Genomic DNA, 62,831 nt, shown 5'->3' on the forward strand with positions numbered 1-62,831 from the left:
AATGGCATAATAATAATAATAATAATAATAATAATAATAATAATAATAATAAAAAAAAAACCCGGAGCCTGATATTGGGGTAAATGCTGAAAGATCAGAGAGACAAAGGAGCCAGCCACTGCCACGTCTCACCTCACCAGCTCCACGAATCCTCTGACTGATGCCCCTGAGTCCTCAGTCAAAAGCTCTCTAGTTCCTGTCTCCTCACACCTTATACGCCTTCCTCCGCCCAGCCATTTCACTTCCTGTCTCAACCTTCCTAGTACTGGGATTAATGGGGTGTGTGCTCCCCAAATACTGGGGTTAAAGGCGTGTGATTCCCAAGTACTGGGATTAAAGGCGTGTGTCACCACTGCCTGGTTCTGTTTCTCTCCTAGACTGGATCAATCTCATGTAGTCCAGGGTGGCTTTGAACATAGAAATCCAGATGGATCTCTGCCTCCTGAGTGCTAGGATTAAAGGTGTGTGCCATCGCTGCCTGACCTCTATGTTTAACTCTGTGGCTGGCTCTGGCCTCTGATCTTGAGGTAAGCTTTATTTCTTAGATTACAAATATCACCACACAGAACGTCCAGAATGATGCTGAACACTGAATGTCAGCATCCATGTACAGCCTGTGCTGCTGGCCATAAGTTTGTTCCATGGGAACATTCCTCATCCCTTTCAAAGCCCGGTGTAGGGATTATGTGTCATCAAACATTTTACTCTTTATTGATGTAATAGTTTTGTCATTTTCCTTCTTGAACCTGGGGAGTTGCTATGCTATTTTTTAAGATTGATTGATTGATTGATTGATTTTGGTTTTCCGAGACAGGGTTTCTCTGTGTAGCTTTGCGCCTTTCCTGGAACTTGCTTTGGAGACCAGGCTGGCCTCGAACACACAGAAATCCGCCTTGCTCTGCCTCCCAAGTGCTGGGATTAAAGGCATGCACCACCACCGCCTGGTTTAAGATTTATTTTTATGACTTTTAATTTATATGTATGGGTGGGGGGTGTGTGTGTGCATATGAGTGCAGGTCCCTTGGAGACCAGAGCTGTCAGATTTCCTGGAGCTGGAGTTGTAGATGGTAGGGAAGCACCTGACATGGGAACTGAACTCCGGTCCTCTGGAAGAGCAGCCAGTGCTCTTAACCACTGTGCGTCTCTCCAGCCCAAGTTTGAGATTTTTTAAAACAGTAATAAGACTGGTTGACAGTGAGGCCTTTCCTCTTCTAGCTCTGGACTGGCTTGTAAAGTGGGTTCTGCTCTCCTCTGTGCTTTCCCCTCTTCATGGAACAACTGTGCATAGTCTATCTGTTGATAGGAGGTTTGGTAAGTACCCTGTAACTCCTGCAGGGCTGGCCTGTAATACATGTCTGTGTATAGGTGTGCGTGTCTTCAAGCGTCTGTATGTGCACGTGTGTGGTGGGAGGGAATTCACCTCTAACTTAACTTCTTAAATAATTGTTAAACTCTGTATATTTACACTTCTTGTCCTAATTTTGGCATCCTTTTTACCCTGAACTTTAAGATGGGGTTTTGCAATGTAGCCTTAAAGTCACTGTGTAGCCCAAGCTCCCCTTGAAAGCCTCCTGCCTCAGTCTCCCGAGTGTCAGGATTATAGGTGTGTACCACCAGGTCTGGCTCCAAGCTCAGTGTTTTAGCTTTCTATGACTCTGTGTACTTTGCCTAGGTTTTCAGATGTCTCTGTGTGTGGTTGCTTCAGTTACTGTCTCATGGCTGTAACTAACTGTTTCCTCTCTGACCTGTGTTTTGTCATTTATTTTTTCTCCTGAGACTTGAAATAAGCTTTTAGGATCTTCACCCATGCATTATTTTTCCTTCCACCTTTTGATTTCTCAATTTATGTCTTTGTTTTTATTTTCTTCTTTTCTATATTTTGTGTAGTATATGTGTGTGTGATGTGTGTGTGTGTGTGTGTGTGTGTGTGTGTGTGTGTGTGGTGTGATGTGTGTTTGTGTCTGGTGTGTGTGTGTACATGTGCATGTGAGTCCTTATCTTTTGAGACATGGTCTTTCACTGGACCTGACATTCACCAATTGGCTGACCAGCTTGGGTCACCCAATCCTGGATACCCCTGTCTCCCTATCCCATTGTTGTAGGGTTACAGATGTGTTTAATCACATCTGCTTTTTTTATGTAGGTGCTGGGGACCTGAACTCACTGTAGTAAACAGGGTCCTTTCTGTGCTGTCATTATTGCTACTGGATTCTCACGTGTCTATATTAATGATTATGTTGCTCTTGTGCTGGTGCAGAATGGAGGTTGTATTTGCAACAGACTCTCAATTCTTCTTGCACCTTGCAGAGATTTAATTGGATTTCTGCAAAGAATGATAGTGCATTTCCTCCCTGCTCTTTTGTTTGTTTTCTTTGATACAGGGCCTCTCTAGTTCTGGCTGCCCTGAAGTTCTCATTATGTAGACCAGCCTGGCTTCAAATGCACGGAGATACTCCTGCCTTTGCCTCCTGTGTGCCAGGGGTGTGTACCACCATGCCCAGCCCCCTCCCTGTTTTTTTGGTGTTCATTTCTTCCCTTTTCCAGCTGCATGAACATTAGGTAACAGTGGCATGCTTTGCCTGTGCCTATGCATGGTATCATGGTGACAGAGAGGATTCTGTGGAGATTGCATGTGGGTGCTGACCACCACAGGGTGCATCACTTCATCTGACCATCCTGCCAGAACTGGGAACTTGTCCCAGGTATGTCAGGAGGTCACTTACAGGCTAGACAATGGAGCACGAGGCCTGTGTCACCACAATTTTTTACCTCTGGGGTCCTAATGGAAGACACTGGAAGCCAGAGCAGAATTCCTGCAGCAGAAGTGGCAGCAATGCGTACAGAAGGGCTCTTCTAGAATGAGCAAGAACTCTGCAGAAGTCTGCACGTGATGCCCTCCACAGAAGCCCATATGAGGCGCCCCTCCACAGAAGCCCTGTGTGGCACCCCTCCACAGAAGCCCTGCGTGATACCTTCCACAGAGCCCAACAGACAGAGGGCAAAGGGGAGAGACCACCCACCACACAATGCCAATCACTGTGGTCCTGAGTGGGGGAAACTTCAGCAACCAGTTGAGAGCTGGTTGGGAATAAGAGTCATGCTCAGGAGGCACCAGACCCTATACCTGCCCTCACAAAACCTAGAAGCCAGCCTGGGCAGCAAGACCACATCTGGAGCCCTGGGCTGTGCTCAAGAGCACACCAACACAATGCCTAGCCATGAAAGGTCCTTTACCAGGAAGCTGAAGAATAGGTGAGAGACCTGCTCCTGCATGGGCTTAGCACCACATTCACCCAACCAGCACACTCTGGCACAGACAGTGTGGCGGCTGGTAAATTTCTAAATGTGGAAAGAGGGACTGTGTATTGGCACCCCAACCTCTCAGAGGCTGCCCCCTGGACTGGGTGCCATCTAGCTTGTCTCAGGACTGATGCAAGCTGACATAACCAATAAGAATTGAGACAGAATTAGCAAAAATCTGAGCATCAAATGATCCATTACAAATATATCTAAATATGTTAAATATGTAAGTAGCTACAAAGAGCACATGAGCAGGAGACCCCAGCAGGGAAGGGGAAGTACAAAGCCAGACCAAGTGGACAGCCAGTATGGCACACACACCCAGCATTTGAAAGGCAGAGTCAGGCGGATCTCCCTGGTCTACACAGTGAGTTCCAGGACAGCTAGAGCTACTTAGTGAGACCCCCATCTCAGAACAGACAAACAGACTAAATGGGGCTGCACATGATGGTGCATACTGTAATCTCATCATCATGGAGGCTGAGGCAGGAGGATGGTGAGCTAAGGCCAGCCTGGACCTCAGATACACAAAGACTCACCTTTCTGTTCCTCCAGAGTGCTAGATTAAAAGCACTGTCAGCAAGACCAGATCTAAGAATTAGAATTCATCAAATAAAAACTCTCTTGAGTTTTTTGAGACAGCGTTTCTCTGTGTAGTGCTGGAACTCGATCTGTAGTCCAGGCTGGCCTTGAACTCAGAGATCCACCTGCCTCTGCCTCCCGAGTGTTGTGGAGATGGTTCAGTGGTTAAGAGCACTGACTACTCATCCAGAGGACCTGTGTCCAATTCCTAGCACAAAAAGCAGCCAACCTGTAATAATAATAATAGTAAACTCGGGAGCTGGAGAGATGGCTCAGAGGTTAAGAGCACTGACTGCTCTTCTGGAGGTCCTGAGTTCAATTCCCAGCAACCACATGGTGGCTCACAACCATCTGCGATGAGATCTGATGCCCTCTTCTGTATACATAATAAATAAATAAATCTTAAAATAATAATAATAATAGTAAACTCTTACATCCATGCTGATCACGAAGTATAGTAGTTAAACACATTTTATGAGGAATCGGTGCTCACACAGTGTGTGAAGATCTTACAGAATCCTAGGTAGGTGAGACAACAGACAGGAAGGAGTTTATCTGCGTGGACACGTGGCAATCATGTGTCTCATGATAGGCTACACCAGGAACCTAGCTTCCCACCCGAGATGACCTAAGACATCTGCTCTGGATCTACTGACGAGAAAGCTCTAGAGGAATCCTAACTGAAAACCCTCTAGGAAGCAGCTGACGCCTTTCAAGTACCAAGAGCATAAAAGCCAAGGTAATACATAGGAATTTGTCCTGGGGCTGGAGGGGTGGCACAGCAGTTAAGAGCACTGGCTGGTCTTGCAGAGGACCTGAGTTCGACTCCCCAGCTCCCCCACACGGTAGCTCATGGCTGTCTGTAACTCCTGTTCTAGGGAATCTGATACCCTCTTCTGACCTCCATAGGGACCAGGCACACAGCTGAGGAACATACATACATACAAGGTAAAACGTTCATCCACTTACAACAAATAAAGATGTAAACTTAGAACGAAAAAAAGAATTTGTCCAGATAAAAAGCAGTGATGGGAAGGGTTAGCTAGCAAGGAGCACCCCAATGGGTCCTTGCTTTACAAGGTGGCACTGGGGACTCGGATAGCCCTTGAGTGGGATTTGAGGACCAGAACAGCCACACACACACAGTGCTGATTTCCTGATTATGATAGCTGAACTTTGACCGTGTTGAAGATCCTTGAGTGGAAAGTGCGCCCTGAATGCTTGCAGGTGATGGACACTGGATCAGCAATGGACTCTTAAATAGTTCAGGAAAACACTTAAAACCTTTCTGACACTGTAGGAATGTTTAGAAATATTAATGCTTGTCCATTTGACCTTACATAAACTTTACCTCAACCAAAGAACACATACATAAGGAGTTTACAAACATCCCACCAAGCATACTTTCTCTTAGTGAAGCAGTATCCTCCCACCCCATTGGCCGTCCACACTCTTCCACACTCTCAGGGTGGGTTTTCTCCCATGTTACTTGATTCTACTTACTACTCCTATGTCATTTCATAGTTTTGAATGGAAGTTAATCAATGCAAATTTTTTACAGTATTGTTCTACATTTTAAACGTTTTAATTAACGTGTATCAAAAATATGTTAAAAGCTGAATGTGATAGCACATCTGGAGACAGAGATAGGTGGATCTCTGTGAGTTCCAGGACAGCCAGGACTACACAGAGAAACCCTGTCTCAAAAGAACAAAAAACAAAACAAAACAACAAAAAAAAATTTATAATTCAGAGCTGAGAGGGGGCTTAGTGGTTAAGAGCACTGGCTGCTCTTCCAGAGGATTTGGGTTCAACTCCCAGCACCCATCTGGGAGTTCACATCTGTAACTCTGGTCCTAGGGGATTCAGTATCCTCTTCCGGCCTCCACAGGCACCAGGTATGCACATGGCGCACAGACATATGTGCAGGCAAAACATCCATACACATAAAATAAATAAACATTTTCTTTTGAGACAGGGTTTCTCTGTGTAATCCTCACTGTGCTGAAAGTCACTCTGTAGACCAGGCTGGCTTTGAATTCAGAGATCCTCTTGTCTCTGCCTTCTGAGTGCAGGATTAAAGGCATGTGCCACCATCACCTGGTATAAATAAACATTTTAAAAATCAAAATAGCTTTGGAAAAAAGAATATGTGATGGCAGTTTGCATGTACACACACACACACACACACACACACACACACACACACACACACACACTACTCCTTAGGAGAAACCCCACTTCTGACATCAGGAATGTACCAGAGAAACAGTGTCACCAGGGTGCTGTGTTCCCTAGACCCATGGACTCTTGGGGTGATTGTCTTCAGGTTACTCAGCTACACACAGCTCACGTTTCTGTTGGCTGAAGGGTGTGAGAAAGGGATCCTTCATTGCCCAGCATGGTCTACTTGGGTATCACTGTCTCGGGGACCTGAAGGCTGTTCAGAACGGCAGACAGCAGAGGGGTGCAGTCCAGAGTCCCAGGCAGCCACACCAGAGCACCTCTAGACTGCCGTGTGCCAGGGGGCCTCAGAGTGGTCTCTCCTGCCGCTGTACCCCTATTCTTTTCCTTTCTGAAATCTACCACAAAAGCAAGAGGAAATGAAGTTTTAAGAGCCTCTGCTCTTGCTAGATGATTAAGCCCTGCTGTACAAGTAGGCTGCCAAGAACTAAAAGAAAATTATGTGCGGGTAGTTTGTGAAAAGAAAATAAGTTTAATGGTCTGAATGTGCTTTTCTGTATTTCTGCTTTTATTTTCATATAAACTTAGGGAGGTCAATACCATATTCAAATAGCTTGTTATTATTGTTTGGCACTAGGTTTGTGTGTGTGTGTGTTTGTTTGGGCCTGAAACTCACTATGTAGCTCATGTTGGCCTTGGATTCCCAGCAAACCTCCTGCCTACGCACCCCGAGTGCTGAGATTGCAGGTGTGAGCCAGCACACCCGGTTCAGATAGCTTCAAGGGAAGCTGTGTGCTGGGTTTGATTGTAACAGCTTTGGGGATGTGCAGATGCCAGCCTCGTGCCTGTGTAGAGTGAGAATCGGCTGGTTTGTCATGCATTCAGAGAGTTGAGTAACACCCTCCATTCTAGAACATCTCTATCCTCCCCCACCCCCACCTGAGACAGAAATCTTGTGTGCAGTTAGTAGTCTCTGCCACTGTCCCCATCCTCACCACCTGTCGGTTATTCTTCTACTTCCTATCTTTACCTATCTCTCCAAACAGTTCTTGAAGAATCATCTAGCTTGCTTCTCTGTTGCTGTGATAAGATACTGGTTAAACCAACCTTGGGGAAGAAGGGGTTTATTTGCCTTAAATTTTGTAGTCCATCATGGGGCAGGCCAAGACAAGAACTCAGGGTAGTAACTTGGAGGCAGGAACTGAAGCAGAGAGCATAGAAGAATGCTGCTTACTGGCTGGCTCCTCATGGCTTGCTCAGCCTACTTTCTTATACAGCCCAGGACAACCTACCCAGGGGTGGCTCCATCCACATGGCACTGGGCCCTCCCACATCAACCATCAATCAAGAAAATGCCCCATAGACATCCCCACAGGCCAATCTGATGTGTGTGTATGTATATGTGTACACACACACACACACATATCACTTTACCAAACCCTTCTCCATAGTGTATAGATATAGGCCCCTGGTCCCCAGCTGGGAGCGTCTGCAGGGAGTTTGTGTGGGTCTGGGCCTGGCCATTGGTTCCTCTTTCCCGCTGCCAGCTTTTCTGGCTGCCAGCTACCAGAGGTTGCTCTTTGGCTCCTCCACTGTGCATTTCTTCGATAATTAGGTTGGCTGGCCCTCTCCTCTGCAGTCTGTCACCTCCTGACCCAGCCACCTAAAGACCATCGTCATCTCAATCCAACTTGGGAGCCCAGAGACTTCAGAGGTGAAAGATTCATCCTCCTGAAGGTGGCAAGGAAAGGCAGGAAGGGTTGCTGAGGGTCACTGTGATGGCAGGTGACAACCATTCTCTGAGTGGAGATTCGGGTGCTGGGGCTAAGCAGTGGTTTGGGACATGTTCCTGGTAGGCCATGGGTTGGTTGTACTGCCTCCACAGAATTCACCATGAATCCACCCACCTGTGGAGGGTTCTTTCTAAGCTGAGTGATCTTTAGCCCAGGCTCTTGCTCAGTCTTTTTTTTTTTTTTTTTTTCAGCTTTATTGGGGCTCCACATCGTTCATAGTCTTCAGATTTTGGGGATCCAAGGCCACCTGGAAACTTGATAGTCAGAGAGTGATCTGGGTCACCCATAGAAACAATGACATTGGATGATGCTGCCACTCCAGAGTTCTCTTGGTGGCCTCCAGGCCTATTTTCATTGTTTTATTTGATTTTGGAGCAGGGGAGGGGGTATTTGTTTTTGAGACAGGGTCTCACTGTGTGTAACCCTGGCTGTCCTAGAACTCACTCTGTAGACTGGGCAGGCTTTGAACTCACAGAGATCCACATGCCTCTGCTTCTCAAGAGCTGGGATTAAAAGTGTGAAACACCATGCCCAGCCTCTGGGCCTATTTTAAATTAGCTTGTCCGTCCAGGTTCTCTCTTTCATGAACTACCACTAGGCAGACTCACCTGGGTTAACACCAGTTAAAAATCACAGCCGCAAACCTGATGGTTGAGCCCACGGGCCACACATCCAAGCAGCCCCTCCTAGAGGAACCTTGGGTTTTTTCTAGTCTAGAGCCCCTTGGAATAGCCCCTGCTTAGTACTGCTCACTCCCTGCCTGCCACCTTCCTCTGAGAGCCCCCTTGGGGCATCTCTTCCCCAGGCTGTACCCTAGCCACCTCTACCACAAGCTTCTGTATCCTCTGGGGCCAGAAGCCAGAGAGAACATTGCAGGGCAGACCTCTCCCGCACGGGCCTCACTTTCTCCTTTGTATACTGGTATAACCCAAGTCCCAGATGCTTTCAACCTGAGATCTCCAGGATCCTGCTGACCTGGACTTCTAGGATGACCTGGGCCAGGGTCCGATGGGGAAAGGGGGGTCAGCTGTGTTTAGGGGAGATGAAGTCCACCATGAAGTCACTACAGAACCAAGCCAGCTGCCTACAGCTTGGCCTGTAGGGGTTAATGGGCCCAGCCACCCTGGGACCAGGTTCCCATGTAGATTCTCCTCACTGCTCCCTGAGGCTGGTTTCTTCGGAGATAAAGCAGTCAGAGCTGTCGCCAAGCAGAATCAACTGCTGCGGTCCCTGGGGCCCGCAAGCCGAAGCAGCAGCCAGGAGGCAGCCTGCTGCCTGCTCATGGCAGTGCGAGAGGAAGTAGGAGAGGCATAGATTTGTGACCTCGGAGCTGTCCTCCACCCACATCAGCCTGCCGACCAGGACTTGGTTTCCTGGGTCAGGATGGCAGCTGGGATGCACCCCAGGATCCAGACTCCTGGTACCGCCTTCTGTTCTGACGGTGTGGGAGTGTAAGGGCAGTTTGACCCTAGTTACAAGGAGGATTCTGTTTCGGGTGCTGGGCTTGGGGCCCTGCCCCTGCTGTCTAGACTACAGTCCCAGCCACTGAGCACAGGTCACCCCACCTAGAAACAGTGAGGGGAAAGGATGAGGCTATACGTCCTCTGCTGAAGAGGTGAGCACCCACTGCCCAGTCAGGAACCCCTCTGGGGTTTTGTTGTCCACCTCAGAATCCAGACCCTTAACCCTGGAGCCACACAGCCCACACCTGCTAGGACCCAGGAAGTCCCCACAGATACAGAAAGCCCCTCAAAGTAATCCTTGTGGGTTCAGTTGCCAGGCCCCACACATCTCTCTACATTGTGCTTGGCTCGTGTGTCCCTTCCTGGTGGCTGTTCTGACCACAGTCATCTTACTGCATGGCATTCAGTTTCTAAAGGCGGATGAGAAGGTCATACCCTGCTGGGGCGTATAGCCTCCAGACCCCAACTGGAAGCAGGTGTAAAAGATGAGGTACAGACAGACTGTGGGTCAGCTCCAGGGCATCTGCCTGATGTGGGGACTGTGGAACACACCTCCCCCAATCCTGCCCATGGATCAAAACTATCTTTCCCACATTCCCAGCACTAGCATGGGATAGGAGAAAGGAGTGGCCTATAGTTTCCCAGTGGCACAGGCCACAGCAGGCTCCTGGCAACAAGGTGGCTCTATGGTAGAGAGCAGGTATATCTGCAGCAGGGTCACAAGCCATTCCCAAAGTTTTGCCTTTCTCCATAGGCAAATAGGAGCAATGTCCTCAGTCAGATGGTCAGCTTGGAGGCTGTGACAGTTCCAAGGAGTGCCACCAGTTTCTCCTCACTCAGTCAAGGAAAACCCAGGGCTAATGCCAATCTCTGAGTGATAGTGCACAGCAGATAGCTGGGCACGTGAGTGAGTTTTCCTTTGGCTGGACTTGCTGAGGAATCAACCTCTGTGGAGCTAATTATTCAACTCTCCAGAGGGAATGGACTATTGTAGGGACAGGGCGGCCCTAGGGACACGGCCTGACCCTTGCCTGTGGGAACCCTGATATCAGCTGAACAGCCTATACTCCTCTATAGTCAGTGGCCACACTGAGATGGGGCCAGCACCAGAAGCTACATAGACTTATAACCCAGCAGAGACTCCAGACCAAGGAGAATGTAGAGTGAGCTAGGAGATCTGGGCCTGGCCACATCAGTATAGTATAGCTGTCAGCATGAGCTGGCTGTAGCCGGTCTGTGCCCATCCCTGTTAGGTACCAGGTTACCTGAGTGGAGACCAATTCTCAGCCACCGACCAAGCCAGGCCTGGGCAGGGGACAGTGTGTCAGGGAAGCCTGGAGTCTGAAGTGGAGTCAGAACACTGGACAGCAGACTTGGAGGGAGGAGCAGGCCTGCACACAAGTGCACAAGGGGCCCTCTCCAGAGGTCCAGCTCTACTTGTGCACTTGATACACACACAGCATGTGTGCCACTCCCACTTTAGCCTCCAGGAGCACCTCACCTTGGGCAAGCATGAGGTAGAGTTCGTCCCATGAGCCCCCTCTGGGCTATGGGGCCTTTTCTGGCAGTCAGGCAGTTGTGAGCATGACCTGCATACTCCTTAGGAATGACTCAGCAGGGGAGACACACCCTCCTGCTCATCTGAGACTGACTGGGCTCTCATGGGACCACACTGCCACCACAGGCCCTCTCTATCCAGGGTCCTTGACTGCTGATGGCATTTCCATCCTTCGTCCCTGGGCTGCATCTGGACGGTGCGTATGTGTTCATGTCATGTGGAGAGAGATGAATGGTGTGTGCACACATGCATTTGGAGTGCACACAGAAGACAGAGGTCAACCTTGCATATTATTTCTCAGAAGCCATCCATCTTTAGTTTGAGGCAGGGTCTCCTGGCCTAGAACTTGCAAAGTAGAGTAAGCTGGCTGGCCAGTAAGCCCCATGGATCTTCATGTCTCCCCAGTGACAAGCTAAGCTGTAGGTGACAAGCATGTGCCACATACCTGGCTCTTGGTATGGGTACTGAAGATCAAAGTCAATTCCCAAGCTTATGCAGCAGCCACTTTACCAGCTGGGATCTCTCCAACCCTGAACTTCTGCTGAGGATCACTGTCTAGCTCCACAGTATCTGCTGAACTCACCTGAAAGTCTTCATTTGGAGTTTGTTTATCTTCATTTCTGTAGGTTGTGCTCAATTCTTTTTCAACCTCATAAAGCTGATGCAAGTTTTCTGACCTGTCAGTACTTCTGAGGCATCGTCTTTGAGCACAGTAAGCAACCTCACTCTATGGTTGATGGCTGAGAACCCATGCATGGTGTATGCAGGTGCCTCTGCAGTCTGTCCTTCAGGCTTCCTGTAGGTCTGTGCTTCTTGGCTGTGGTCTGCTCAATGACCTTGAAAAGTCATTTATGAAAGGGGGGGGAATAGAATTCCAGGATGAGGGTAGTCTACCATGTACTTGAGGATTTCGAGTTAAGTATTATCATTTAAGAAGAAATTTGAAGCCTAGGGGACTTTTTATAGCCAGTATAATGGTGGGATTGTAGGCCCTGTGTCTTACCAAGTCATGATGCAGACCATGACTCCTCAGGACAGCCTTTCATCTGGACTGCCCAGTGCATCCATGTCCAGCCTAGAGGTGCTTTGAAGATGGTGGAAAGACAAAGCAGTTGCCATGGAGACACTCATAATGTGCACTGCAATACAGAGAAATGGTACAAGGTGTCCCTGGGGGGGGAAAAGACCAGCAGTGGCCAGGCCAGTTTGTTTACCCAGAAAAAAGTAGGGTGAGACCTCCCTCTCAAGAACTAAGCCATCTTTCAGCTCCTTGTAGCTCTGAAATCTGGCTTTGTTCTTTACTTTCTGTTAGCCTCTGCCCTTCCGAGGGGTAAGCAGCTTGTGTACAAACTGGCAGGTGGCCCCATGCTTGGCTCCCAACACTCAGCCCTGAGGCTCTTCCCACATGAGATAGAAAGACAAGGGGGCAGAGAAGTCTGATTCTTCCTTGGGTTTCCTTCTAACTTGACCTGGAGTTTCTTAGACCTTGTGAGTTCATCACTGATGAGAGTTTCCTATTTCATAAAGCCCTCTCTTAGCTATGTTTAGAAGTAGGAGGCCAGGCACCCACACTCCCCACGCCCTATCCCCAGGAGGGTACCACTAAACACGTGTCAGCTACTACAGGGCTCCAGCAATGCCCGAGGCCCAAGTCACCTGCTGTGCTGGGATCAGGAACATCTGACTTCAAAGATCCCACATTAATATGGCCCAACACCCAGGCCATGCCCCGCCTCTTCCTGTGCCCCAAGTACAAGCAGATAAAAGGAACATCACCCAAAGAACAGGGAGGCCAAAACGTTTAAGTTATTAAATCAAATATACAGAGTGATTCATTTAATATGTACATATTTACAGAAATGCACTTTCACAAGGAGGGTGGCCGGGGCCGGCAGGTGGGCAGCGGCCTGGTGCCCACGGCAAACGCTGACAGCTGGGAGGGTCTGTGTGAAGGCACTTGTCACAAGCTTCAAGACTGCCGCCATCCCAGGAGGGAGATGGAGCAGTTGGGAAGAGCACTTCTGAAAGCACAGTTGGAGATCTCTGGAGAGTTCTGGGCAGGAGGAAGCAAGGACGGCAGGCTGGAGGGGCTAGCCGAGGCACGGGCCAGGTCTGCTTGCTGGCCCTAGGCCACGCCAGTGACCTCCGACCCCACTGAAGACCACAGGAGCCACCAACAGCTGTGGTAACCAGCATCACACGGGCCACCACAGGTCCCACTGGCAGCGACACGCCAGCCCAGCAGCCAGTGCCACTGGCTGCCGTGAGTGTCACAGCTACAGCCAATGGCCACAGATGTTCCTAATGGCCACAGGTCCCACTGACATCCACAGGCCAGGCCAATTGCCACAGGTGCCACTGACAGCCACAGGTCCCACTGAGAGCTACAGCTAAGACAACAGCCACAGTCCCACTGTCAGCCACAGGTCCCACTGAGAGCCATGGGCCACACTGAAAGCCACAGATCTCACTGAGAGCCACAGCCCAGCCCACGGGTCTTGTGGGCTTTTGGGCCTCAAGCCAGAGAGAAACCCAAATGAGGAATAAAAAAGAAGATTCTGTAAACAGCGACAGCCTGTGGTAACAAACATTATACGATTTGGTGAGAACACAAACACGCCCTGCTCTCCTGCCACAGCGCGTGCGGACACGGAAACTTTACAAAAATAGCAATGATCCGAGAATACTCCGTTGTTTTCTGCCTGACAGCCATTGAATAATTTATACAAGGTTAAAGAAACGTAAAAAATAAACATTTGTTTTTTGGTTTTTGGTTTTGTTTTTTACACAAAATAAAGAAACTATGCACACAGCCTTGTCCTCCTATGGTCCGGCAGGCATCTTAGTGCCAGCAAGGGTTCTGGGTGCCAGCCTGGCAGCTGGCCTACTCCCTGCCAGCACAGCGCACATCCTTGGTGCTTCTAACCGCGCGGTTGTCCACTTTGGGCCCTGGAGCCCAGCAGGCTGGCCTTCCCAGGGAGCAGCTGGGGTCTTTGGTGAATTTGTGTGAGAGGAACTTCTCTGCCTCTGGGGAGTCCCCATCTCCACGGCCCAGCTCCTCATCCTCCTCGTCCTCCCCAACAGCCCCGTGGCCAGCTGGCCCGGGCAGTGCCTCGCCTGCCCTGCGGGGTGGCGGTGTGAAGTTCTTGCACTGATAGAGTATATCCTTGTGCCCCCCGGTGCCCAGACCACTGCCGCCTGGCCGCTCAATGGGGTTGCGGATGGGATTGAGCGGGGCCCACTGGTTGTTGGCGCTCTCATCCCGTGGTAGCCGGCTCCTCTCCCGCTCTTTCCTGCGTTTTCGTGTCCACCACACGCAGATAACCACGCAGGCAAGCCACAGCACACTGAACACACTGCACAGAACAGGTACCAACAGACCTAGGTAGGAGGAGAGGCAGTAAGCACCACTGTATCACTACAGTTGGGGTTCTAGAACGGAACTGGGTGGCAGCAGTCGCCTCATCCCTCTGAGTCGTGTCTACCTGGCAGATCCCCAGCGGCCTGAAGTCTGGGAGCCCCCATCACCCCAGCTCACCTGTGGAAGAACCACCCATAACAACTGTTTCCACTTTGACCTCGGTGACAGCCAGCAGCAGTGAGCTGTTCCCTCGCTGAGTGATGGCAGCCACGATGGCATGGGCTGTGCTCTGGATCAGGCTGCTATCAGGCAGGTCCCTCGCAGGGCTGAAAGACTGCAGCAGAGGATGACACTTGGGGCGCAGCCCAAAGGTATCCTCCGAGGTGCCTGCCATGGCCATTGCCCAGACCCTGACCAGTTCCTAGCCAGATGCACAGGGGACCGCCAGAGGCAGGGCTGAATCTGTGCTGTGCTACACATGGCAAGGACCTCAAAAAGTCTGGAGACCAAGAAATGAGAAGGTCACTAGGGTAGGATCTTGATGCAGACAGATTTAGGGGACCGTTGGCCCTTCTCAGTCTGCTCAGCTCCCCCAGATCTGCACCTGAAGAGCTATAAAAACAAAACCAGTCTCCCACCTCCATCTCTACTAGTGGGCTGCGACCTCACCCTGGCACCCAACCTGCACCCAAGGCAGTTCTCTTCTCCCCTCCCCTTGAATACTATGCCCCTCCGTCACCACGGCTAGTCTAACTGAGATTTAACTATCTGAGCTTTCTCATAATACCCAACAGAGACACCATCGCCCCCTAAACAGCAGGAAGCAATTCTAACAAAACAACGCCCCTTATCCCTACGGTTTCATATTTCTCAGGTTATGTATGATGGTTCTAGGGTTGGGGGTGGAAGAAACTGTTAAACTCAGTACTCTCCTTAAGGAAAGAAAATATGTCTCAAAAAAAAAAAAAAAAGGAAAAGAAGAAATGGAATGGATAGGTATAAGATATTATGGTAGACTATCGTACACATTAGTAAACAGATTTAGTAAAATAGCAGCCTTAGATAATTTGCACTGTTATGAGTTTTATATGTTGATACAAATATAAACTTTTTATATTCCTATTTAAGATAATTTGTATATTGATACAAATACAGAACTATGTTTGTTATATTGTACACATAATTTTACTCTTATTTGAAATATTTATATATTGATACAAATGTAAATTTGTATCTGTCATACTGTATGTATGTTCTACTTCTGTTTAAGATATTCTGTATACTGATATATATTTAGGATTATTATCATATTGCATATTGCACTATACATTCCTACCTCTGTTAAAGATATTTTGTGTATTGTCACAATTGAAAGCCATTGTCCTTTTACTGTATATTTGCTTACAGACTGTTTGCCTTATTTATAGGAAGCCTTAGTCCTTAGGTTGTTTAGGTAGATAAGACTTACAGATTTATTGTCACCTATGCTTGTCATCTCTATAATTATGTTAGTTAGGTTATCCAGATTTATAAATACATAGGTTAGGTTATCCAGATTTATAAATACATAGGTCAGATGGACAGGTAATCTTCAAACACTTCATGGACCTAGAGAATATGGCATTTAAATAACTTAAAATTCTGTTGACGTGAGATAACAATTGCTCCTGGCAGCACCAATTTGATCCCAAGAATGTTGGGCTTCTAAGACATTTCCATTTGGAAGTTTGTCTTCTTGGCACAAAATGGCCTCTGGGCAAAGAACTGCCCTTGCCTCAACTGCTGACAGTACAAATGCTGTCCTTTCTGGACAAGCGGGACACAAGGAAAGCAACCACTATACTTTGCCAAGACAGGGTAAGATGGTCTTTCAGAATTCCTGCTTCTGAAAATGGTCTGTCAGATACTCTAGGCCTGTAGCCAATTTGAATGCACCAATGATGCTGAGAAACATCAGGTGACTGTCCAGGCAACCAGCTGTCTCTGTCTACTCTTGCAAGAGTCCCGAAAGTTGCTGTGTCCTTCTCCCATTTCTCAGGTATTATTATATTCCTCCTCAGGTCTTTGATGAGGTTGAAGATTAGCAGTTATAGTTACAACTTAGTATATATACATATATAATATCTTAGATAAAATACATTAAGTATTAGACTCAGGTTCTTTAGAATAGGACACCTTTTGGATCTTTGTAACATGCCACCTACCCACGCTCTAGACTTCCCTGGATTTTAGTATGTGTTTCTTGCTTGATATTGTTTGCATTGATTGTAGTTCCATCTTATCTAGGTCATTATCCCTCATTACTCCTGGACAATATTTGATAACCATTTCTTTGTATATAGTCTTGTATTATGTTAGAACCTTCTTATTTAGACAAAAGGGGGAGATGTAGTGGGTAGCCATTCCAGCCTTGGCCTGGAAGTTCCAACCCCCACTGAGGCTTCGGTAATGGTCACGCCCACAAGGCGGGGCTGAGGGAGGAAGCAGAAGACCCAGGATCGAGAGGAGAGTGGGACCCTGGACACTGGAGGTAGACCGAGCAGAGTTCTCCAGAGAACACTGCCGGACTGCGCCATACCTTTGCCAGACCCTACAACCTATCCCTTCATTTGTAAGTTACCCCACAAAATAAACCTCCCTTTAACTACGTGGAGTGGCCTTAATAATTTCACCAATAGCTACCTTGACCTCCTGCCTCACCCTCCTCTTGGCTAACACCCACCCCTGCCATCTCAAGGCTGCCTTTTTCAGGGACATTCCAGAACATCCTCTCCAGCCTCCTTCCACATGCCAGGGATCCTACCCAAGAGCCAATGTCCACGGCTTCAGAAGCCAGGCAAAAGGCGTCCTGGGAGTCGCTGTTTGCGCCACTTTTGAGACTCTATTTCCCAGCGTTCTAGTGCTCACCTTGTTGTTTCTGCCTCTCTGCCCTGGGCCTGTCAACGCCTCTGTCCAATCCCACCCTCCACACCCTGCAGTCAGCATTGCCTCACCTAGACAAGCTCCCTGTTGCCCCCACTGAATGGCTCCGGACCATTTCTCACAAGAGAATCCCATCTTATAACCTTGTTGCTTTTCCATCAAGCAACTGACCCCATGGGCTGCCAGTGACCACCAACCACCTGAACATCTTGGTGCTCTTCCCTCTTACAGCTCTGGCCCCTGCCCTCCCGCCGCCGCCGCCGCTGTCCAAGTGGATACGGCTTCCCGCCTGGCCCCACTTAGCTGCCCAGGTGCCCAGGGGGATGCCAAATCTGGTTCCCATCTCAGCTCCCACTGCTCCTTGTCTCCATTCTGCCATGTAGATGCCTCTCTTCCTCAAGTTTGGCACTGTCCCACAAGAGGCCCGAGTGTCACTGCCACTGAGGGTTTAGAGGCCTGCACAGGACGGGTCTCCACCCACACTCACCACAGCCACCTCCACGGCACTGGCCCCTGAGGATGCACGGTCACAGAGCAGCAGGAGGAGGCGTTCTCGGGCCACGGCCCTCGTGGCAGGCAGGGCTCGGATTCCAGAGCAGATAGCGCCCACTGTGGTGCCCTGGACAGACACGCAATGGGTTAGCATGGCCTGGGGCCAAGATCTGAGAGCACTCATCTCTGCTGTGGGTAGGTCCTCCCCAAGCAGAAGAGGGACAACAGGAGCCTGCCTTGCCTCCCACCCAGTCTATCTGTAGGCAATGGGAGGAGCTTAGGGAAAGTAGGCGTGGCGGGATGGGTGTCATGGGTTCCAAGCTCCTGTGTTCTAGGAGATAGGCAGGCTAGCTCTAAACATGCAGAGGATGAGGCTGGGACACGAGCAGAACCAGGAACGTTCCTTTAAATGGTAATCCACTACCCAAAGTAGAGTGGCCCACAGCACCTCTTCAGTCTAGGGTCCCTAGGTCCCTAGTTATCTAGGTCCCTAGATAAGTAGGCAGCCCAGACTGGACCTATATACTCCCCCTCTTGCCCAATAATACCTGGGCTCAGTGCTGTCTCATATGGGCCCACTGATGGCCATCTGGACCACCAGGAGCTTCTGGACCTATGGGAGCTGAGCTGTGACAAGTCAATCACTCTAAGGGTAAGCTTTAGAATCCTGGGTCCCCCAGGGCCACCTACCTGAGGTACTTGGTCACGGTTAAAGCGCAATGTGAGGCGAGCACAATTGTTGTCCAAGTGGGTGGTCCGTGGTAGGCAGGGGGTGCTGGGTGGGAGAGGTTCCTCAGCTGCACACTCCCCCCAGTTCTCACAGGGCGGCTGCAAACACTGACCCAGGGCTTTCTCCCGGCATTGCTGCCCTGGTGGGCACTGGGCATTCAGAGCACTGGGCTGGCTAGACAGCAGACACGGCTTCCATCCACACCACACCTGGGGAAGATACACCCAGGAGAGACACATGGGAGTGTGGAACCACAGGCAGGTACAAGGCAGCACATAAAGATAAGTCATGGTCGGGTCAGTGAGTCTCCAGGGTCTCCACCACTCGGGGGGCCCCAGGGAGGCAGGCAAAAGTCCACTCCAGAGAGGACTTTCTGTCAAAGCAGAAAGAGCTAGGTGGAGTCTGGGATGGGTGTCAACTTCCCTAAGTGTACAGGGAGAGAGGTGGGCCCAAGGCCCCTCCCAATTTATCCCCTAGGATGACCCTCAGAAGTGGGCAGTCTTATCCACCTACACCCCCACCCCTGCACCAGCCTATTGATATCTGAGTAAGCCTAAAGGCTCAGATTACTCAGGGTCGGGGTGCAGGAGGGGTGCTCTCACCTTGCTACAGTCCCGGTAGCCATCCAGGCAGCGACAGCTGTTACAGTCTTCTGTCCAGGAACTCCCATGTGGGAAGGACACGCCCCGGGACCAGCAGGGCCTCCTGAATATGACCACTGTGAGGAGAAGGAGGCGGCTCAACAGGGTATCCAAGCACCGGAGGGTCGATCTGGCCCGCGCCCCGACCGACGCGCTCATGGCCAGCCTACCTTCCTGGCACCTAGGGCCAGAACGCCCTGGTGGGCAGGTGCACCGGTACCCGTTGATCTCATCTACACACGTGGCTCCGTAAGCACAGGGTGAAGACTGGCACTCATCGATGTCTGCAGGGACAGCGGTTACATGTTTCTCAGGGCAGGCTGGCACCCCCACACGGGGACCAGGATGTGAGAACGCCAAGATGGTGCAAGGATGTGCACACCTCGGGGCCACCTGACCCACAGCCACCTCGGCCGAGACAGCTGCTGCCACTGTCACTCTGCCAGTCCGAAGCTGCCATCTAACCCACAGGCCCTCACCCTCCTCCACCCGCTTCTGTGTTCCACTCTTTCGGAGCGGTGGCCACAGTCAGGGGTGAGCATGAGCATTCCACCCTGTAGCCCATACTCCTCCTCCCAAGATGCAACTGGCTCTTCATGGAGGAACTAGGAACCCATAGGACACAGACATGTAAGAGAGGCAGGACAGGGCTGTGGCCACGTAGCCTATCAGGACAGGGATGTGTATGTCCCCCAGCTCTTGATGCTGAGGTTGGCTGGATGGGGCCCCAGGACAGACATCCCCCAGACCAACTCCCATCCACCTAGGCTGCTTACTGATACGGCAGTCGGGACCCGCAAAGCCAGGTGCACATTCGCAGCGGAACCAGTTGACACCATCAACACAGATGCCGCCATTGTAGCTGCAGGGGTGAGAGGGTGGTCATAAGGGGTTCCCCATGATGGGCCCTGCACCCCACCCCCAGCCTCCTGGGCTGCCACTCACCAGGGCAGAGGGTTGCAGTCATTGGTGTCTGGATTTGAGGGGAAAGATAGGGTGGTCAGTTGAGCACACACTTGCCCAGCACACCTCTGCAGCAGATCTGCATGCCTGAGGTTCATGGGTAGACACTATCATGTCCACGCCAGCCCGGCAGAGTCAGCAGAGAGGTGCCAGGAAGGTTCAGGAGCCCCAGGCAAGCCACCAGGTGGGGGGCCCTATAGCTGGAGTGGGATCTATTTCTCAGCAGGAGCCCCAGACTGCACAGTGGTGGGTCAGGGGAGGTAGATGGGGCACTGCAGATCTGGGATAGGGGTTGAATTAGAAAATGGCAGAACAGAGTGGGGATGGTGAGGGGGACAGGTGGAGTGGGTCTTCCAGGCAGTTCTGAGAAGGGATGGGGAACTGAGTGAAGATAAGATGAACCCACAGGCCTCCCCCACCTGAAACCCCTCCAGCTCACTGTGTGTGCAGGTGCGGCCCTCCCAGCCATCCCGGCAGATGCAGGAGAAGGAGTCTCCGCTGCCCACACAGGTGCCTCCATTCACACAGGGGTTGGGCAAACAGCTGCTGTTCTTGGCTGCAAGGAGGGAGAAAGGGCTTCTTGTGATGCCTGGGCAGACCTCAGGACAGGCAGCCTAGGGCGGTGCAGGCAGCAGAGCCCCCCGCCCCCCAGGCTGTGCTAGGCTGGGTTGGATCCTCACCAATGGTGCAGGTGCTACCCTTCCAGCCTGGAGGGCAGGCGCAACGGAAGGTGTCGCCGCTGTCGTAACACGTACCACCGTTGCTGCAGGTGTAGGCGTCGCACTGGAACTCGCCTGCAAGCACATAGGGCTGCTCAGCGAGCAGCCCATACTGACCACGGCAGGGTCCTGGCAGGCGATGCCTCCCCCCCACTCCACTCATTTGCAGGGACCCGGGCACTCACGTGAGTGGCAGGTCTTGCCCTTCCAGCCATCGTCGCAGGCACAGTAGAAGTCATTGACCAGGTCATAGCAGCGGCCGCGGCTGTGGCAGGGGTCGGGGAGGCAGTCGTTGGGATCTGGGGGGAGGACGCCGGTCAGCGGGGGTCACCGGCGCTGGGGAGGGCTTCACGGAGAAGAGCAAGAGCTGGGCCCAAGCACATGGGAGCCTGGGATTCCACCCCATGACTTCAGGCCCATGCATACAATGCTGAGTAGGTCTCAGGGGTGGAGCCAGGCCCTAGCCAGTGGGGCAGTCCAGGTAAGGCGTGCAGGAGCAGTGTACACTCACTGATGTCACAGAGTTCGCCTTCCCAACCGCTGGGGCAGAAGCAGCGGAAGGAGTCCACTTCATCAATGCACGTGCCCCCATTGCGGCAAGGCTGGCCCATGCAGTCGTCAATGTTCTCATGGCAGTAGGTGCCTGTGAAGCCGCTGTCACAGACGCAGGAAAAGTTGCCCCCGGGCAGGCTGACACAGTGCCCATGAGGGCCACAGATGCCAGAGGGCGCCACGCCACGTGCTCTGGACCCTGTCTCGAACCCGCAGCCATCAATCACTGCGAGAAAGAGATGGACAGGGATCAGATCCATCTCCACCCGGGTTCCCACCCTGCCTGGGGCTGCATCCCGCACCTCTGCATGCCCCACCAGGGCATGTCTCCCTGGGCACTGAGCAGTTCTTTCCACCAAAGTCTTCCGGGCAGGCACAGTAGTAGTCACCCTCGAGGTTGTAGCAGTGAGCACCATTGAGGCAGGGGCTTGGCTCACAGAGATCCACATCCACCTGCAGGTAAAGGAGGGTGTCCATCTGTAACGGTCCAGCTCTGGATAGAAGCCCTGTGCAGTGTGGACAGCCAGGCCTCAGCCTTAGACCAGACAGTGCCAGGCCGAGCTTGAAACTCCCGAGAATGTCCAAGCACCATCAGCTGAGCGGAAACACCTGTGGGCTGCCGGCCCCCTCCTGCTGCCCTCGCCTCCACAGCAGCCAAGCTTCCTCTGCCTCCCACAGGCAGCATCCGGCCTTGGCTCCTCCTGCCGGCAGGAAGGCCAGCTTCTGACCCCCGTGTTGCCAGGCTGCCCTCAGAGCCAAGAGAGGTCCTTCCCACAGCCAGTGCCCACCACCATGCTCCCTGGACCTGAAGCCAGGACGCTGCCGTGGGCCCTTAAGAAGCCCACCGAGCAGGAGGCTTACTCTTTTCACAAAGGCCAGAGCAAAACCATGTGTAGCTCAGGGCAAGAGACGTCACCCGACAGGGGTGAGGGCACCAGCCATGGGCGAGGGCATCCACTCCTTCCTAGGATGACCCATGATGACCCCACATCATCAAACACTTGATTCTGCCTTGGGGGACCTTCTTGCTGACTTGGCTGATGCTATGAGGCCCCTCCCAGGCAGGCTTCCGAGGACAGTGTGGGCAACGCTCCCCCGCACACCATGAGGTAGCTCCCACCAAAGCTAGGTCACTACCTCACAGAGCGGCCCAGAGAGGCCCCGTGGGCAGTGGCAGCGGAAGCCGTCCACCAGGTCCTCGCAGATGCCGCCCCGGCGACAGGGGCTGCCGGCACACTTGTCATACTCCAGTTCGCAGTGCCGGCCTCCAAAGCCCCGCGGGCATACACACTGGTACCCATTCACCAGGTCCTAGGTGTGTGGACAGGTGGGTGGGTAAGCCTCATGCACCCCCATCCCATTCCCCTCCAGCCACACTCCACCACCCTTCCCAGTCTTGGCAGGGCATGTGGCAGCCTCCTCACCTTGCAGGTGCCGCCGTGCTGACACTGCCCATGACAGTCGTTGATGTCTAGGAGCAGAGGGGCATGTGGGCGGGGTCAGGGGGGCCCTCTGTGCTCCCCAGCCCCACCCACCTGCGCCACCCACCCATACTGACTGATATGGCAGTTGATGCCCTTCCAGCCCGGGAGGCAATCACAGTAATAGCCGCCAATCAGGTTTTTGCAAGAGAAAGCATTAAGGCACGGCTTCCCTTCACACTCATTGGCGTCTGTGAATGAGACAAGGGGAGCTGTGGGGCTCAGGCCCCACTTACCCACTGTGCCCTGCACCTGGCACCCGCAGCCCTAGCAGTGCCAGCAGCCGCCGCCACATGCACAGCTCACAGCCCATGCACAGACGGCCCCCAGGGAGCCCTTACCCAGCTGGCAAGTAGCCCCCACCCATTGCTCCGGGCAGATGCACTCAAAGCCATCCACCTGATCCACACAGGTGCCGCCTGCCGCACATGGATTTGAGGCACACTCATCAATGTCTGCAGGGGTAAAAGAGAGAGAGAAAGAGATGTAGGGGTATAGCCAGCGAGCAGGAGGGCGTAGTCAATGGGTACAGAGCATGGTCAGTGAATGTGGGGTCATGTCTAGTTAGTATAGACGCATGGAGTGGGTATTGGGTGGGCGGCCTGGCCAATGAGCAGGGGCATAGCCCCTGGGGCTCAGTCTGCAGTAAGGAAGCATGGTCCCATGCAAAGTAGCAGGAATCTGCTGACATTTGGCCAGTGTCCACAGTACAGTGGATTCAACCACTCCATCCAAACCCTAGGGTGCTGCCCACTCCCTCCCTTGTGGAGCCCCCCCCCCCCCGGACACTCACCAAGTGCGCAGGTGGGTCCACTCCAGCCCGATGGACAGTGGCACTCAAAGCCAGATGGCACTTCATGGCAAGAGCCCCCGTTGGCACACGGGTTGGAGGCACAGGCATGCTCAGCTGCAGAACCAGAGTGTCAGTAGAGTGGTGCCTACCAAACTCCAGCACTCTTCCCCAAGCCCACAAGACCCAGAGTTCACCGGGGTACAGTCCACTCTACAAGGCAGTGAAAAAAAGGGCTCAGCCAGGCTCCCCGAGAAACAGCTTTCCAACGTACCCCGCTCGCAGTTCTTGCCCAAGTAGCCGTCTGGGCAGGCGCAGAGGTATTGGTCAGGCTCGGCGTTGATACAGGTACCCCCATTGACGCAGGGGTGGTGGCTGCCGCAGTAGTTCAGGTCTGGGCACAAGGGTAGGGCTCTCAGGGACGGGCCCAGCTTCAGAGCTCCGGGCCTGGCCCTGCCCACTGCCCACCATCTACCTTTGTCACAGAGAAGGCCACCCCAGTTGGTCTCGCAGTCACAGTGCCAGGGCTCCACACAGCTGCCGTGCACGCAGCCAGGGTAGGGGACACACTCGTCACAGAACTTGCCCTGCCAGCCATAACTGCACCTGGGGGACCGAGCAGTGAGGCCATCAGCTAGGCAGGCACAGCGGTCCAGGCCACCCCCACTGGGCCTTGGCCCTAGAGCACAGCTTGGAGCCAAGCAGGGGTTACGGCCTGCCGGCTAGCCTCACCATCACGGGCATTCCCGGCCACTGGCCGAGATGGTCAGCCCAGCTGTCCCGTCACTCCTGCCTGAGCTATTCCAGGATCCCAGCCCTGAGCCAGGCCCCACAAGCAGGCGCCGGGAAGGAAGGCCCAGCTGGGGGAGGCCCAGGGGTACAGTGCCAGGTCCTGTTCTTCACCAGGTGCTGCTGGGGCCACAGCAGCAACCAGGGTCTGAGAAGGATGAGGAGACACCAGGAGAGGTCCTGGCCGCCCTGGTCCAAGGGCTGTGTGACCTTGGGTGAGGCCCATATTCTCACTGCTACTCAAGGGCAGAGGCTCCTCTGACTCCCAGGAAAGTCCAACCCATGGGCTGCCCAGCCAGCCCTATGGCAGGGCCACACTGAGCAGAGGAGAGCCCCAAGTGTGGAGCTGCAGATCTCAGCTGAGGCCAGCATCTTAAGACCTGCTTCTGCCCACACTGTGGGTTAGGTTCCCTCTGGGAAGTCCCTCAGGATCTAAGTAGGTGGCCAGCACAGAGCCAGCAGGTAAGAATATAGGGCTCCAGTAGGCTGCCCTCTGGGCCCTGGACAAGACTCTGGGGGCTCCTTCCTTGAAGGCTAAGGTCCTGTGGGGCAGGAATGACGTACAGGCCACGTCACTTCCATGCTGACACCCGCCACAGGAGTTATTTTTATAGAAGGAAAAACCACAGCCCTTCCTGAGCTGCTCTGGAACCACTCATTCAAGCAGTTATCGGCCCAGCTCACCCAGGCTCACATAGGGAAACTGAGGCTGGCTCCAGGATCCAGCCCAGAATGTCCCAGGCAGGTCTACAGTAGGCTTCCCATCTCTCCTCGGAATCTTCTCTACAGGTGATATGGGGGGGTTGAAGGGCAGGGTGGGGCTGCCACTAGCCTTGGGTCATCCACCACGGATCGCCATAGCTAGCTCAGCCCAGACCCTGTTGAGTCCCAAGGGCGAGTTCTCCACCCTGGGCGGGCCATCCCACACCAGACCCCACCTTGTGGCTTTCCTGCCAGCGGTTCCAGGGCCTGGGGGGGTGGCAGGAAAGCGCAGCCATCTCCGCAGTAGCATCCGGTTGGGGAGGGGTGTCCTCTGCTGAAACCTGAGCCCTGGACAGCAGGAGGCCATTGGGCCTCACCCTCTGGCCCAGGGAGAGGCGGGTGGCACTCACCTACTGCCCCCACCTTGGTTTTCTCCCCCAGTGTTCATGTCTGTGTGCGACCCACAGCCTTTCTGCACTGTGGGGAAACCGACTTATCTTTCATCTCCCTCCTGCCCAGCACTGACCACACAGGGATGCTGGTACAGCCATCAAGGCCATCGGGCCAAGGAGTGAGTGTGGGGTTGAGGGCAGGCCCTCATCCGCCCAGAACTCACGCTGTCTCCACTACACTGCTCAGAGGCAGGCTGTAAAAGACTACACCAGGCAGAGAGCTATCCCCACCCTGCCCCATGTCCCTCCTAGGATGAAGCTCCTAGAGTAAGGTACTGGCCCATTCTGGGCCAGGTGCTCCACACACACTGCCTTGAGTCCTGTGCTAAGACTGAAACCACAGTGTGCACAAGTGACACTCGGGGACTCTCACTGCGCATACATCTTTGCCCTGGGACCGGCCTGGCTGCTGTCCACAGTCACCACCCAAGCCAACGCCACCACACGCCTCCCCAGCCCACCTCAACTCCCCACTGCCCGGCCATCTTCTCCAGACTAAATAGCACACGCCTGTATAAGTCACTTAACGACACGGGTGTCACTGTCCTCATCTGAAAACACAGGGGAAGCATGCCCACCCCTCAGAGGGTAACAGGGATCGTGAGAACCAGGACAGCAGGAGAGCCCTGGCAGGCCTGCTGCTGTGGATCCACCAGCCTGAGAGCTCCTCATTCCCAACCCTTCCCACACTCTCCAACACCTGAGTGTGCCAACATCTGCCCCCTTCTGCTCTGCTGTCTACCCTCTCACTTGACCTCACTACCCCCACAATGCTTCACAAGCCTCAGAGGGCTTCTACTCGCTACTCTAAGTGGTAGGACCCCACTCTGGCCTCCCTTTGGCTCTTGAGTACCTTGTCCAGCCCCTTGCCAGTCTCTGCCTACATTCCCAGCCCCTCCATTCCCCGACCCCTGGCTGTAAGCCTAACCTGGATGCCACATGTTCTGCTGCCTTAAGGCCAGGCCTATCCAAAACACCCTTTCTCACACACACTAGCCTGCCTCCCCACAGCCATCCCTGCCTCAGTCACCACAGCTCTGCTGCTCAGTAGCTCAAGCTAGCAGGTTTGCAGGTCCATTTTGACCGGCCACCCTCTCACTCCTACATCAAACCTACCATCAAATCCCAGCCCGAAGCATGTCTGCAGGCCCTGCCCACCTCTCCGCCCCACTTGACCATCACTCTCCTTTTGTGGCCTCCCACATGCCTTTTCTTCATTGCCACCTATGAGGCTCTTCCTACCCAGTGGCTGCGTGGTTCTCCTACGCCTCTCCTGACAGGGCCCCTCTTCTCCCTACTCTGCAGCAATGTACCAGTCTCTCCCACTAGCATGCCACTGTGGCATCCTACCATGCTCCTCAGGGCAGCGGGCTCCTCATATTTATGGCAAATTCATACACACACACACACACACACACACACACACCCCTTGGCCTCTGCCTCTTGGTGGTGTGACTCCCTCTCTTGTCCCCTTCTAGCTGTCCTAAGGAGAAAATGTCACTGGACACACACCACACACATGCTCAGGACAACACTGCCCCTCTTTGTGGCCACCTAAGGGCAGGGTTTCATTTCAGCTCTGCGGTGTGTCTGACTTCCTACATGAAGCACCATACTCCGTGGCCTACTAACACCTGCGGGGTGCCCCAGCTGCTGCAGGCTCAACAGCCACTCAGGTAGAGAAGGGCAGGTATGGTGCTCACCTGCACTCCCCAGGCACAGTGCATCCCCCGTGGAGCAAATTACATCCTTGTTTACACACGGCTGAAACAGAGGGGCAGAGAGAGGCACAGCTGCAGCCAGTCAGGCTAGCCCTGCGCATGCCCACCACCCCACCACCACCACACGCACGCACGCACGCACGCACGCGTGCTGGGTGGCCCCTCACCTTCTTTGCACTCCTTGCCCATCCAGCCGTCCATGCAGGCCTTGTTCCCATACTGGTCGCAGGTGTAGTGGCCGAAGAAGTCGTTCCGCGGCCGGCAGAACTTGTTGCAGGTTGTACTGTAATAGTTCTCATCACAGCGCACGCGGATCTGCAGCTCCAGGTGTGCCACATGGCCGCTGAAGTGCAGGCTCTTCCAGCGGTCCTCAGGGTTGATCATGCCAGCGTGTGACACCCGCTCGATCAGCAGCTCCTCTTTGGGAGCAGCAGAGTCAGCCAGCAGCACCAGCTACCCGTCAGTCCCCCAGGAACACAGCACAGGCCTACCAGGCGGCTTGAGGGGGGCCATGGGCCAGCCAGGCAGAGAGGAAGGCTGCCACCCCTGCAGGGGCCGGGGCAGAGGGCCGTGGAGACCCTGTCCAGGCCCCCATGGGAAGGTTGGGCCAGAAGCTCCTGCCGAGGGCCCTGGAAGCTAGCATACCTGCTCCACTCTCACAAAGATAGGGTCAGGAAGGCTGCAGCCCTAAGCTTCCCACACCCACTGGGCATCACACCAACCATGAGTTACCATTCTCTCTTCCTTCCTATACTGCATCTGGTTTCCAGAAGCACCCTACTGATCCATCTTAAAATAGGACCCCATTCTAGGACCCCGATCGCATGGGCTGGACCCTGAGGCAGGCCCCCTGAGCAGGCTGCACAGCACCTTCCAGTGTTGTCTGGGGATTTCTCCGGCAGCTGGTCACAGGACCTTCCTGCTCCACTTTCCTCCCACTGCATTAGTACAGGCCCAGCTGGGTACTCAGTGCCTTGGACTAGAGCTCTCCTAGTTGGCTTTGCCTCAGGCCCATTGGCCTATCCTTGTCAAGGCCCTAGATTGCCTTCCTTGGCCCTTGGCTGACCCCTATCCTGAGCTCCCTGTTCACATATCCTTGGTAACATCTCTCTGGTGGGCCTGGGTTTCCTCCCTATCATCATGCATTGCTCTGGAAGGTCTCAAGGGGTCCATTTGACCATCGCTGCAGGTCCAATCCATCAGCCACCCTAGGCCCCACATTTGAGAACAGCCAGAACCTCTTAACCTCTCAAGCTGCCTGTTTCAGCCTCCTCGACTTGATACACACAGCCATCCTCTTGGCTGGCCTCAACTTTGGCCTGGCAGACTCTGTCCACACTGCAGCCTGAGCAGTCCATCCCCAGAAAGAAGCCAGTATCCTCACTGACCCCAAAGCCTGCTTGATCCGAATCAAGCCTTCCTGATTCCCTCATCCCTCAGCCATGGGAACCCCACCCAGATCTTCAAGTGCAGCCTCTGGGCCTTTGCATTTTCTGTTCACCCTCTGCTTGAGGGGCTTGCCTACATGTCTTCCTCCACCTCATCACTAAAAGGCAGAGAAGACCCCTACCACATACACACACCACCATAGGATAGCCAGCCTTGAGGTGGTGACCCTCAAAGCTTCCGGGACAGAAAAAAAGGCCACAAAGCCAGAGGACCACTTGAGGGTATCCAGCCCACTGTATCACCAACGCGGGCACCAAAAGAGCACACTGAAGACAGCAGTGTGGAGGGACTGTACACACAGCTCTACAAAGCCACAGAGATGGAGAGCTCCTTGACACCAGAACCAGAGAGGACCGTGGACTGGGCCACAGGCACTCTGGCCCAGCAGGCCAGCTTCCCTCCACCCACCCACTCCCCCCCCCCCATACGGGGCACACTCACCATCTGGGGTGGTGTCGTTGTCCCAGTCCCAGGCCTCCACGATGAGGGTGAAAGAACGCTGCAGACAGAGGGTAGCTGGTCAGGTGCCTGAGGCTCCCTTCCACCTGCTGCTGTTCTGGGGGTGGGTGCATACCCCAGGCCTGTGAGGCTCTGGGCTGCTTAGGCCTAGCAGAGGCCGTGTCCCATGGCTCTGCGCTTCCCTCCCATCCCTACCCCTGTCCCCCAATACTGGCTCATCTCCTCTACAGACCCCAGATGTCCCAGCTCAAAGGTAGAAGAGCCTCCCTGGCTGCATCTCTCAGGAAGCTTTGGTTCCTTGCTCTTGGGCCCCCAAGGCCCAGTTCAGCCCCACCTGTATAAGCTCCCAAAGTCAGCCAAGGGGGAGGGGAGGGATTCAAGCATCTGTGGGCAGAGCACTTCCATGGAGAATGTATCCCTGCACCTCACTGAGGTCTGACCTAAGTTTGGAAATATGTGGTCCTATATATCACAAGCCCACTTGAGGCCAGTACCCTGGCTACTCATTAGTCCTCTCTCCAGGCACATAGAGGTGCTTACCCAGAGGCCCCAAGAGACAAAACTAACAGAGAATATGTCATGAGACCCGTAACTATCACCCCAGGACAGAGGTTAGGGAGGTCCCTTGCTGTACAGGTGGGGGACACTGAGGCTCAAGAGATGTGCTGGGTACAGCCTTAGCCCATAATCATGGCCAGCCCCCACCATCTGTTCCTCCTGCCCCGGGCCATGGTGATGAGCTCTGCTGTTAGCTGTCACCTTGGCAACATAAGACCTGCCCCCATGAGAGGGTGGTCTGATCCCACCATGCCTTGTCCCCCAGCACTCCTTCCTTTGTGCCTGGGCGATGCTGAGGAAACTTCATGTTAAGAAGCCCACTGGCCATTCCTTAGCTCCGACGTCTTCCCCTCAGACGCGCTGAAGCCCCATCGAACCTGGTCTAGGCCCTCGGCTTTCTAGAACTTGCCATCCTCCCATTCCCCACTCGGCCTGCCACACCCAGCCTACTGGGCCTGGCACTGGGAGATCCTCTCCTGTTCCCTGTCTGTTGGTACCTCAGCATGGACACCCTCACTTCCTACTCTGGCACCTCCTCTGAGCACCTGTCTTTAGACATAGGGCCTATGCCACTGTGAGCAAGGCCAAAAGCAGAGGGCCGCTGGTCCCCTCCAGAAGCCTCCTTGGCTCCACGAAGCCACTGCCAGCTTTCTCAATGCTATCCCTTAAGTCCCCCTTAAACCCTCCCCCCCCCCAACTGTGACTCCCATCCTAACTGCTCTTCCAGGGCTCTCAGCAACCACAGGGTCTCCCAGCCCTAGCCACAGAAGCCTAAGAAACCCCCATGTGCTAGCCTCCTCTGCTAGGATGCAGAGCCTCCCTGGGGCTCTCTACAGTTTCTACCCTCACTCCAGCCACCAACCCTAACTGCCTGGAAAGTCATCCTCAGGGCCTCCCTGGTGACAAGCGGGGCTCCCAGCCCTGCTTCCCAGGCCGTACCCACTCTATTCCTTTACCCACCCACTCATCCAAGTGCAGAGCACAGTTCAGACATTGCCTACAGCCCCTGAACCAACAGATGGAGCCAGAGAAAGTGAGAGACAGGCCAGGTCACACAGCCCCAAGAGAAATAGGCTACAGCCCAAGGGGGGAAGTACCGCAAGGAAGAAGAATGGGGGCCAGAAAGGAGGCTAAGGGGGGCCAAGACATCAAGGAGTGTGGAACAGGGGGACCATAGCACAAGGCATCCTAGACCCCACCACGGACAGCACCACTGAGTCCCATCAAAACAGGTGGTCAGTGGGATCTGAGGCCAACAGGTTTAACAACACACTCTGCTGCTGGGTAGGAGCTGATGGGCTATAAGTGGGCGAGGCCAGGCTGGGCCTGAGGTCACTGCCACCACTACTACGGACCAAGCCCACCGGCTAGAGGCTCTAGCCACAAGGCAGGCATAAAAGCCTGGGTCTGGATTCCCTGCACACACCTGGGTTTCAGATGAGCCAGGAGCATTCCCAGGAAACCCACGCCAGCCACACAGGTAGGGTTACCACCACTTCAGCCTGAGCCCAGGGCTCCGGTTACCTACTCCCGCAGGGACATGGCCCACCCGCCGCCCAAGAGGGCCCGCCGCCCGCCAGCTGGGCTCCCTACACCTGGACAGCAGGAAGTCATCCAGGGAGAACCTGAGCCAGCAGGCAGGCGACACCTGTGGCTTCTCCCCACCTGCCATACTGGCCCCCCAGCTCCGCCCTTCCCCCAGCCTCTCGAACCACATCCCTCACTACAAATGGCAGTGTACATCCATCCCTGCCTGGGGAGCCAAACCCTGCAGTTGACAAGAGGGATGATGGTGCCTGGGCTGGAAGCCTGTGGGAACTTGAGGCCTCAGAGTGAGTGGGAGCTGGGAAGCTGGGGGACTATGGGGAAGACAGAGAGCTACCACCTGCCCAGGTTCCCCAGAAGGAGGGAGACAACCCTGGTCCCTCCTCCTAGGCCACCCTTCCTGGCCCATCTGCCTGCCTGCCCGCCTCTGGAGGTCTATGTTGCAGAGCCTCTTCCTACAAGTCTGGCCCCAGCCATGCCCCCAGACGCAGTCCATCACCGTCTGGTCAAACTCCAAACCTAATTAAAATCCCCTCACCTAGTCTTCAGACAGAGCTAACAGGACAGCAGCAAACACAGGAAAGGCAGGCCTGAAACCAGGTGTGCCACACCCCACAGCTAGGTACAAGGCTGGTTCTATCCCAGCATCCAAACTGGGCCCTTGACAGAGCATAACACTTGCTGCCAATGCCAGAAGCCCTAAGCACAGACATATTTCCTGAAACCAGAGCTTTGGAGAGGCCTAGGCCTCTGTCATTGTCACCCAGGGGGTTGGGCGAAGGGGCAACTCCTCTTAGGCTCCAGGTCTCAGGACCACAGGAAGAGACAGTAGGCCATCTCATGCCAGAGCTTAGGCAGCCATCATGAGACACCAGCCAAGGCCTTGCCTAGGTGTCCACCCACCCACTGCTGGAGGACCCAGGCTCCACTGTGAAGACGGAAGAAGTCAGGGAGCCAGCTAACACTCCTAGTCATCTGGGATTGCAGCTAGCCAGGATAAGTATGGATATGCCCATACCTAGCTCAGGATGGAGTGTGTGGACAGGGGCTAATTCAGGCTTTCAGTCTGCTAATAAGGATCCTTTCTGGGTTTTGGAATTAAAGTTCCTCCAAAGGCCAACTACCTCCAGCTCAAGCCCTTGCCTGGCTCCCCCTGTCTCTGGCCCAGCCCACCTCCCATTCTACCCAGATACCATGAGGACTCCTGAAAACCACAGTGCCCTTCCTGCCAACCCAGATGCACATCCATTCTCTATCCATCACACTACAGGCCTGTTTTCCAACCACTTCTATGGGCCCAGGGACGAAGGCCCCATCTACTTCCATCTCTAAATTCTCCACTGGCCAGGTTAGCTCTTTCTGCCTCCTGGCCACTTCAGTGTGTACTATACAGCCTTGAACAAGACCCACCCCCCCAACCCATAAGGGAGAAGTACCACCTGGTCCTAGATCCACCTGAGGATGATTGTGGGTCTCACGGGGATGGTGTGGGAGGCAATAGGCCTTAGCATGGGTGCAATGGAGAGGCCAGTGCCCATACAGCTCCAGAAGGCATGGAGGGAAGTGATGCCTTTTGGTGTACATTCAAGGCACAGATTCCAGAACAGCCCACCTGGATCAGATGGGGCCAGGCCCTGTGTCCACACCACCAGATTTGCTCCAGCACCCTCGGCTCTGACTAGTCCCAACGACCTCCGCCCCTCCATCCTAGTGGGGTAGCCCTCCTCTGGCCACTTTGCCTCACCTCCCTCAAGTACACTGTGGCCCTTCACACACCTAGCACACTTTTGGCCATGTGCTGGACAGCCAGTAGGGGGAGAGGAAGGACCTGGGCTGGACAGAGCCACACTGGGGACTTCAGAAGAAAGCATGCTGGGCATCCGACAGCCTCATCAAGCTTCAGGAGTCCCAGTCAAAAAGGCAGGGCATCCACCCCATCTCAAGGGAAGGGAACCAGGGCACAGAACTAATGCCACCTCAGCTCTTCTGAGCCACAGAAACCAGGTCAGCCTCGGACCCACCTCACTGTCACTCATGACCCCAGATGTGTCACGGAGCCCACACTCGACCATGTCACTGGTCTTCCACCAAGGAAGCAGACTGGAACAGGGCCACACCCCTGGGCTCAAAAGGCAAGCTGGTCAGGCAGAAGGCCCACAGCAGAGACCGATCTTCTTCTGGAAGCCTTCATTATATAGGCCAGCAACCCCCTTGCTCCTCACTCAGCCATCCTGAAAGTGCCATCCACCAGACCCCAAAGGAAAGCTCCTGGTCCTCTCAGAACCCTCTGCCGCCACCCGACCTACAGAGCTCAAGCACGTGCGGTGGACATGGCTTCCCCTCTGCTGGGTATAGGCAGGCACCAGAGCTGGTGCTCTCATTCACCTTTCACACCAACCCATCTTTCCACAGGGCCCTCCTGGCATCAAGGAACCCAAGTCCCAGCGGGTCCTTGCTGTTCCCAGAAGCCGATGCTCCGGTGCGCACCTGGATTCCAAATGTACCCTGGTTCGTGGGACAGAGCCGCAGGGCCGTTGCCGAAGAACGGAAATACCAAGGAACTGGCATCACAGCTCCAGCTCTGTTCCTGGCAGCCAGGTCATGCAGCCAGAGGGCAGAAGGGGGACCAGAACTGTCCCCGCAACATAGGACACCCTTTGACCCCTCCATCCAGGCTAGAAACATGCCCACTCCTGGGGCATTTGAGGGGACCGGCTGGGAACAGAACGAAGGAGGTTAAAATGTCCTCAACACCAGGTAGGTACCCAGACTCCAAAGAAGGCAAGGGCCTGTCCCATCCCGTCCCACACCAAACGGCTGGCCAGCGGGGCAAAGAGCCACAAGGGACACGCGTTGGCCCGCCACATTCCTCCAGGCCTTCCCTGCCCCCACACCACTGCTGCCAACTCGAGCAGAAAACACATCCTCAGGTAGCGATTTGGAGCCACGCTGGCTTGGGCCCAAGTGCAGATGACAGGCTGTGGGCCCTGCTCAGACCTGCCTGATGTGCTGCTGTGGGGGTGAAGGGGGCAGGGCCTATAGTAACTGCCTAGGGCCCCTCCCATGCCTGCCCCTGCCTTTTCCACTTCAGGGACACATTTCCTATCACAAACCCCCAGGGTCAAGGATACCTGGCTAGGCATGGCAACAGAGGACACCCTATATACGGAGCAGGAGTCCAGGGAAAGATAAAGATGGAGGAACCAGCTGGGTGGCCTCGGATCAAAGGGTTGTCCAGGGCTCAGAGCAAGGGCAGAGCAAGGGAGACCCTGCCCACCCAATCTTGGCCATTTCTGGCCCCCAGCTCCAAGTCTCTTTCAGGTCCAAGGCACCAGGCAGGCCCACTCCCATGGCTCTTCGCAGCTGGACTAAGCTAAGACCTCACCCAAGAAGCCTCTTGGGTCATTTTTTGATACCCCACTCCACTCCCTAGCGACAGACCTGCAGGCCTGCCAATGCCAGCTGCTCTTAACCTGGTTCTCCAAGCTATGTCCACATTCACTGCCCATACCTAATTTCATACCTGCAGGCAATCAGGTAAGGGTATAAGCCAGAAAGTGAACAAAAGCAAGTACCATAAGGCTCCCCACTCCCAGGCCTTTCTGCCACAGGCACCGGGCCTGCCCCGCCCCCCCCCCATGCTGGATCCCCACTACCCTTCTTCCTAGCATGCCCAGGCTTGGGTTCCTGCCTGACCTGGCCACCCTTAAGCCGACAGGATGCTTCCCAATTCCAGAAACTAACAAGCAAAATGAAACATAAACGGCGGTGCCACAGAGGGTTACAACTTGGAGCCTAGTTAGTGTCTCTTCCTTTGGGAGGGGTGGTCTTTCCATCTGTAGCAGCTTCTGCCAACACACACACACACACACACACACACACACACACACACTCTCTCACACACACACACACACACACACACACACACACACACACACACACACACACACACACACACCAGGCCATCCCTGCGCAGGTCCCAGGCGCCTGTCCGTGCCCCCGGGCATCCAGGAAACTGCAGGGCAGGAGCAGGCTGGCCGCCGGCCCGGACGGCTCCGCCAGGGCCTGCCCCAGACCAGCCCCAGCACGCGCAGCGCACATGCCTGCGCAGCCTGCCGGGCCGCAGGCGCCTCGCACCTCCCCACGCACAGACACGCGCAGGGCGACATAGGCACACTCCGAAGGCCGCCGAGCAAGCAGATTCCGGCCACCCCGCCCCGCCACGACCCCAAGCCCATCGGCCCCCGGGTACCCCGCGCGCCCACGTGGCCAGGCGCGAACCTGGCCGCAACAGCACGCGCCCCAGGCCCGCCCGCTGCGCGGCGCCCCCTGCCGGCCCCGCCCCGTCTGGGCGCGCGCCACCCGCACCCGCGCGGCCGCAGGTGCTGAAGGGACCGCGGCGGGCGCCGAGGCGCGCAGGGAAGCTGAGTGCGGGGGAGGGGCGCACGTACCGGCCAGGCGAACTGAAAAGGAATGACGACGAGGCCCGGGTCCTGGTGGCCGCCGGTCCGTGACCGCGCGCGCGCTCGGTCTCCCGCAGCGCCCGCCGGCGGCAGGTAGAAGGAGTTGCCACCCAGCACGGGCGTGGCGCCGTAGCCGTAGCTGCAGGGCCCCGTGGGCGTCACCTTGGCCTGGTATTCCTTAAGGCACACGCGCACGTACGTGTCGCACTCGTCGCGGCCGCAGCCCCCCGCGCGCGTCGTCCGGCCGTCGCCGTCACAGCAGGCGCCGCTCAGCAGCTCCCCGTTCACGTTCCGCAAAGCACTCAGCTGCAGCTCGAAATAGCCCATGGGCCGCGCCGCCTAAAAATAAGGCAGCGGAGAGTGCAGGGAGGCGCGGGCCGGGGTCGCCGAGCCTCTGCCCCGCCCCCACCCTCGCGCTGTTCCTAGGGCTCCGGACCGCGGCCGCTTGCGCGCCGCCCGGCCTGGAGGAGCGGCCCGGTGCGCCCCGTCCGCGCCCGTCGCCACCGCGCGCCCCGCTCACCTGCACGCACAGAAGCAGCAGCAGTAGCAGTCGCCCAGGCAGGCGCCCCCAGCCGCGTGCCCGCATCGCCGCCTCGACCCCGCCCGCGGCCCCGCCGCCGCCGCCGCCGCCCGCGCCCGCTACAGCCGCCGCGCCGGCCTCCAGCGCCCGCCCGCCCTACGAGCCCGGCGGCGCACAGGCGGCGGCGGCCGCACAAGCGGCGCGGGCGGGGTCGAGCAGTGCGCGCGGGCTGCGCGGCGGGCGTGCAGGGGAGGCGGCGGCTCCGGCTCGCTGCGGCCGCGCTCCGGCGGCCGGCCCGGCTCCCACCCGGCGGCGGCGGCGGCGGCGGCGACGGCGGCGGCAGGTCCCGGCCTCGGCTCTGCGCGCCCGCGCTCCCGGCACCGCAGCCAACAAGTTCGGGACGAGACTGACAGCTCGCTCGCCCATTCGTCACCCGCGCACCTGCATATTCATGAGGGGGCGGGGCCTCGCCGTGGGGTGGGGCCGTGGGGGGGGTTACTGGGGGCTCCCCGGGCTTTAAAGGAGGCGAGGGCGCGGTCTCCGCGCGGGGCGGCAGGGCGCGGGGCCACCGGGCAGCGGCTTCTCCTGTGCCCAGGCTCGCTGAGGTGTGGCCTCTTCTCCAGAATTCTCCCCCGGGTTATCAGCCTAGGAGTGGGGCGCCCCCTAAGGTCACCGTCATGGTCCCCTCCCATCAGAGCGCAGCCACTCTCGCGCTGCTCTTGGTCCCAAAGGAGATGCTGCCTGATGTACGCATCAGGATTTTGCCCCCACGCGGGGCGGATGGGGCCCTGGGACCCGAATGAGCCCAACTCCTGGTGCGCCCCCTTCCCCGAGGAATCTCCCCCGCTCCTCAGCCTCCTGCCACCTCCACGCAGGCTACAGGGGGCGCTGCTCCCCTCCGACGCCCAGCCCTCCCCCTCCTCCAAGCGCACAGGTTGAGTAGCCAGTCAACAAATGTTCCTTCCTGCAGGCTGTTTCGGAGGTGGACGTCTCCAGACTCTTACCTTCAAGGACCTCGCCGGCCATAGGTCCAAATTTGGGGGAAAGGAAATGGGAATAAAAGACAGTGGTCCATATCAAGAGAGCTACCCAAAGAGGATTTTCCAGCAATCTGGGAGTCTAGGTCACAGGGCCTGGGTATCCCACCCTTCCACTACCATCCCTTGAGCCTGTTCCTAAGTGATCACCTCCTCTGCATGTCAATACCAAGGGTTCTTTGTCTAACGGCCTCTGTTCCCGTCAGTATAGCCCTTTCCAGTGCCAGTGGTAACCCCAGCGATTAGAAATCCCCATACTTAAGGTGGTGATGTGTTACCCTGCCCTTCAAAATCCCACAATAGCTGGGTTCTCCTCTCTCCAAGGCTCCTCTCCCAGGCTTCCCCGACTGAACCAAGTCACTGCCAGAGGACTTAGTGGGGGAGGGAGAAATTCTGATACTGGTGAATCAGGTACAGTAGAAGTGGACCAGGGATACTACCCTGCCTCCTGGATATTGCCTGGCAACCTACACAGGGAGCCAAGCCCTGGGAAGGCCTTGAGCAGTGTACCTGTCCCACCAGTGCCTAATGCCTCTCCAAGATCTCCTGCAGAAGCAGCAGGCCTACAAAGGTGGGCCAGCACCCCCATACCTGGCTCTGCACACTCAGAGTGCTCCCACCCCAGCCTGAGCCCAGGAAGCCCTCAGGCAGGTAGGCTAGTTGGGGCGGGGGGGGGGCACGACACAAGCCAGGCCTGGCTACACACACAGGGACACCCACCAAATAAGGGAATTGGAGTGGGTTAAGAGTCTTCCCAATGTTTGCATCTTTCAAGAAGACAGTCCCTTTGCAGATTCAGCCTCACTTTCCCTCTGGCCTGGAGACAGGGAGGCCACAGAGGACACAAGAGCCTTAGCTTTCCCAGCTTGCCTATGTTCACCATGTCTCCGAGGCACCCAGCCAAGCTGTGAACTAGGTAGCCACAGCCCTGGCCTACCTGCAGGGGCCTCTCTGTCTAAGGGTGGATGATATATTGTAGACCAGCAAACCATAAGAGTCTAAAACCGGGTGTCTCCACCCCCCCCCCACTCCCACATCCCATGAGACCCAGAGGGTGGGGCAGCAAGGTGAGGAAAAGGAATAACATGCTAAGGTTCTGAGGCTCAAAGAACCTGACAAGGGCTTATGAGGACAAAATATCCAAACCAAGGTGGGTGGTAATACAACAGTCTTCCTGCTGATACTGGTGGGAAGTCACAAAGAGCTTGGCTGGCTGTGCCACACCATGATTTACATTTCCATCACGATTCCTGACAGTGGCCTGGAGCGGTACAAGGGGAGGTCAGGGTGATGCCCCGGTGCTGTTGAGAGGCACAGATGTCTAGGACAGTGTCTAGGATGTCCAGGCAGTGCAGGGGCTGGGTTGTGTGTGTGTGTGGGGGGGGGCTCGGCATGAAATTGAACCCAGGGATAACCCTGCAGCTCACCCTGTGTGCCTCCCTGTTTTCTGCTCTCAGGCTGCTGTGGGAGGACAGGCCAGCAGGCAGAGCCACAGTGTGCTGACAGGGACTTCTGTGTGACTGACTCAGCCTGCTCCCACCCCCCTGCTCAGAGCTATGAGTGCAGTGGTTCAGGGAAGGATTCTTCATCAGGCCAAGACACAGGACTCACTTTGTAGGTACACAGGCTCCAAGGGGGGGGGGGGGGTCTGTCCAACAGCATGCCTTGGAGAGCAGGGAGACCTGGGTCTCCTTGGTTAGAACAGCTGGAGACTATCAGGGCAGTATATTCAATACCTGGATGACACCTGCCATGACCAGGTGTCATCACCACAATGGTGATGACCTCCTCCTCCTCCTCTTCCTCCTCCTCCTCTTCCTGGGTGCCACACCCTTACCTGATGGTGACCAGCAGATGCTGAAGGTGTGAAAGGTGACCACTTGCATTGAGAGGGACCCTCCCCTGGAAATCCCCTCCCTGCACTGATTTCGGCAGCTTTCAGGCAGAATTGTCAGGGACAGATGGACCTACACATGGAGAACTGTTGCCTCACACACCCTTCAAACTTTATGCTTGCCTTCATGCTGTCCCCAGTATACTTGGGGGCTCAGGAACCCTGACCTGACCCTGTGGGGTCAGCTGCTCTGCCTGTTCAGGAAGGCCTTCATCACCCACTGGGCATGATTGACTCCCACATGGTGTCTCTCTCCAAGATCCCTAACACTGGAAGTCTGGGCCTGTTCTTAATGGGTGCTTAGCTTGAGCTGGATAGGCACAGAGGGGCCTCAGGACCCAGCTGAAGGATGAGGCAGCCCAGGATTTGGACAGAGCTGGCTGGGCTCTGGAGTGAGCTATGCTTCCGCCCATGTCCTGTGATGCTAAATATAGCGGCCAGGGAGGGGAGTTTCCGGTTACAGCCCCCCCACCCCAAGCCGGGAAATCGATGCCAGCTCCATTAGGCCCAGCAATGGTGCCTGCTGACCTGCCCGCCAGGCTGCAGATCAGAGTGAGGGACTGGACTTTACCCAAGCCCAGGTGCCCTGACTCCTAACCCATCCTCCTGTCCTCCAGAGCCCTCCCCCACTCTGCCCATCAGACTGCAAACACCCAAGGGCAATCCTGAGGGTCATGGGATTCCGATGGTGGGCATTAGGCAGCTGCAGAATGTCAGGGCAGGGCATAGATGGCAGTGGCTGGATATACTCCTGTCCTGGGACCATCAAGGTGAAGCTGGATCACTGTGCCCCACTGTATTCAGCTCCTGGACACACACCACATACCTAAGGACCCTTCCCTAAAATTTAAAAAAAGAAAGAGAGAGAGAGAGAGAGAGAGAGAGAGGGAGGGAGGGAGGGAGGGAGGGAGGGAGAGAGAGAGAGAGAGAGAGAGAGAGAGAGAGAGAGAGAAGAAAAGCTGTGGTTGCTTGTCTGGCTGGGCCCCACCTAAATTGCTACAAACATTTGCATACAGGTGGTGCTATCTGAGCAGCCTCCTCAGGGTGGTACCTCAATGTCACACCCACCTGGGGCATAGGGAGGGGTGAAGCCAGTGCCCCCCCCCATCCTCCAGGGCAGGGCAGGGGGCTATAAGAGGACAGAGGGTACCCCACCCACCTCAGCATCCCTACCTCAATGTCTATGATTAGGATTCCAACACTTCAGCTCCTGGCCTCATACAAGGGGACACTGAGGCACAGAGCCCCAGGACATGATCACAGACAGCTCATCACCTGAGTGCCACAGTACTGTTACAAGGGGGAAGGGGGAAATCTCTCCAGGATACCTCGTGGTTCCCGTCAGTGGGATGTCATATAAGATGCTAACTGGAGGGTTTGAAGCTCTAGGGAAAGACACAGCTGGACCACTACTCTGCAGCCTGACCTTACCCAAGACAGACCAACTTCTGGATCCCTCAGATGTCTCCCAATGCACCTTTCACAAGGGGTGGGGGGCTGAAGTATGTGCCTGTGGTCCAGGTGGCTGGCTAGGTGGGACAGCATGCCCTTTTGTCTACAGCAGGCACTCTGGGGACCTCAAGGACGGCTCTGAGCTATGTGCATGCCTCTCATAGGCCCACCCTCAGGCCAGAAAGCAAGGCCAGCAAGCAGCACTGTGAGCTGTCACACCCCTAAGGTAGCTCTATGCAAGGACCAGGCTGCCCACACCAAGATGACTGCCCTAGATGCTCATCATGGCCAAGCCTGCAGACATTACTTGTGTCCTATAGGCCAAGTGAGGTCCCCTCAAGTCATGGAGAGGGCACTGGAGACACCAGATTCAGAGTATCCCTAGCCCTGAGTTCCTGGCAGTACTGTTCTAGCACAACCCCGGGCATGGCAGGGACCCTATATCTGCCCAGATCAGGGAGTATACACTCTCTGGAATGGGCAGGACTGTACCCATTTCCTCTCAACTGAGGCCACATTCAGTGTCTACTCCTGCAGATACAGCTCATGTTGTGCACAGGGAATGGTGGCCCTGTCCAAGACTGAACACTTAGCCTGGGCCCCTCCTAAGCTGGCTACTCTACCTGACCATATCCCAGGCTTGTTGCACCAGCCCACTGACAGCCATCTGCCTCCCAGAGCATCCACTTGCACAGTCTGAGGTGGAACAGAGGGGTTTGTATGGAGACCTTGTTACCACTCAAGACACTGATCCTCACCCCAGTGGCCATCAGTGAAAATTATACAAGCTTTATTGAGGGTGTAGGGCAGGAAAGTGAGTGGACAGGACCGGCCTGTCCAGCCCCAAGGTCTCACTGGAGACTCAGGTGGGGAACCACGTGGCTAAAGAACCAAGAGATAGCGAAGATAACACCAAGAGTCTTGGGGATTTTGGGGTTGTCCACAAAGGCCTGGGCCTCATCCAAGTTCAGATGTACCACCTCGATGAGTTCCCCCTCCTCGGCCAGGCCTCCACCAGGCCCACTTCGCTGGGCATCTGTCACCTCTGCGTAGAACATGGTCTGCCTGGAGCCAGTCAATCCTACTCCAGACCTGTCAGGTAGAACAGGGAACGCTGAGACACCATGGTGACCCTGCCAGCCACCCTGCTTCCATGCCTCTCTCTCTCTGGCTTTCTGATGGGCAGAACTCTTGAGTGGCTTCACCCTTCCCAAATACCACTCCTGGTGGGTACATCCATGGGAACCTGATGCATGTTGGGCATGCCTTCTGGCACTAGACTATGATATGGCGGAGGTGGGGTCTCACATCAATTAGGAAAGGGACATAAAGAGCACCGGAATGGTTTTGATAATTGGGCTGGAGAGATGGCTCAGCTACCAAAGACTAGACTCACCATCAAACGGTCAAGATGAATATAATAACTGGCATTCAGGGAAAACAAAAATGTCAGAGGCATCTTACACACATCATGGACCCAGGACTCTGCTCAGCTACTTGACTGAACTCATCCCAAGGGAGATACCTGGGTAGGCCTGGCCTAATCAGGTGAACTCACACCACAGGTTCAAGCTCAAAACTGGACAATCTGATAATTCTGCTAACAGAGACCAGAAGAAGCTGCTGTGTTGTAAGAAGACACATGGCAGGGACCTGCAGGCACCACTGAGATCTAAGAGTAGTTCCTGGTCAACAGCTAGTCAGGAAGTGACCTTTATCCCATAGCCACAGGAGTTGGAGTGTGCTACCTTTGCAACTGGATGGATCATGGATGTGGCTGGCAGCCCTGCATGAAGCTTATGAGACCCTAAGTGGAAGACCAAGGACCCTGGACATAGACTGGATATGCAGAAGCCATGGGGTCATAAGCAAGCAGGACTAGAGTCTGTGATAGTCTCTTAGAATCTGTTCATTAGGCCCCTGCCCATGACGCCTGCCAGGTACCCAACCAGGACCTGACTTCCATAACTGCTAAGGCCCAAGCCAGCCCGGCCCACATCAGCAGCTCCTGATTGATTGGGGAGCCATGAAGAAACCAGAGACTGGGTGTGGTGGTGGGGACCACAGACGTCTTCACATAAAAGGACAGATTCCAACACAGTTCCAGACAGGTACAGGTGGGGAATCTCTCAGCAGGACACTTCATGGAGGCAGGAGCAGAACTGGGAGATACACAAGAGCTCCCAACCCCCAAGAGGAGGACCCCCACTCCAAGACTGACCATGCCCAGCTACCTCTTTATGCCCACAGAGCCCTACTTGACGGCCCATTTTCCTGACAGTCATGGCCTGCACCTGTGATTGGAATCAGCCAGTCTGTGCAGCCACTGGTCTCAGTTCCCCAACTTATGAGGGACACAGCTCCAGGCTGTGGTCCGGTCAGGCTAGCGGCTGCCTCCAGCCTGGGCAGGCTCTAATGTCATTCACACAACAAGGCAACAATAGTCATGTATGACTATCAAGGGAGTGGACTGGCTTACTTCTGGTCTTGGGCAGGGAACCATTAAGTGGGTAGGCTCTGGACTGGCCCATAGGGACAGGTACTCTGACTTTCACTTAGCCTTACCTTCAGTCATGCTTCCTCACAGCCACACCCTCCTCTTCAAAATATAAGTCTAAGTAGGATGATCACTAGCTGGCTCTCTAGCACCTTCAGTTAGGACACAGCCCAGAGGCCCTGCCTATGAAACCTCTCAAGACAAGGTTGCCTTGTCCTCAATCATCTGCCGGGACCCCCCACCCCGAAAGCTAACTTCCTTCCTGCCTTCCATCCCGTCTGTCTGCTCCACACACTAGCCAAACCCCTATGTAGGTCCTTAGATTCCCCTGCCCTAAACACTGCCATGTTGGAAGTTGAAGGATCCAGGCATCCCTGGCTGTCCAAATGGAAAACGTAGATAGAAAAGGACACAGACCAGCCCTTCAGAGGCAATGGTCAACACTGGACCCAACACGGTCCAACCACAGCTAGGTGCTACAGGGTGAGGTCTTCAGGGATGGAGGCAGGAGGGCCCTGGCTGTGTGGAGTGTGCCAGGAGAGGGGTGGCAGGGACTCTGGTCCTTCGTGGTTGAAGGTGGGCTTAGGCCCCTGTAAAGGTGGTCAGAGGTGGTGCTCAATTTTGTGGGGTGACAGGCACCATAGACCCTTTTTCTGCCCTAAGATCTCAGTGGTCAAAGATCCACACATCCTGAGGCAAGGAGTGGCTTTCCATTTGAATAAGGTAGCCTTGGTTGGCTGTCTGAGGGAGGCATGAGTGACTGGCACCTGGGCTTTAGGAGGGGTAGTCCCTCCTCCTTCCCCTCCCCAGGACTTGTCCTTCCCTCTCATTCCTGAGCCACCGGCTGAGAACAGAGCTGTGACTCACCCCACCCCCAGCGCCCGCCCGCCGCTTAATCCCACAGGAAGTGGGGCATCTGTCGGCAGCAGCTGCCACCCAGAGCCCAACCCCACATGGCTGGGGCTGCAGGGTAGGGGCACAGGGTTGAGCATACTCCAGAACCAGCCCCAAAGCACCAGGTCTGGCCCAGCCTAGGAGCTGAGGCACGGTCCATCAACCCTCTTCCAGTCCTGTGCTTGTATACCCTCAGGGACAGGGTTCTCAACCACTCTGACAGTCTGTCTTATCCTTTCAACCACACTAGATAGCAGCCCACCCTGCCAAGCCTCCTTACATGTACGTGGCAATTTGGCGCAGATCAGTGGGGTCCAGGTGATAGCCACACTCTTCCCAAGCCTCCTTGCAGGCCACTTCTTCTAGTGAGAGCCCAGGCTGGTCCACAATGCCGGCACAGAGTTCTACCATCACTCCCACTGCACCAGGCAGTGCCGGCTGAAGTTTTTGGGGCTGGTCCTGGTCCACAGCTGCCAGAGACCCCGGGAAGAGGCGCTCTACCTCGCCTGCATATACAGCTGGTATGGGGGGGGAAGCATGGCCACATGGTGGTTACCTCAATGTAATCTTCTCTGGGCCAGGCACCTCTTGCTGGACCTCAGTTTCCCCTAGAGCCACCACTGCATCAGCATTCAGACGCTCAGGATCAAGGGCCAGGAAGCACGCTGCAATTCCCCCTTCCCAAATCCTGCCCACCCAGCCGTTCTCACCTGGCCGGAACTGCTTCACCAACACCAGGCTTCTCTGAGAAGAGTTGAACATGAGAATGGTCACGCTGCATGGGGGGATGAAGCTCGGTAAGAACATGCAGTCGGTCCATTCATTGCTCAGATAGGAAGGCCACACAGTCAGGCCAGGGCCCTGACCCGTTAGGTTCCAGTTCACAGAATAGGGGCAGGGGGAGAAAACATACTGGGCAACTGGGAGAGTGGAGGCCTCTGCTGGCCAGTTTCCCAACTGTCACACCCCTCACAAACCACATTAGCCCATGCTGTGGATCCTGAGGAGTAAGATCAGCAGATCTCTTCAGCCCAAGGAGGGCTAGCCTGCCACCAGGGGCCTGGTGTCCTCAGCTACTACATTACTTAGCCACCAGGCCTCACGGAGGTTTTTGAAGACACCAAGGCGAGCAGAAACTGGGGGATGGCCTAGTGGCCAGGACAGCCCCTCTCACCTGTCATGTGTCTTCATGAAGTCCCAGGACTTCTGGACACCATCCTGAAAGAGGCAGGGTAGCAATCAGGAAGGGTGAGTGTCTGCCAGCAACAAATGGAGGTACATGGGCCAGATAGACCCACTGAGGCAGCTCCCAGCAGGGGGGCTTGCTGCCTGCCTATACCCATCAGGAATGGGGACTTGCCACGGGTGGGGGTAGATGGGGTTTCCCCAGAAGTCAGGGTAGCCTGGTGTTCAGGGAAGGGTAAGGTAGAAAGCCTGGGCAAAGGGCAGGAAAGGCATTTCATGAGCACAAAGTACTACAGAAACCTATGTTGCCATTGAGTGTGGGAAGGACTAGGAGGGTACAGGAAGGGCAGATGTGACACCCTTAGGCAGGGCAGAGCAGAAGTCAGGAGTTCACTGCTGAAGTTCCCTTGGGCCACTGGACAGTTTACACTGCAGTTGTGGGTCTGGCAGTGAGTACATGCCCCACCCTGCTTCAGGCTCAGGCTATATCTTACACATCCCCTAGTCCTGCTGATCCTGCATGTGGGACAGGCTCCCTAGATCCATGTAGCACTCAGGAGACAGGTAAGGCGGGCCCTGCTGTAGAGGACAGCCAGACCAGATGTCAACGGAGCTTTGTATACAAGGTTAGAAAGGCCCTACCTTTCATCAAGATGCCACGTGGTAAGACAGGCTGTGTCTGGGGGCTGGAGACCTAGAGCCTATTCACCCCTAACCCTTCCTGCTTATCCACAGATGCTGGGGCTCCATCCAAGCCGCAAAATAGACAGGGGCCTGGGCCCCAGAGGCAGAGCGCTAGGCAATGAAGAGGGAGAGGAAGAAGAACCGCCACAGGGCTTCCTCGCGTTGGCCTACAGGCAGAGAAGGGTACTGCTTCCCCTGGGAGAGGCTCACAGGTGAAGGTCCCAAAGAAAGACTGACTTGAGCCTGCAGGCAGAGATATCCTGGGAGGGTGGTAGCAGCCTGGTTTCCAGGGGGAGAAGAGAGCCAATGTCCTGGGCAGGTCAGGCTGCCCAGGAGGCCGTTGAAGAACCACCCCACGAGGCGAGCCCAGGCCTGCCTGACATCCAGCCACCCAGGCAGGCTCCAAAGAAGGCTCCCCGCCCAGGCTGCAGTAAGCCTGTCTTGACTACCCTCACAGCTTCCATCCCGGTAAGTATCACTCCAAAGGACCCTCTTGACCCAAGGCCAAACATTTTGTTAGAGCCATGGGAAGGGCTGGAGAAACTGACACTGGCAGTGGACATGGGCTGAGCAGGGCAATCGGGCCCCTGATTTTGGTCTGACTGTCTACCAGACCTCTTTTGGCCAGGAGCAGCAGTCAGTTAAAGGCTGCCATTCCCTAGCCAGTTCACAGCCCAGCCTCAGTATCCCTCAGCTCCTGAGGAAATGCTACCCGTCCCCCACCACCACCATGAGTGTGGCTGCTGCCTGCTCAGCTGAGCTCTGGTTACCAACGCCATCAGAGGAAATGTGCTGGTGGGCTGCCAGCCAAGGCTGCAAAACCACCCCACGGCACTTCCCAGGAAGTAAGGGAAGCGCTGTTGTCAGGAGCCATAGCAGAACTAGCCTGGACCACCCTGCTCCCAACAACTGCCCACCAGAGCCCCATGTCCTGTGCATGAACAGGCACAGTGCCCATCCCCTGTCACCAGCCAGTGAAAGGGAAAAGGAAAGTGACTCCCATGTCCCTCAACTGAACCCAACTGCTCCCCCAAGCCTGTACTACCCTTGGCTGCACTCTGGGAGAGGAATTCTGTGTCCTGGGGTCGAGAGGACCTATGCCCAGCAAACACATGAGGGCCAGGGGGGATTTTCAGGCTGGCAGCCGCCACACTGGACACTGGGGACAGGGATGGATGTAACGGAGGATGGGGGTGCTGGGCAAACACCAAGCCCCGGGTGGTTTGATCTGGGCTGAAACCCAGTCAGGGCTACACTGATCAGGTCAGGAAAGCACGGTGCATCTGATAGCACAGCTAAGGGAAATAAGCCGAGGCCGACTAGACAGGGCCCACCCTGCTGGAAGACCACAGGATGAAAGAAGAGAGAGGAGCAGCAACCAAGCTCAGCAAATGTTTTCTGTGGGCCTACTATGTACCCCACGGTGCCAGTGAGAAAGCTACCGACGGCCCTGTTGCTCTGGGAGACACCTGGGAGCTGGGAAAGGTTGAACTGGGGAGGCTTCTTGGAGGCAGTAGCCTTTCCACTAAGGCTTGCAGGAGGAGCTAGGAGGAATGAGCAAAGAAGGGTGTCTCCTATCCCAAGGTGGGCTTGTCTCCCTAGACTTCTTCCTGCCCTGAGATCCAACTGCATAAAAGTACCGATGGGCAGTCAGAAATGGAGGGCCAGTCAATCTGCCTTGGAGGGAAGAGAGAGTATCCTCGAATGTCCTTCCTTGGCCATTCCAGGTTAACTGAGTCTGAAAACCGGTGGTCAGGACAGCAGGAGGGCGGAGCTCGGGCTCAGAGAACCAGTTCGGGGCGGAGGCGTGAGCCCCGGGGGCGGAGCCAAACCCGGGGACGGGACCGCATAGTCGGTGGGGTTAAGGGGGGTGAGCAGAGAGGCGCGCGAGGGGCAGATCACCTGGCGGTAGTGCAGCCTGAGAGGCCGCAGGTAGGGCGAGCGGGAACAGAGGCCCACGGTCACCCCCTCGATGCGCTCCATGGGTGGCGCAGTGGAGAGTCTTCCGCAGACAGGAGCTGGCGGGAGCGTCTACGCACTTCTGGGCATGCCCAGTTCGCGCGGAGGGCGGGCCGGAGGGCGGGGCCCCAACGCGCAGGTAGCACCTGCAGAGTGCAGCTTGCAAGGGAGGCGCTGTCAGGCTGTTCTCTACACCCTATATAGGGGATGAGAACCCAGTAGGGTAGAGGAGGGCTTTGTGGTACTTGAAGCCTTCAACGTGTAGGAATCAAAGGGGATCGCGGGGGTAGGTGAGCCGAGTGGATGCCTGCTTGTCCCTGGTTAGTAACAACCCCACCCTCTCCCCAAGCTTGGGAACCAGAGCGATCACTGGAGCATACAGAACGGGAGAGTAGGAAGTCTCCTCTCAGAAAAAAGTCAGAAGAGAAAAGGCTGATGAAGGAAGGCTAGAGGAAGAGCCCCAGCCCAGGTAGAGGCTGACCTGGCCTGGCCTGCCCCCCCCTGTCTGAGAGAAAGTGGGGCATTGTCTCTGGCTGTTTCTCTTCACACAGGCCATGTTGTTCCTTACCACACTGCACACATTCACGGAGCCAGAGACAGCTTCAGAGCTCTTACATCACAATGTCAATCTAGATGCATCCAAAGGCCCAGGCCACTCCAGATTCAAGGGGAGGGGAATTCACAATATGGGGTACATGGGTCACAAGAGCCATTCTTGAAGACTAGCCACACGCGCACACACACACACACACACACACACACACACACACACACACACACACCTCCTAAAGCACTGTGCTTTCCAGCTTTAGCCTGGCCACCTAGTGTCCTGGGGGTCAAAGTGACCACCAGCCAGGAGCCCCTCTGGCAGCCCACCCCAGCCAATGGTGTCTTCCTCCTATTCCAGAGGCCTCTTTGCAGGCCTTTCCTCCCTAGGGTGTGTGCAGATAATAAGGATCAGTCACAGAGCTCTCACCGGTTCATCAGCAGTGCAGGAGAAGGTGGAGGTTACAGGGCGTAGTGTCACTGGCTGGGGCTACATGCACTCGCTCTGGGCACCTGGGCCTGCCTAGCAGGAGAACAGGAAGAGCCCACATCCCCACAGGACAATATGATCGCATCTGGGGCCACTCCCACCTCAGGGTCTTCAAGCAGCCACACGTACAAAATTCTCTTTGCCACTTTAGGCTCCATGTGAACACAAGCAGGCACACGGTAGGGCAGATCCTATACCCAGGGAGCTGTAGGGCACAGATGGCCTGCCCACTGCTGGCTCAGGGATGAAAGACGCTCTTAGACAGTGCCCATCACTTGCACATGTCTAGGTGGGCTGAGTTCTGTGTTTGTCTAGTGGGATGACAGGTAGCTTGTAGGTCTGGAGACTTAAGGATACCATACAACATGAGGATCCTAAGAGACAGAGTGGCCAGAAGGACTATATCAAGGCTGGGAGACCAGGTAGCTCTGGAATACAAAGACCTCATATTTCTGGTAACCTGACAGAGCTGAGACCCTGCCCCTATTTTCCTGTGTGTCAATTGTGGCAGAGCAGACATCTTGGAAGAATATCCATCCTCAGCTCTCTCCATGCCACCCCCATTCCAAGCGAAAGTCATGCCCAGCACCCCTTGTTGGAATGTGCTTATTACACACAGAAGGGTGACTGTGACCAGGTACAAAGCCCTTGCTGGGATCAGCTTCCTCCAGCACTACTTCTACCCACCTATAGGCCACTGAGGGCTTTGTGGGACCTCACTTCTGCCTGCCTCCCTTGTGCTGGACAAGAGCCTGAGTGCTGTGCTGGCCAGACCTTCCGAGTGCCTGTGTATTTGCTTGGGACGGCTGGGCCAGAGTTGCCAAGGAGCTGGGGATATAGGCCAAAGTCAAAGTGACTTCTAGGATAGAGAGAGGTGAAGCAGTGCTGGCCCCAGTGGGTGGGGCTAAGGCTGGTGAAGTCTGTCCTTTTTCTGCATTTGAACTTTTTCCAAAACGGATTCCACCCCACCACACACACTTCTCAGTGGTTTTGAGGGTCTGTAGCCCAACCTCCCAGGGAACTCCTCACCCATCACCTGACCACAGCCTCTGGAATGCTGGGATCACAGTAGTGAGCCACCACACTAGACTCAGAACAGGTGTTTACTGTTTGATGATGCAAGCCTGGTGACCTGAGTTCAATCTCTGAACACACACAAAGTAGGAGAGAACTGACTCTATGATAGTTGTCCTCCGTGTGACACCACCACACACCCTGTGTGTGACTATGCATGCCCCTCATAGTTGTTGGGTGTCTTCCCTACTACTATCTGCCTCATTTATTCTGCCTCTCTCCCCAGGAGCTGAGCTTCCAGACTCCACCCTGGTTTTGTTTGGGTGCTGGGATTCTCACGCTAGTGCAGCTTTGTCCCCTGGGCCATCTCTTGGCCCCTCAGAACAGATTTCAAGAGGAATAGGTCCCATACTACCAGCTGTGGCCCCAGCCATCCTGAGCACGTCTTGGGCATGCATGCATAGTCTCTGCCAGACTCTATGAGGAGTTGCAGCAGGTTTCTGTAGAGTTAAGAGTGAAGGACATAGAATCAGGATATTGCCAGGTTTTCTGGCCCAAACAGCTGGAAGGAGGCCAGTCAAGCAAAAGCAGGTTGTGGTGTTTTGCTGTGGGGTGGAGATTGGGCTTTGGCCTCTTCTGACTGTGAGGCATCTCAGGGGACATGGGTATCTATAGCAAAAGGATGATGAAGTTGGAGCCTTGCAAGGCACCAAACACAAAATTAATTCAAATGGACCAGAAGCTTGAGCATAAGAACCAAGGTTTAAAACTCTTAGGAGGGAAAAAGGACAGAAACTCAGGACATTCAACTCGTCAATGACAGCCAAAGGGAAAGCAATCAGATTGACTTCATGGAAATGTAAAATCTTGTGGGGCCAGTGGTGGCGCACACCTTTAATCCCAGCACTTGTGAGGTAGAGGCCAGCCAATCTCTGAGTTTGAGGCCAGCCTGAACTACAGAGTGAGTACCCAGAGAAAACCTGTCCAAACAGAAGAAGAAAATGTAAAATCTTTGTGCATCAGAATATGACTGTTAATGGACAAATGAATATACAGATGCTCTGCTGTGCAATGGAGTATTGCTGAGCCCGAAAGGAATTTGTGCTACAAATGATGACCTCTGAGGTGGGATGAAATAAGCCAGTCCAAAGAACCATGTGCTTCCATTCACATGAGGCCCCAGGAGCAGTCCGATTTGTAGATGCAGCAGATAGAAGGGGTGTCTGGGGGAGGAGGTGGGGGACAAGATTTTAGTTTGGGATGATGACAGTGTCCCACAATGAGCACAATAACAGGTGAGTTTAATGCCACCAAACGATGCACTTAAAAGTGGTTACAATGGCCAGGAGTGGCGCACACCTTTAATCCCGGCACTTGGGAGGCAGAGGCAGGTGGATCTCTGTGAGTTCAAAGTTACCCTGATCTACAGAGGGAGTTTTAGGACATCCAGGGATACACAAAGAAACCCTGTCTTGGAACAAACAAACAAAGTGATTACAATGGAACCTATAATCCCAGCACTAAAGAGGTGGAGGCAGGTGACGCAGTTCAAAGCCCACATCTGCTACATGAGACATTGTCTTAAAACAAACTATATATAAAAAAAAGGTTACAACAGTGAATTTTGGGTGTGCCTTAAGAAAGAAACTGGCAGTATCAAAGTTAGCCTTGAACTTTCACCAATCCTCCTGCCTCAGACTTCCCAATTAAAGTGCTGGGGTAACAGGTGTGCACCACATGGGAGCCATCAACGGTGGGTGAGTAGCTGAAGGAGTATCCAGCTCTGTTTTTCATTGCACACATAAAGCACTGCTTTGAATTTTGCTGGGGCATGTATTACTTTTTCAATTAAGATCATTTTAAAATGGTTAAGAGGGTAAATGCTGTACTTGTGTATTTTACTCCCATTGAAGCACTGGGAGGGCGTGAGGTGTGTGTGGTAGGGTGGGTTTTGTGTCAGGTGAGTGAAACTGAAAATATCTGGGGAAGAGCCCAGGGAGACGTCAGGGAGAGGTGGCCGCAAAGGGCATACTCAACATGTCTCACAGCCTTTGTCTGTGTCCCCTCAGCTGTCTCCTCTGCTCCCCTCAAGAGGTACGGTGAGGCTGCTGAGGCCTCCCCATCCTATCTATGGGGCACCATGGCTGCTCCCATAACCCTAGTGTGTTCTAGGAGGCTCTCTTTGGGTGGGTACCCAGCTCTGAGTCACTCCTCATGGCCACCTCTCATGTTGGTTCTTTCCCTAGATGTCTTCTAACACACGCTGCTGCCCCACGGTCCTTTGCAGGCCCCCCAAGTACAAGCCACGCTCCTGCTTTCTTCACTGGGATTGGGCTCTGTCCAGCTGGCTGCCTGTTCCTGTGAGCCGATCTCCCCACGTGTCACTGTAGACTCTGGGTCTCCAGGAGACAGCTGTGTTGTAGACTCAGGCACCAGGAGCCCCAGGTCTCCCTGCATGTTATCAGGCCGTGGCTAGTTCTCACCTGCCCTCATCAACTCTGTGGCTCTGTCCAAGGAAGTGTGGCGATACCAGAGGGTCTAACAGTACATGTGTGCTCACATATAGGCCTACACAAGTGAGGGCAAGCCTGTGAGTCTGTGTATGGTGGTGAAAATGAAAATGAACTCTTGTGCTGCTGACATCTTTGACCCGAAACGGAGGCAGGTCCCGGCTCTTCCTGGCCAGCTTAGGAAAGTCCCTAGATGGGCAAGGATAGCATGGATATTGCAGACAGGTGGCCAGGATCTGGGCTTCAAATGGAGCTTGGAGGAGGGTAGAGCTCAGAAAGGTTGCTCCCTCACCCTGCTGGGATGCACAGACACCCTAGAGCCTGTTCAGCCAAAGAAGAGGTGTGCGGGTTAAGGGGCCAGCCCACCTGGCTCACCAGCTACTTCTGTACTGCACTGCCCGAAGGTGTTGACAGGGGGCGCCAGCGTTCCCAACTTCCTATGAGGGGCTTGTGTCTTCGGCAGCCTGTCAGTAAGTGTAGTTCTCAGGTACAGGTGAGCACCTGAGGGCCAGGTGACACTACCCTACCCTGTCCCTCTCCACCTTTGTGTCCAGCCCCATCCCCAAGCCATTCCAGGCTCAGCTCTTGCCACAGGGCCTATAGAGACTCAGAGCCCAAGTAAACAGAGGGCTGGGGTCTGCAAGACTTGCTGGAGCTGGCAGCTGCCGGACAAGCTACATGGTATGGGAGATAGTGGCAGCCCCTGCTTCTTCACTCCGACCTCCACTCCTACGTGTAGGCAGCAAAATGACCTGGCTGGTCTAGCCCCCATCCCCCTAGGGCACCCCTCTTGTGGACGTGCTCCTGTCACCTCAGACTAGTGGCTGGACCAGGGCCCCACATTCTTAACCTCCAGGCGCCCCTTCGTCTCAAAGGGAAGCAGTTCAGCCCAGAGCCCTAGCCTGCTGGTTTCTGCAGGAGCCCACCCGGAAAGCACTGGTCATGAACAATGCCTGCGTGTGACGGGCTTTCCCTCTGTGAGAGAAAATAGTTCCATAGAATGGCAGTTTCCTGCATTTGTGCCTGGGCCTTAAGGGGTGACTCATGCTTAGACCTCCCAGAAAGAGATGGCCCCAGAGCCCCTCCCCACCCCCAGCTCCCAGGCAAAGCAAGGGTCCATCTTTCCCTGCAGCCCCTGCCCTCTTGGGCTTTGGGTCCCATCCCAGTACCAGGCATCACCTGGGCTAGCAGATGACATGGGGGCTTCCTGGTGGAAGCCTAGGTTCAAGTGCCAAGAGCTGGGTGGAACCAGTGAGGGGGATGCAGCTTGATTATCCAAGGACGAAAGGTCTGGGTAGAGGGGCCAGTGGCTCCTGGTCCTGATAAGGCCACTGATCTTTGGACAGGGCCCTGTGATAGAGGACTGACCATGGTCTGCCTGGCAGAGAATAAACAGGGCCGTTGGGGTGTGGATAGCCCTTGACATGAGAAGGTTGAGCAGTGGTATGTAGCCTGAGAGTCCTAGGCAGTTTTCTGGAGTAGTGAGTACAGCTTTGGGAGAGCTGATGGCTATCCTCCCAACTTGGGGCCATGCAGGGAAGTCTTTTCAGGCCAGAACTGTGAAGACAACCTACAGTTAGCACATGGGCAGCACACCTTGCCTCTTGGCATGCTCTAAGAGACCACTAGCTCTGGTTCAGTCCTCAGCCCACCAGGCTGCCTTTCCAGGTCTGTTTCTAATGTAGTCTATGGGAGGACCACTTATCTCCCAGGTCCTCTGGAAGCTCACATAGCCTTCCCTTCTTCCAATTCTTGCCCTTCTCCTAGGGACATCACAGTACTCAAAATGATGGTTCCAACTTCTTCTGGGCTGACTGTGGTCCCAGCTCATGCTGTTGCCCCCTTTCATTTCCAACGTCCTTGGCTCAGACAGGGCTCTCCTGCCCTCTCCTAAGCATTGGCCCACCTTGACTTCTCAGACAACCTGAAGGAACACAGAAGATTCAAGTTCAGGCCTAACTGCTTTCACCCAGACCTTGTAGCCTCCGGTTGATCACACTAAGGGTTTCCATGCTCTGTTCACAGGCATCAGTATGGTAAGGCTTCCATCCCTAGGATGGATCCAGGACTTTGAGAGTGTCAGCTGTTTGTAAAGGGCCACTAGGCTCTGCTCTGTGGGATGCTGTTTGTTCATGCCTTCTTTCGTCAGCACCAACTTCACATCATGGCTAGAGAGTCTCAATAGACAAGACATGCCCAAGGGGCAAGGATCTGGTTGGGTGTGGCAAGAAGCTGGTTGGATGCCCATCAGCTCACCTTGAACTTTCTTCTTGGCCACTCTGCACTGAGGTGAGTATGTAGGGAATCTCTTCTCAACCCAGGGAAGCCTGATATCCCCAGCCACTTGCTGTCATTTTGTGATAGCCTAGCGTCTTAGAAGACTCCAGGACAGGCACAGGAACTCTAGCTTTCGGTACAGCAGGGGCAGCTCTGCCCACTTGCCTGGGCCTTTCGTTGCCAACTCCTTGTATGTAATCCCTATTTGGAATACCTGCGTGAGATCCTGGATTTTGACTGGGGACGGAGGCCTGAAAGAGGAGAGGCCTGAAAGAGCTGTTTGGTTCTATACTAGGTGGTCATGGGCAGCTGGGTAAGGACCACGGTGGACTGTGGACCAGAGGGCAGCCTTCCCTCTTCCACAGAGCTGACTCTTGGCCAGGTGTGGGTCCTCCAGAAATGAGCAGTCTGGACCACAGCCAGCCCAATGATCCCCACAATGCTCAGGAGAGTGAGCAAGACTCACAGTCCATGCCACAGTCTGTTTCTCAGTTGAGTCCAATGGATTATTGGAGGCAGTGGGAGTGGAGTTTCCACGCCCGGACGTCCATCCAAAACGGCGGTTCTTAACTTCTCTGAGCCGGTGACCCCGCGCCGGATTCAGTAGGAGGCAGCAGACCTGGAAGGGGCATGGCAGTCTGGGGACCTTCCTCGGTCCCTCCCCCAGCTCTATAGGATCTGATCTCACGAACACAGCCCCCCCCCCCCACCCTGCTTCTCCAGGAGACATTCCGGCTCTCCCATCCACCCAACAGGCCTCGGACGGAGACGAGCCCCCGAGACAGGACCCCAGGCCAGGCTGGCCTGCGAATCTTGGTTTCCTGCAACCCGCCCCCTGCTCGGTCCTGCAGGAAGTGGCCGCCTCCTGAACAAAGGGGCCGGCGGACAATGGCCATTGAATTGGGCCGGGGAGCTCGTGAGGGGACATGCCGCCAGCTGCCTGCGCTGATAAGACCCTGCACACCGGGCCCAGTACGACCGGAGCTGTTCGCGCGTCCCTCCCCACCGTGCGCCTCCACTGTAACCCACGGAAGCCCTGCGCGGAGAGAAGTCCTAAGCTCGTAGAGGCCTGCGCGTGGGTGGCTGGAGACCAATGGGAAGTCGGCGAGCCCCGCTTTCAGACCAATCTCGGTAGGGGAAGGGGGGAGCCGCCCCGCCCAGAGCCTGGCACAGTTCACAGCTTTGGAACCGCCCCTTCTGGCTCCGCCCCTAGGGCAGCTGGCGAGGGGCTCCTCCCGGGCTGCCTAGGACCGCTGAGCAGCGAGCGCCTGGCTCCTGTGCGGCTCTTGAGTTGTTTTGTGTGATGTTTTGAAAAAAAAAAAAAAAGAAAAAAAAATTCTCCCAAAGCCTCAGACGTCATCCATGTGGATGCTGAGAAACATCCCCGCAGGGCTGCACTTCTCTCTAATTATTTTGGGTGGCATGGATGCCTGCATGGCAGGCAGAATCGTCTGGTTTTCTGGGAGAGTTGAGGTGCTGGAGGGTAGCCGTGCTGGCAGCCTAGACTCCGCCTATATGCGCACAGCAGAGGAGCATCTGACATGCCCTTGGTCTTGCCTTTTACCCTCAACGTGAAGTCAGGGACATATAAGCCAGGCTATATTCCTGCTCCTGGTTGACGTTGAGGATTATCCAACAGATAGACGATATGTGCCCTCTGGGACCATATCTGGGAAACTCCTTGGGCCTCCTACTGCTCTGGAGGCCTGGATGGCTCACACTGGAGCCTACTCCAGAGAGGAGGGGAGTTGAGACAGCCTTTTACCAAGCCCTAAGTCCCCACCCTAACCTGGAGCAGCTGAGTGAGCCCAGAGAGCCGTGATTAGTATACCTGGCAGGCGTCTGTTGTAGTTGTCAGGAAGAGCTCAGTTGCCCCAGAATGACAGAGTCATGGGGAGCGACAGAAATTGGCTGGAGTAAGGACAAAGGCTGAAGTCTGTGGAGACTGAGACAGACCTCTATATCTGGTCAGAATGAGATGGCCCTGGTCATTTCCAGTCTTGGCAGACCCCAGGCAGATGGGGCATGGAAGGGTCTGCTTTCCTTGGCACTGTACAGCTCACAGCACTTCCTGCTTCATTTCCACGAGCAAGCAGCCCCTACCCCAAGAAGTTCGGGCCTGCTAGCAGCTCTTCCTCCCCGCAACCCCTAGTCCGGAACTCAGGAGGGCAGGATGTAGTGGGTGGGGACAGAAGGACCCTCAAAAACTGCTGAAGCCCCAGAGGGCTCTAACTCAGTTCTGGTGGAAGAGAGCAAGGAAGGTTTTTTTGGAGAAGGGAACAGAGAAAAGACACAACAGCAGCATCATGTAGACTAGGCTCAGGGAAGAGCCGGGTGTTGGGGAAAGGGAAGCACACGGGATGGCACAAGGGTGCTGGAGTGCTAAGGCTTGGTGAGCCACCCTTAGCCCGTCTGCTCAACTTGCATTGTTTGAGACTATTATGCTGGCAGCCCTGGTGAGAAGGCCAGCCCATGTGGTGACTACCTGCCAGGGTCCCCAGACTTAAGACTGCGGTGCCTGGAAGACAGAGCAGGTGTGTGGCCCTGCCAATGCAAGGGCCAGGCTAAGCCTTCTGTGGCTGTCTGTGGGCAGGCTGCGTAGTTGTGGCCATAGCTGGCAGAGCGCTGAGGTATGGAAGGGCTGCACTCATTGGGCAGCACTGAGAGGCCACCATCTGTCGTCACATCTCCTGGGAACCTGTGCACTCCTGACATCGCCTGGTTAGGTCGATGCACCTGTCACATTCTTCTTTGCCTATCTGGCCACCTTCTCCATACTACCCTGATTAGAAGACCCTTCCCCTGGCAGCTGTGCAAGATAACCTTACACTCACCAGGTCCTTTCTTGCCACACTATCCAAAGGTGCAGCTAGACAAGCCATGGGACAAATGTGTCCTGTTTTGTGAACCATCCAGGCCAGAATGTGGACACCTAGGTCTGCAAAGGCAGATGCCCGCAGGTCTCCTAGCCCTTCCACTCAGTCTGCAGGAAGTGGGAAGCCCTTGGCTTCCAACTCTGCCCTTTATCAGCCTTCATGGCTTCCTGCTGTAAAAGTGGCCTGCTCCCCCACCTTGGCGCCAGGACGTCGGGTCAGTGGTGACTCACCCAGCACCCAGCATGAGGACTCTTGGCCCCATGTCTTTCTGCCTACCTTCACAGCACTTGTGCCTAGCCATTAGGTCTCACAACAAGCTGGCTTCTTCTCCAAGGCCCTCACAGCTGGGCTCACCTCTTCTTCTGAGCCATGACCTTGCTTCTGCTGGACTGCTCCACTCTGCAAAAAGCATGATACCCCAGTCTCTGGACACCTTCTACCCACAGAGACCCATGCTGTCCCTTGTCATGGGATCTTGCCCACACCTCCCCACACCTTACGTCTTCATCAGTCATACCCTTACATGCTCTCTGTTGCCACCCAGGTCCAGAGTATGTGGAGACCCGCTTCTTCTAGATACTTAAGAGACTTTGTGCCACTTTGACATAGCTCTGGGAAGATGTCCCAGTGTGACTCCTATACATTTCCCACCCTAGGGCCTCAGGAAGGCTCTCCCAGCCCCTTTCCACCGTACATTTCATGGGCTTGTCTCTGAGCATTAGTGGACTGTTAGCAGAACCCTGAGGTATGTTGCCCCCTGGCAAAATTGACCCTCCACCTTTACCACAGTGTACCCTTTACCCACCACACCCCAGGATTTGCTGTGTGTAAAGATTGGAGCTGGGGTTGGGGAGAAGAGAGTGCCCTTAGCCCCTACATCCAAAAGGCTGATGGAGAAGTGGGGAAGCACAGGCTGTTTGGGACTCTTGCCTACAGGGGAATCACTTCTCTCCTTTTACAGGGTTTGTGTTGTGTTAACCATGAAGTCCCTTATCTGTAAGACCTGTAATCCAGCACTCAGGGCTTCCTGTCTCTGCCTGCTGAGCCTGAGTGGAGAAGGTGTGATGGTTAGTTGTTAACTTGACACAAACCATTCACCTAATAAGGGGCAATGTTAATTGAGGAATTGCCCCACAGGTTTGGCCTGTAGGCATGTCTGTAGTGCATTTTCTTGATTGTCATTTGATGTGGGAGGGCCCAAGGGCACAACCCACTGTGGGCCATGCCATCCCTGGGAAAGTGGTACTAGGTTGTCTAAGCAAGCAAGCTGAACAAACTTTGGAGAGCAAGACAGTAAGCAGTGTTTCTCCGTGGTTCCTGCCCTGACTTCTTTCAATGATGGACCGTGATCAGGACATGTAAGCCAAATGAACCCTTCCCCTCTTCCCAAAGTGGGTTTGCTCAGCATTTAAAAACAACAGCAACAGACTGGAGAGATGCTCAGCAGTTGAGAGCACTTGATGCTCTTACAGAGGACCCAGCTTCACTCTCTGGCACCCACGTGGTTCACAGCAATCTGTAACTTGAGTTCCAGGGATGATACCCTTTCCTGACCTCAGCAGGCACCAAGCATGAACATGGTGTACACACATATATGCAGGCAAAACACTCCCACATAAAATCAATACATCTAATGAAAATTAGAAAGTGTCACAGCAGAAGAGGGAAAACTAGGACAGAGGAGTGTAACAGCTGGGTTCCATCCAGCCTGGACATAGCTGTGTGCAGCCTGAGCCCGTGACAATGCCCCCACTCCAAGTTCTCAATCTGAGCCACTGCCAGCAGGCTGGGAAATCTTGTTCTTGAACAGCAACTTGTCTGGGGCACATCTGCCAGGGATGTCCCCCCCCCCCAAAGTCCTCTACAGGCTGCTGAGCCTGATTCTACCTCATCATCCTCGATTCTTCTGTTCAGAGACCTTTGTCCACCTTGCAGGCCCCTGAACATAGTCCTACCACAACCCATTTCTCCACACATCCTCACGAGCTTCTGTCGAGAACTTTTCTTTGGAGCAGTCCCTGTCTTCTTCCACCCCACAACCTGTGCTCATGCAGGGTACCTCCAGCTCTCCAGCTCCATTCTGGTCCTATCAGCCATGGCCGTTTCGGGGGATAGAGGAAGGCCGGTGTGCTATTCTACTCAGGTCCTGCCTGGCTGTCTAGCAGGACTCCATTTCTCCTCTGTGGGCCTCTGCAGAGGGACCCCCCCCCCACTTTTGTTCTGTTTCAAACAGTCTCACTCTACAGCCTATGCTGACCTTGAACTTACATTGATCCTCCTGCCTCTGCTTCTAGCACTACGCCACCCCTCCAGTTTGCTTGCTAGATTCCTCATGTGTCAATAGACAGATACATCACATCGTGTGCTGATCCCTCCCACAAGCAGCCTGAAGGAGGCCTGACCGGTCCCTGCTGTGCCACTGGCAATACTGTGTCTGCTCAATGAACAACTCACAAATGATTGAGAATGTCAATTTTTGAGCCATGTGTGGGGGGAGGGGGTTGGAGAGAGAATTCTGGTAAAAGGCTTATGGGAGATGAAGGTCCTGGGGCTTCGGGGTGCCGAGTAGCTTATTCTGGCCTCCCAACAAGTGATGGGCATAGGACAGCCTTCAGCTTTCCTATTACACTTGTCATTGAAGCACTAGTGTGTGTGTTGCTGAGACAGGGGAGAGACTTGATTAAACCCCGAGGGCATCTGCTTTCCAATTCTCTGTGTAACTCTGGCTGTCCTGGAACTTGCTTTGTAGACCAGGCTAGCCTCGAACTCAGAGGCCTCTGCCTCTGCCTCTCAAATGCTGGGATTAAAGGTGTGCGCCACCACCGCCTGGCCTGTTGTTCATTTTTACTTCCAGTTGCAGTACACTGCTCTTCTATGGAGTGAGCTTGTCTGTAAGTAATGAGGGTAGTGGTGCCTGGCTCTTCAGGAACTGGGAGGTAGCTCAAAGCAGGAGAAGTCACCAGCCCTTCTCTTGGGCCCAGCACTTCTGAACACAGGAACTGAAGACAGCATGCTGATCCTTACAGCCTGTACCTCCATCCACTAAAAGTCTGACCCTTACCCTACCCCAGGGCATTGCTGCAAGGGTCAGTCCAGTTCCTCTGGACAGGGAGGGGAGGCTGGCCACTCCCCAAGATATGTTGTGTGATCAGGCCATGATAGTTTCCTAATGCTCTGCCGAGGCAGGTGCCTGGCTTGATAGCTATTCATGACCTTCTATTGGGGGACAGGAGTTATACCAATGGCAGAGTGGATACTGCCTTCAGCTCACCAGGCTTAACTAGACCTTCTCTCTAGACTTCTCCAACCTTGGCTCAAGCTGGGGCCTCCAGTCAGGCCCATCTGAACAGCAGGTCTAGCCTGGGAGCTCAGCTTTGCTGCCCAGGTGCCAGTGATACTTTCTCCACTGTGCTGCTTTCGTTGGGTTGAGATGCAAGGTGCAGTATGCATTAAAGCCCTTTGGAGATGTTGGGGGAGCACCTCCATGCTCTTCCCCATCCAGGACCAGCTGGGATGGCAGGAACAAAGAGTGTGGCAGAATGAGTCTCAGGAGAGGCTAGACCCAAGGTCAGGTTGAAGAAAGTGAGATGGGTTGGGTCCCACCAGCTTGGGGGCCACTGCCCTCATGGGTCTTAGCCAGGCCCATTGTTTGGGGACAATAGCTCTTCTGAGCTAGGTTCCTCTCCCAACAGGAAAACCATAAAGTCTGCCCATTACCACTGCCTACAGCCCCTTGAAGGCCTGGGCAGACCTCAGGCGCCAAGTGCAGCTTAGAACCTGGCTCCACCCTTTGCCAGCCTGTTCCAGCCCAGGCACCCTAGGGATGATTTTTTTGTTTTGTTTTGTTTTTCAAGACTCTGTGTAGCTTTGGTGCCTTTCCTGGAACTCATTCTGTAGTGCAGGCTGGCCTCGAACTCACAAAGATCTGCCTGCTGCCTGCCTCTGCCTCCTGCATGCTGGGATTAAAGGCATGTGCCACCACCGCCCAGCAGGACCAGCTATCTCTCCAGGCATGTAGCTCAGGGTATAGACACAGGTTCTGACCACCAAGGAAACAGTGGCCCACCTCACTAGAGGCTCAGTGACATGCAGAGGGCTGCCCCCGCCCCCGAGTCCTTCCTGAAACCCACTATGGGCTGAGACCCTTACCTGCAGTTTATTTCTCATAGGATAGCACCCTCCAACCACCTTGCCCAAAGCAGACTTGATACCTCAGTGCGCCCAAGAGGCCAGAGTAACTTTGCAGAGTAACTGAGTCCTGTGAGTTGGACAGATGAGGGGTAGAGAGTGCTGGTTGCAGTGAATACCTCCAGGAGCTGTGTGCCAGCCCACACCCCTGCCAGTCCTCTAAGCTTGGCTGGTCCTGATGCACTCCCATTTGTCGGTCTGCAGACTAGGGGTGGGTTCAGTGGTAGGGCCAGTCCTACTGTAGCACCCAAGCAGTGGAAGCATTGAGGCCAGCTTGACTGCTGAGTATGTCCAGCAAGGTCCTTCAGGAAACAGTGCTGTGTGCAGCCACCGGAGGGTGCAGTCCAAGCCAACCATTAGGCTGCTTGTGGACAAGTACTCCAATTCACCAGAAAGCAGCTGATGTACTCCAAGGTCCTGTACCTCTGAGGCTGTCTGCTCAGTGTCTGGCTTCTCCACTTAGTGTGCCCCCCCCCCACTTCTGCCCAGCTGGCCTGACATATGCTCACCTGTCCTGCTGTTCCCCCATCCTCATCTGGGGTTTACTGGGCCAGAGCAGTGTAAGCTAAGGGCTTGGTAGCTGTGGGCTCTGATGTGTTGCCCTACAAAGCAAAGGTACTGAATATTAAACTCCACCTAGCTCAAGACCACCAGGGAGGCTCGGGTAGCTTCTATCTCAGGAAGTATACATTCTCGTGAGTGATCAAACTCATGCTTGCCTACCCCCAGGGCAAGACACATAACCTTATAGGTCATGTGGGGATCCCAGTCCTGACAGGGATAAGCAAACTTCCAGCACCTCAGGGAGCAGGCTACCTCCTCCAAAGTGCAGGATTATCCAGGGCTTTCCTTGAGTAAACCTGTTGTCCTTGGCTGGGCCCCTGCATTCTTGGAGGCTGCTAAGATATGTGCAAAGGGCCATGCAAGCTTCAGAGACCTGTCCAAGACCCAGGGGATACACACACTTTGCCCTTGCTCCAGCCACAGTGGGAGTCCACTCCTCTCTCACACACAGTGTGGGAATGGGGCATGGGTCTAGCTGGATGGATATTTGCCACCCTCTTATCTGTGCCTCTTTGCTTAAGGAAGCTGTCACTAGATACTTGGCTAGATGACAGGGACCCTGCAGGAAACTCCAG

General features: G+C 54.8%; 2 protein-coding genes across 4 annotated transcripts; both read right to left on the bottom strand.

The window, feature by feature from the left end:
• Positions 1 to 12,680: 12,680 nt before the first annotated feature.
• On the bottom strand, positions 12,681 to 36,273 carry Jag2 (jagged canonical Notch ligand 2). Of its 2 annotated transcripts, XM_036205986.1 has the most exons (25): positions 36,190 to 36,273; positions 35,658 to 36,008; positions 29,086 to 29,143; positions 27,363 to 27,614; positions 27,178 to 27,238; positions 24,007 to 24,137; positions 23,806 to 23,925; positions 23,535 to 23,648; positions 23,083 to 23,196; positions 22,819 to 22,932; positions 22,685 to 22,731; positions 22,398 to 22,571; positions 21,563 to 21,713; positions 21,220 to 21,486; positions 20,894 to 21,007; positions 20,670 to 20,783; positions 20,429 to 20,545; positions 19,972 to 19,999; positions 19,803 to 19,888; positions 19,197 to 19,310; positions 18,988 to 19,103; positions 18,346 to 18,594; positions 17,651 to 17,782; positions 14,419 to 14,575; positions 12,681 to 14,261 (listed from the first exon to the last, which is right to left on the bottom strand). In XM_036205986.1, exons 1-25 carry the CDS (start codon positions 36,253 to 36,255, stop codon positions 13,765 to 13,767), a joined length of 3,744 nt encoding a protein of 1,247 aa, XP_036061879.1. In that variant the 5' UTR covers positions 36,256 to 36,273; the 3' UTR covers positions 12,681 to 13,764. The 2 variants fall into 2 exon arrangements, with proteins under 2 accessions (XP_036061879.1, XP_036061880.1); XM_036205987.1 differs by lacking the exon at positions 22,819 to 22,932.
• A 5,062-nt stretch (positions 36,274 to 41,335) lies between these two features.
• On the bottom strand, positions 41,336 to 47,870 carry Nudt14 (nudix hydrolase 14). Of its 2 annotated transcripts, none has more exons than XM_036205341.1 (5): positions 47,735 to 47,870; positions 45,138 to 45,181; positions 44,674 to 44,738; positions 44,244 to 44,481; positions 41,336 to 41,664 (listed from the first exon to the last, which is right to left on the bottom strand). In XM_036205341.1, the coding sequence occupies exons 1-5, from the start codon at positions 47,813 to 47,815 to the stop codon at positions 41,424 to 41,426; spliced, it is 669 nt and encodes a 222-aa protein (XP_036061234.1). In that variant the 5' UTR covers positions 47,816 to 47,870; the 3' UTR covers positions 41,336 to 41,423. The 2 variants fall into 2 exon arrangements, with proteins under 2 accessions (XP_036061234.1, XP_036061232.1); XM_036205339.1 differs by having other exon boundaries at positions 44,674 to 44,786.
• Between the last annotated feature and the right edge of the window lie 14,961 nt (positions 47,871 to 62,831).

Source organism: Onychomys torridus, chromosome 14, assembly GCF_903995425.1.
Source record: "Onychomys torridus chromosome 14, mOncTor1.1, whole genome shotgun sequence".
In the NCBI taxonomy this organism is placed as follows: Eukaryota; Metazoa; Chordata; class Mammalia; order Rodentia; family Cricetidae; genus Onychomys; species Onychomys torridus.

Excerpts from the sequence above, each read along its gene's own strand:
- Nudt14 (XM_036205339.1), bottom strand. The coding sequence starts at position 47,815 with ATGGAGCGCATCGAGGGGGTGACCGTGGGCCTCTGTTCCCGCTCGCCC. Across the intron at positions 45,182-47,734 it reads TCAGGCTGCACTACCGCCAG|GATGGTGTCCAGAAGTCCTG; the intron begins GTGATCTGCCCC and ends TGCCTCTTTCAG. Across the intron at positions 44,482-44,673 it reads GGTGAAGCAGTTCCGGCCAG|CTGTATATGCAGGCGAGGTA; the intron begins GTGAGAACGGCT and ends CCCCCATACCAG.
- Jag2 (XM_036205986.1), bottom strand. The coding sequence starts at position 36,255 with ATGCGGGCACGCGGCTGGGGGCGCCTGCCTGGGCGACTGCTACTGCTG. Across the intron at positions 24,138-27,177 it reads ACTGTGCCTGGGGAGTGCAG|GTGCAGTTATGGCTGGCAGG; the intron begins GTGAGCACCATA and ends TCGGTCCCCCAG. Across the intron at positions 21,487-21,562 it reads CCCTGGTGGGGCATGCAGAG|TGATTGATGGCTGCGGGTTC; the intron begins GTGCGGGATGCA and ends TCTTTCTCGCAG.